This window comes from Microcebus murinus, chromosome 14 (genome assembly GCF_040939455.1).
Source record: "Microcebus murinus isolate Inina chromosome 14, M.murinus_Inina_mat1.0, whole genome shotgun sequence".
Classification (NCBI taxonomy): domain Eukaryota; kingdom Metazoa; phylum Chordata; class Mammalia; order Primates; family Cheirogaleidae; genus Microcebus; species Microcebus murinus.
In genome coordinates, this window is record NC_134117.1 from 81,116,497 (window position 1) to 81,172,104 (window position 55,608).

General features: G+C 63.5%; 8 non-coding genes and 7 pseudogenes across 8 annotated transcripts; all 15 read left to right on the forward strand.

Moving 5' to 3' along the window:
- Nucleotides 1–2,727: 2,727 nt before the first annotated feature.
- LOC142875862 (5S ribosomal RNA) lies at nt 2,728–2,846 on the forward strand. Its single transcript, XR_012923142.1, has one exon. It is a non-coding gene; the product is annotated as a 5S ribosomal RNA (ribosomal RNA).
- Nucleotides 2,847–6,605: 3,759 nt separating this feature from the next.
- Nucleotides 6,606–6,724, forward strand: LOC142875872 (5S ribosomal RNA). The gene has a single exon (XR_012923152.1). It is a non-coding gene; the product is annotated as a 5S ribosomal RNA (ribosomal RNA).
- Nucleotides 6,725–10,480: 3,756 nt separating this feature from the next.
- On the forward strand, nt 10,481–10,599 carry LOC142875863 (5S ribosomal RNA). The gene has a single exon (XR_012923143.1). It is a non-coding gene; the product is annotated as a 5S ribosomal RNA (ribosomal RNA).
- Nucleotides 10,600–14,367: 3,768 nt separating this feature from the next.
- Nucleotides 14,368–14,486, forward strand: LOC142875864 (5S ribosomal RNA). Its single transcript, XR_012923144.1, has one exon. It is a non-coding gene; the product is annotated as a 5S ribosomal RNA (ribosomal RNA).
- A 3,757-nt stretch (nt 14,487–18,243) lies between these two features.
- Nucleotides 18,244–18,362, forward strand: LOC142875865 (5S ribosomal RNA). Its single transcript, XR_012923145.1, has one exon. It is a non-coding gene; the product is annotated as a 5S ribosomal RNA (ribosomal RNA).
- A 3,756-nt stretch (nt 18,363–22,118) lies between these two features.
- On the forward strand, nt 22,119–22,237 carry LOC142875866 (5S ribosomal RNA). Its single transcript, XR_012923146.1, has one exon. It is a non-coding gene; the product is annotated as a 5S ribosomal RNA (ribosomal RNA).
- A 3,768-nt stretch (nt 22,238–26,005) lies between these two features.
- Nucleotides 26,006–26,124, forward strand: LOC142875867 (5S ribosomal RNA). Its single transcript, XR_012923147.1, has one exon. It is a non-coding gene; the product is annotated as a 5S ribosomal RNA (ribosomal RNA).
- Nucleotides 26,125–29,881: 3,757 nt separating this feature from the next.
- LOC142875869 (5S ribosomal RNA) lies at nt 29,882–30,000 on the forward strand. The gene has a single exon (XR_012923149.1). It is a non-coding gene; the product is annotated as a 5S ribosomal RNA (ribosomal RNA).
- A 3,797-nt stretch (nt 30,001–33,797) lies between these two features.
- LOC142875875 (uncharacterized) lies at nt 33,798–33,916 on the forward strand (annotated as a pseudogene).
- A 3,471-nt stretch (nt 33,917–37,387) lies between these two features.
- On the forward strand, nt 37,388–37,507 carry LOC142876220 (uncharacterized; annotated as a pseudogene).
- A 3,452-nt stretch (nt 37,508–40,959) lies between these two features.
- On the forward strand, nt 40,960–41,078 carry LOC142876025 (uncharacterized; annotated as a pseudogene).
- Nucleotides 41,079–44,525: 3,447 nt separating this feature from the next.
- On the forward strand, nt 44,526–44,644 carry LOC142876026 (uncharacterized; annotated as a pseudogene).
- A 3,466-nt stretch (nt 44,645–48,110) lies between these two features.
- Nucleotides 48,111–48,229, forward strand: LOC142876028 (uncharacterized; annotated as a pseudogene).
- A 3,457-nt stretch (nt 48,230–51,686) lies between these two features.
- Nucleotides 51,687–51,805, forward strand: LOC142876029 (uncharacterized; annotated as a pseudogene).
- Nucleotides 51,806–55,263: 3,458 nt separating this feature from the next.
- LOC142876030 (uncharacterized) lies at nt 55,264–55,382 on the forward strand (annotated as a pseudogene).
- Nucleotides 55,383–55,608: the final 226 nt, after the last annotated feature.

Below are 55,608 nucleotides of genomic sequence, written 5' to 3' on the forward strand. Positions count from 1 at the left end.
TGCGCCCATCCCCCAGTCGGTGCGCACCCACCCCATGCCTAATGGATGTGTATGCCCCTCCCCTCCCCCCACCCGCCCGCCCGACACCCACCCGATGAAGGTGATTCCTCTCTGTCCACTTAGGCGTCCATCCGTTCGTACCAATTTGCTGGTGAGCGCGCTCACGTGGTGCTCGTGTGTCCATTCTTGGGATACCTGGCTTACTGGAACGGGTTCCAGCTCTGGCCAGGAGAACACGAGAGGCGCCCTCTCACCGCTGCTCCTCACAGCCGAATGGCACTCCGTGGTGTCCACGCGCCACGTGTTATTGATGCACTCCTGGAAGGATGGGCACTCGGGTCGCTTCCACGTATTTGGGATTGTGAATTGTGCCCTAACTGTAACCCTAACCCTTACCCAGCCCGTCTCCTCTGCCCCTGCCTGACGCACTCCTCCCCGGCCAGGCCCGTCACTGTCCTGGGCCCCCGCCTGACCGGCTCCTCCCCGCCCGGCCGGTCACCGTCCTCTGCCCCTGCCTGACACGCTCCTTCCCGCCCGGCCTCTCACCGTCCTCGGCCCCTGCCTGACCGGCTCCTCCGTCGCCTGGGCCTTCCAAGGGCTTGGTGTGGATGCTGCTTCTAGGAAGCCCTCCAGAAACCCGGCAGCAGGGTGGCCGCAGCAGTCTCCAGCAGCCGTCCCTAAGTCGCGTGAGTGCGGGGGACGTGCCCCCGCTGTGCCGCGGGGGCCCAGCCTGGTGTCTTCCCTGAGGCCCTGCGGCTGCCGGCTGGGCTGCCGCTCCCCGCAAGGGGAGAGCCGCGGAGGTGGGGACCGCCTCCTGATGGGGACGTACACGCAGCTCTCCACGTCGGATTCCGGGGCTCTCTGTCCTGCCCGAAGGCCCAGCTGGCCTGCGGGTCCTTAGAGTGGCAAAAACCTCCGAAAACTGAGACTGAGGGTCCGGTGGGTGTCTGCACTTTTCTGCTGGGCACCCCAGGGAGGCCAGGGGGTGGCTGGACAACGTGGTCTGCTGGGGGGGGGTTGGAGGAGCAACTGATGCCCTTTGCACTTTGGGTAGCAAGAGTCTGAGGTGTCTCTGAGCCCTGTGCCCTGTGGGGGCGGGGCGGGGGGGAGGAGGAGGAGGAGGAGGAGGAGGTGGGAAGGGCCGGGGCCTGCAGTCCTGTTCCCGGGGTGGCACGGCAAGTGGCTTCTTCCACAGGCTGCTTGGCCTGGGCTCCCTGCACCTGGGCCTTTGGAGGACCGGCCCTGTGCTTGCCAACACTTCCTGCAGGGACCCAGAGCTGGGAGGTGGCATCTCTCAGCCCTGGGTCGGGCAGAGCCCCAGCGGGCCATGCCCACAACCTCTCTCAGCACCGGTCCCCCAGAAGGCTCCTTTGGGACCAGGATTCTCTTGCGGTGACTCTTTAAGGTCTGGCCCCTGGATGGAGGGGCACCAGGAGTAGAGGAGCAGGAAGGGGAAGGGGGTGGCCATGCGAGGGGACACTTTGAGGCCAAGTCCCAGCTTCAGCCTGATCCTCCTGGGAACCCCGCTCTGAGACAAGGAGCCGGGCTTCGCATTCCCACAGCAGCCAGTCGTGGGCTGAGGACACCTGGGGCGTTGGGAACTCCCTGGCTTCTCCTTGGTTTAACATCTAGAGCTGCTTGTGAATCGCGCCGCCACACACACCCAGGCGCAGGTGTCTTCCGCACAGACTGCGGGCCTCGCTCTTCTGAATGCCGCTAGCTCGCCACCCACCCACGGGTGAGCCTGGTCAGGGTGCTTTCTCTCAGGGGCAGACTCTTTTCCGGGCGGGCTACCGGTGTCTCTGTTTGCTCGTTTCTTTCTTCCATTTCGGGAAAGTCTTCCTTGCTGGGTGTGGAAATCTCCTATGCCTTCCCTCGCCTATTCTGTCAGCTTTCAAATTCTCTTTCAGTTGCCACCCTCACAGATGGATTAGGAAACTCTTTCCGGTGCACTCATTAGTGAAATGACCTCAAGGAAGCTGGAATCCAATATCTAATGGCCGATTTTTAGCGAGTCCACACGCCAGGGTGGTCGGGGTCCAATGCAGCCCCGGCCAGGCCCAGGCCCCTTAGACTGGGCCACAGGAGGACACTGAGGAGGGTCCCGGCCCCCACGAAGCGGTGCCGGCAGTTCTCCACGGGCTTGGGCGTTTTCCAGAGGTAGGAGATGGAGGGGACTGATTTCTTCAGCGCCCCCCAAACCACGCCACCCCACCCCACCCATGGGACACATCCCCAGAGAGAGACGCCCCATACACTGGCTGTGCCCCAGCCCTGGCCCGGGGGAATAGGCGGCAGCCCACCCACAGGGCGAGGGGGGGGGCGCAGCTGAAAGGGGTTGTGGGGGAGGGCGGCCCCTGGCTGGGGTCAAAGGGCGAGCGTCCCGCGCGTGCGCAGTCAGCGGCAGCAACGCGCTGGGGGTGGGCAGCGGGTAGGTGAAGGAGGCCTGGCGAGGAGACGAGGGGGGCTGGGAGGGCTCCACCTTGGCGAGTCCAGCCGTGGAGGCGCATCTTGTGTGAGTGAGTGTGAGTGTGTGTGTGTGTGTATAGAGAGACAGCCCCCCACCCCGCCCCGCCCCGCCCATCACCCCCGTCCCTGGGAGCCCGCGGGACCCGGCCGGCGAACTCAACCGGCCCGGCCCGGCGCGGGGCCTGGGGCGGGAGGCGGCGGCGGGGAAGCCCAGAGAGGCTCGGCTTCTCGAGCGGGGCAGGGGCGCCCTCCGCCGCCGTCTAGGGCCACACCACCCTGAACGCCCCCGATCTCGTCTGGTCTCGGAAGCTAAGCAGGGTCGGGCCTGGTTAGTACTTGGATGGGAGACCGCCTGGGAATACCGGGTGCCACAGGCTGCTGCTTTTTTTTTTTTTTTGCCTCTTGTTCTGTCCCCTTTCTGGGAGCGCGGCGGCGGCCCGGGGTGGGGGTCACCCCCACCCTCAGCGCCCGCGCGGTGCCTGGCGCCCCAGCCCGCACCGTGGGGGCTCCTCTTGTCCCAAGCCGCGACACCGCCGCCACGCGGCAGCATGCGTGGCATCTGGACTGTCAGGTCTCAGACCAAAGGTCTGCTCTGTGGGAACCGACACGCTGGAGGAAACCTTGAGAGTCTGAGAGGGGAGGGAGTTCCAGAAGAAGGCCAGGATGTCATTTTGAGGGAGTATGTGACCAGAACTCGTCCCGTTGCTTTTGGGGTTCTATGGGCTACACGCAGGAATCTTTGGTGGTGGCACCTGATGTTGGGGGATCCGGAGTCACACCCAGACCTGCTCCACAGGCCTCCTTTTACTTTTCTCTTCGGATTCATTATTTTTAAAAAGTGTCTCTTACCTCTAGGATTGCATTTTCTTTTCTCTCTCTTTTCAAGCAGATGATGGGAGTACAAGTATTCAGGTGACATGTGTTGCCCGTGCCGCCCTCCCCCCTGTGTTCTTTTTTTTTTTTTTTTTTTTTTGAGACAGAGTCTCGTTTTGCTGCCCAGGCTAGAGTGAGTGCCATGGCGTCAGCCTAGCTCACAGCAACCTCAATCTCCGGGCTCAAGCAATCCTGCTGCCTCAGCCTCCCGAGTAGTTGGGACTACAGGCATGCACCACCACGCCCGGCTGTGTTTTTCTATATATATTAGTTGGCCAATTAATTTCTTTCTATTTTTAGTAGAGACGGGGTCTCGCTCTTGCTCAGGCTGGTTTCGAACTCCTGACCTGGAGCAATCCGCCCGCCTCGGCCTCCCAGAGAGCTAGGATTACAGGCGTGAGCCACCGCGCCCGGCCCCCCCTGTGTTCTTATTCATACACCTCTCATGTTGTTCCAGCGTATTGTGGGGGTACCAATGTTAAGGTCGGGTGCCTTGCCCTCTCCAAGCCTCCCCCCTCGGGTCAGAGCTTCAAGTGCGCCCATCCCCCAGTCGGTGCGCACCCACCCCATGCCTAATGGATGTGTATGCCCCTCCCCTCCCCCCACCCGCCCGCCCGACACCCACCCGATGAAGGTGATTCCTCTCTGTCCACTTAGGCGTCCATCCGTTCGTACCAATTTGCTGGTGAGCGCGCTCACGTGGTGCTCGTGTGTCCATTCTTGGGATACCTGGCTTACTGGAACGGGTTCCAGCTCTGGCCAGGAGAACACGAGAGGCGCCCTCTCACCGCTGCTCCTCACAGCCGAATGGCACTCCGTGGTGTCCACGCGCCACGTGTTATTGATGCACTCCTGGAAGGATGGGCACTCGGGTCGCTTCCACGTATTTGGGATTGTGAATTGTGCCCTAACTGTAACCCTAACCCTTACCCAGCCCGTCTCCTCTGCCCCTGCCTGACGCACTCCTCCCCGGCCAGGCCCGTCACTGTCCTGGGCCCCCGCCTGACCGGCTCCTCCCCGCCCGGCCGGTCACCGTCCTCTGCCCCTGCCTGACACGCTCCTTCCCGCCCGGCCTCTCACCGTCCTCGGCCCCTGCCTGACCGGCTCCTCCGTCGCCTGGGCCTTCCAAGGGCTTGGTGTGGATGCTGCTTCCAGGAAGCCCTCCAGAAACCCGGCAGCAGGGTGGCCGCAGCAGTCTCCAGCAGCCGTCCCTAAGTCGCGTGAGTGCGGGGGACGTGCCCCCGCTGTGCCGCGGGGGCCCAGCCTGGTGTCTTCCCTGAGGCCCTGCGGCTGCCGGCTGGGCTGCCGCTCCCCGCAAGGGGAGAGCCGCGGAGGTGGGGACCGCCTCCTGATGGGGACGTACACGCAGCTCTCCACGTCGGATTCCGGGGCTCTCTGTCCTGCCCGAAGGCCCAGCTGGCCTGCGGGTCCTTAGAGTGGCAAAAACCTCCGAAAACTGAGACTGCGGGTCCGGTGGGTGTCTGCACTTTTCTGCTGGGCACCCCAGGGAGGCCAGGGGGTGGCTGGACAACGTGGTCTGCTGGGGGGGGGGGTTGGAGGAGCAACTGATGCCCTTTGCACTTTGGGTAGCAAGAGTCTGAGGTGTCTCTGAGCCCTGTGCCCTGTGGGGGCGGGGCGGGGGGGAGGAGGAGGAGGAGGAGGAGGAGGTGGGAAGGGCCGGGGCCTGCAGTCCTGTTCCCGGGGTGGCACGGCAAGTGGCTTCTTCCACAGGCTGCTTGGCCTGGGCTCCCTGCACCTGGGCCTTTGGAGGACCGGCCCTGTGCTTGCCAACACTTCCTGCAGGGACCCAGAGCTGGGAGGTGGCATCTCTCAGCCCTGGGTCGGGCAGAGCCCCAGCGGGCCATGCCCACAACCTCTCTCAGCACCGGTCCCCCAGAAGGCTCCTTTGGGACCAGGATTCTCTTGCGGTGACTCTTTAAGGTCTGGCCCCTGGATGGAGGGGCACCAGGAGTAGAGGAGCAGGAAGGGGAAGGGGGTGGCCATGCGAGGGGACACTTTGAGGCCAAGTCCCAGCTTCAGCCTGATCCTCCTGGGAACCCCGCTCTGAGACAAGGAGCCGGGCTTCGCATTCCCACAGCAGCCAGTCGTGGGCTGAGGACACCTGGGGCGTTGGGAACTCCCTGGCTTCTCCTTGGTTTAACATCTAGAGCTGCTTGTGAATCGCGCCGCCACACACACCCGAGCGCAGGTGTCTTCCGCACAGACTGCGGGCCTCGCTCTTCTGAATGCCGCTAGCTCGCCACCCACCCACGGGTGAACCTGGTCAGGGTGCTTTCTCTCAGGGGCAGACTCTTTTCCGGGCGGGCTACCGGTGTCTCTGTTTGCTCGTTTCTTTCTTCCATTTCGGGAAAGTCTTCCTTGCTGGGTGTGGAAATCTCCTATGCCTTCCCTCGCCTATTCTGTCAGCTTTCAAATTCTCTTTCAGCTGCCACCCTCACAGATGGATTAGGAAACTCTTTCCGGTGCACTCATTAGTGAAATGACCTCAAGGAAGCTGGAATCCAATATCTAATGGCCGATTTTTAGCGAGTCCACACGCCAGGGTGGTCGGGGTCCAATGCAGCCCCGGCCAGGCCCAGGCCCCTTAGACTGGGCCACAGGAGGACACTGAGGAGGGTCCCGGCCCCCACGAAGCGGTGCCGGCAGTTCTCCACGGGCTTGGGCGTTTTCCAGAGGTAGGAGATGGAGGGGACTGATTTCTTCAGCGCCCCCCAAACCACGCCACCCCACCCCACCCATGGGACACATCCCCAGAGAGAGACGCCCCATACACTGGCTGTGCCCCAGCCCTGGCCCGGGGGAATAGGCGGCAGCCCACCCACAGGGCGAGGGGGGGGGCGCAGCTGAAAGGGGTTGTGGGGGAGGGCGGCCCCTGGCTGGGGTCAAAGGGCGAGCGTCCCGCGCGTGCGCAGTCAGCGGCAGCAACGCGCTGGGGGTGGGCGGCGGGTAGGTGAAGGAGGCCGGGCGAGGAGACGAGGGGGGCTGGGAGGGCTCCACCTTGGCGAGTCCAGCCGTGGAGGCGCATCTTGTGTGAGTGAGTGTGAGTGTGTGTGTGTGTGTATAGAGAGACAGCCCCCCACCCCGCCCCGCCCCGCCCATCACCCCCGTCCCTGGGAGCCCGCGGGACCCGGCCGGCGAACTCAACCGGCCCGGCCCGGCGCGGGGCCTGGGGCGGGTGGCGGCGGCGGGGAAGCCCAGAGAGGCTCGGCTTCTCGAGCGGGGCAGGGGCGCCCTCCGCCGCCGTCTAGGGCCACACCACCCTGAACGCCCCCGATCTCCTCTGGTCTCGGAAGCTAAGCAGGGTCGGGCCTGGTTAGTACTTGGATGGGAGACCGCCTGGGAATACCGGGTGCCACAGGCTGCTGCTTTTTTTTTTTTTTTTGCCTCTTGTTCTGTCCCCTTTCTGGGAGCGCGGCGGCGGCCCGGGGTGGGGGTCACCCCCACCCTCAGCGCCCGCGCGGTGCCTGGCGCCCCAGCCCGCACCGTGGGGCCTCCTCTTGTCCCAAGCCGCGACACCGCCGCCACGCGGCAGCATGCGTGGCATCTGGACTGTCAGGTCTCAGACCAAAGGTCTGCTCTGTGGGAACCGACACGCTGGAGGAAACCTTGAGAGTCTGAGAGGGGAGGGAGTTCCAGAAGAAGGCCAGGATGTCATTTTGAGGGAGTATGTGACCAGAACTCGTCCCGTTGCTTTTGGGGTTCTATGGGCTACACGCAGGAATCTTTGGTGGTGGCACCTGATGTTGGGGGATCCGGAGTCACACCCAGACCTGCTCCACAGGCCTCCTTTTACTTTTCTCTTCGGATTCATTATTTTTAAAAAGTGTCTCTTACCTCTAGGATTGCATTTTCTTTTCTCTCTCTTTTCAAGCAGATGATGGGAGTACAAGTATTCAGGTGACATGTGTTGCCCGTGCCGCCCTCCCCCCTGTGTTCTTTTTTTTTTTTTTTTTTTGAGACAGAGTCTCGTTTTGCTGCCCAGGCTAGAGTGAGTGCCATGGCGTCAGCCTAGCTCACAGCAACCTCAATCTCCGGGCTCAAGCAATCCTGCTGCCTCAGCCTCCCGAGTAGTTGGGACTACAGGCATGCACCACCACGCCCGGCTGTGTTTTTCTATATATATTAGTTGGCCAATTAATTTCTTTCTATTTTTAGTAGAGACGGGGTCTCGCTCTTGCTCAGGCTGGTTTCGAACTCCTGACCTGGAGCAATCCGCCCGCCTCGGCCTCCCAGAGAGCTAGGATTACAGGCGTGAGCCACCGCGCCCGGCCCCCCCTGTGTTCTTATTCATACACCTCTCATGTTGTTCCAGCGTATTGTGGGGGTACCAATGTTAAGGTCGGGTGCCTTGCCCTCTCCAAGCCTCCCCCCTCGGGTCAGAGCTTCAAGTGCGCCCATCCCCCAGTCGGTGCGCACCCACCCCATGCCTAATGGATGTGTATGCCCCTCCCCTCCCCCCACCCGCCCGCCCGACACCCACCCGATGAAGGTGATTCCTCTCTGTCCACTTAGGCGTCCATCCGTTCGTACCAATTTGCTGGTGAGCGCGCTCACGTGGTGCTCGTGTGTCCATTCTTGGGATACCTGGCTTACTGGAACGGGTTCCAGCTCTGGCCAGGAGAACACGAGAGGCGCCCTCTCACCGCTGCTCCTCACAGCCGAATGGCACTCCGTGGTGTCCACGCGCCACGTGTTATTGATGCACTCCTGGAAGGATGGGCACTCGGGTCGCTTCCACGTATTTGGGATTGTGAATTGTGCCCTAACTGTAACCCTAACCCTTACCCAGCCCGTCTCCTCTGCCCCTGCCTGACGCACTCCTCCCCGGCCAGGCCCGTCACTGTCCTGGGCCCCCGCCTGACCGGCTCCTCCCCGCCCGGCCGGTCACCGTCCTCTGCCCCTGCCTGACACGCTCCTTCCCGCCCGGCCTCTCACCGTCCTCGGCCCCTGCCTGACCGGCTCCTCCGTCGCCTGGGCCTTCCAAGGGCTTGGTGTGGATGCTGCTTCTAGGAAGCCCTCCAGAAACCCGGCAGCAGGGTGGCCGCAGCAGTCTCCAGCAGCCGTCCCTAAGTCGCGTGAGTGCGGGGGACGTGCCCCCGCTGTGCCGCGGGGGCCCAGCCTGGTGTCTTCCCTGAGGCCCTGCGGCTGCCGGCTGGGCTGCCGCTCCCCGCAAGGGGAGAGCCGCGGAGGTGGGGACCGCCTCCTGATGGGGACGTACACGCAGCTCTCCACGTCGGATTCCGGGGCTCTCTGTCCTGCCCGAAGGCCCAGCTGGCCTGCGGGTCCTTAGAGTGGCAAAAACCTCCGAAAACTGAGACTGAGGGTCCGGTGGGTGTCTGCACTTTTCTGCTGGGCACCCCAGGGAGGCCAGGGGGTGGCTGGACAACGTGGTCTGCTGGGGGGGGGGTTGGAGGAGCAACTGATGCCCTTTGCACTTTGGGTAGCAAGAGTCTGAGGTGTCTCTGAGCCCTGTGCCCTGTGGGGGCGGGGCGGGGGGGAGGAGGAGGAGGAGGAGGAGGAGGTGGGAAGGGCCGGGGCCTGCAGTCCTGTTCCCGGGGTGGCACGGCAAGTGGCTTCTTCCACAGGCTGCTTGGCCTGGGCTCCCTGCACCTGGGCCTTTGGAGGACCGGCCCTGTGCTTGCCAACACTTCCTGCAGGGACCCAGAGCTGGGAGGTGGCATCTCTCAGCCCTGGGTCGGGCAGAGCCCCAGCGGGCCATGCCCACAACCTCTCTCAGCACCGGTCCCCCAGAAGGCTCCTTTGGGACCAGGATTCTCTTGCGGTGACTCTTTAAGGTCTGGCCCCTGGATGGAGGGGCACCAGGAGTAGAGGAGCAGGAAGGGGAAGGGGGTGGCCATGCGAGGGGACACTTTGAGGCCAAGTCCCAGCTTCAGCCTGATCCTCCTGGGAACCCCGCTCTGAGACAAGGAGCCGGGCTTCGCATTCCCACAGCAGCCAGTCGTGGGCTGAGGACACCTGGGGCGTTGGGAACTCCCTGGCTTCTCCTTGGTTTAACATCTAGAGCTGCTTGTGAATCGCGCCGCCACACACACCCAGGCGCAGGTGTCTTCCGCACAGACTGCGGGCCTCGCTCTTCTGAATGCCGCTAGCTCGCCACCCACCCACGGGTGAGCCTGGTCAGGGTGCTTTCTCTCAGGGGCAGACTCTTTTCCGGGCGGGCTACCGGTGTCTCTGTTTGCTCGTTTCTTTCTTCCATTTCGGGAAAGTCTTCCTTGCTGGGTGTGGAAATCTCCTATGCCTTCCCTCGCCTATTCTGTCAGCTTTCAAATTCTCTTTCAGTTGCCACCCTCACAGATGGATTAGGAAACTCTTTCCGGTGCACTCATTAGTGAAATGACCTCAAGGAAGCTGGAATCCAATATCTAATGGCCGATTTTTAGCGAGTCCACACGCCAGGGTGGTCGGGGTCCAATGCAGCCCCGGCCAGGCCCAGGCCCCTTAGACTGGGCCACAGGAGGACACTGAGGAGGGTCCCGGCCCCCACGAAGCGGTGCCGGCAGTTCTCCACGGGCTTGGGCGTTTTCCAGAGGTAGGAGATGGAGGGGACTGATTTCTTCAGCGCCCCCCAAACCACGCCACCCCACCCCACCCATGGGACACATCCCCAGAGAGAGACGCCCCATACACTGGCTGTGCCCCAGCCCTGGCCCGGGGGAATAGGCGGCAGCCCACCCACAGGGCGAGGGGGGGGGCGCAGCTGAAAGGGGTTGTGGGGGAGGGCGGCCCCTGGCTGGGGTCAAAGGGCGAGCGTCCCGCGCGTGCGCAGTCAGCGGCAGCAACGCGCTGGGGGTGGGCAGCGGGTAGGTGAAGGAGGCCTGGCGAGGAGACGAGGGGGGCTGGGAGGGCTCCACCTTGGCGAGTCCAGCCGTGGAGGCGCATCTTGTGTGAGTGAGTGTGAGTGTGTGTGTGTGTGTATAGAGAGACAGCCCCCCACCCCGCCCCGCCCCGCCCATCACCCCCGTCCCTGGGAGCCCGCGGGACCCGGCCGGCGAACTCAACCGGCCCGGCCCGGCGCGGGGCCTGGGGCGGGAGGCGGCGGCGGGGAAGCCCAGAGAGGCTCGGCTTCTCGAGCGGGGCAGGGGCGCCCTCCGCCGCCGTCTAGGGCCACACCACCCTGAACGCCCCCGATCTCGTCTGGTCTCGGAAGCTAAGCAGGGTCGGGCCTGGTTAGTACTTGGATGGGAGACCGCCTGGGAATACCGGGTGCCACAGGCTGCTGCTTTTTTTTTTTTTTTTGCCTCTTGTTCTGTCCCCTTTCTGGGAGCGCGGCGGCGGCCCGGGGTGGGGGTCACCCCCACCCTCAGCGCCCGCGCGGTGCCTGGCGCCCCAGCCCGCACCGTGGGGCCTCCTCTTGTCCCAAGCCGCGACACCGCCGCCACGCGGCAGCATGCGTGGCATCTGGACTGTCAGGTCTCAGACCAAAGGTCTGCTCTGTGGGAACCGACACGCTGGAGGAAACCTTGAGAGTCTGAGAGGGGAGGGAGTTCCAGAAGAAGGCCAGGATGTCATTTTGAGGGAGTATGTGACCAGAACTCGTCCCGTTGCTTTTGGGGTTCTATGGGCTACACGCAGGAATCTTTGGTGGTGGCACCTGATGTTGGGGGATCCGGAGTCACACCCAGACCTGCTCCACAGGCCTCCTTTTACTTTTCTCTTCGGATTCATTATTTTTAAAAAGTGTCTCTTACCTCTAGGATTGCATTTTCTTTTCTCTCTCTTTTCAAGCAGATGATGGGAGTACAAGTATTCAGGTGACATGTGTTGCCCGTGCCGCCCTCCCCCCTGTGTTCTTTTTTTTTTTTTTTTTTTGAGACAGAGTCTCGTTTTGCAGCCCAGGCTAGAGTGAGTGCCATGGCGTCAGCCTAGCTCACAGCAACCTCAATCTCCGGGCTCAAGCAATCCTGCTGCCTCAGCCTCCCGAGTAGTTGGGACTACAGGCATGCACCACCACGCCCGGCTGTGTTTTTCTATATATATTAGTTGGCCAATTAATTTCTTTCTATTTTTAGTAGAGACGGGGTCTCGCTCTTGCTCAGGCTGGTTTCGAACTCCTGACCTGGAGCAATCCGCCCGCCTCGGCCTCCCAGAGAGCTAGGATTACAGGCGTGAGCCACCGCGCCCGGCCCCCCCTGTGTTCTTATTCATACACCTCTCATGTTGTTCCAGCGTATTGTGGGGGTACCAATGTTAAGGTCGGGTGCCTTGCCCTCTCCAAGCCTCCCCCCTCGGGTCAGAGCTTCAAGTGCGCCCATCCCCCAGTCGGTGCGCACCCACCCCATGCCTAATGGATGTGTATGCCCCTCCCCTCCCCCCACCCGCCCGCCCGACACCCACCCGATGAAGGTGATTCCTCTCTGTCCACTTAGGCGTCCATCCGTTCGTACCAATTTGCTGGTGAGCGCGCTCACGTGGTGCTCGTGTGTCCATTCTTGGGATACCTGGCTTACTGGAACGGGTTCCAGCTCTGGCCAGGAGAACACGAGAGGCGCCCTCTCACCGCTGCTCCTCACAGCCGAATGGCACTCCGTGGTGTCCACGCGCCACGTGTTATTGATGCACTCCTGGAAGGATGGGCACTCGGGTCGCTTCCACGTATTTGGGATTGTGAATTGTGCCCTAACTGTAACCCTAACCCTTACCCAGCCCGTCTCCTCTGCCCCTGCCTGACGCACTCCTCCCCGGCCAGGCCCGTCACTGTCCTGGGCCCCCGCCTGACCGGCTCCTCCCCGCCCGGCCGGTCACCGTCCTCTGCCCCTGCCTGACACGCTCCTTCCCGCCCGGCCTCTCACCGTCCTCGGCCCCTGCCTGACCGGCTCCTCCGTCGCCTGGGCCTTCAGAGGGCTTGGTGTGGATGCTGCTTCCAGGAAGCCCTCCAGAAACCCGGCAGCAGGGTGGCCGCAGCAGTCTCCAGCAGCCGTCCCTAAGTCGCGTGAGTGCGGGGGACGTGCCCCCGCTGTGCCGCGGGGGCCCAGCCTGGTGTCTTCCCTGAGGCCCTGCGGCTGCCGGCTGGGCTGCGCTGCCGCTCCCCGCAAGGGGAGAGCCGCGGAGGTGGGGACCGCCTCCTGATGGGGACGTACACGCAGCTCTCCACGTCGGATTCCGGGGCTCTCTGTCCTGCCCGAAGGCCCAGCTGGCCTGCGGGTCCTTAGAGTGGCAAAAACCTCCGAAAACTGAGACTGAGGGTCCGGTGGGTGTCTGCACTTTTCTGCTGGGCACCCCAGGGAGGCCAGGGGGCTGGCTGGACAACGTCGTCTGCTGGGCGGGGGGGGGGGGTTGGAGGAGCAACTGATGCCCTTTGCACTTTGGGTAGCAAGAGTCTGAGGTGTCTCTGAGCCCTGTGCCCTGTGGGGGCGGGGCGGGGGGGAGGAGGAGGAGGAGGAGGAGGAGGTGGGAAGGGCCGGGGCCTGCAGTCCTGTTCCCGGGGTGGCACGGCAAGTGGCTTCTTCCACAGGCTGCTTGGCCTGGGCTCCCTGCACCTGGGCCTTTGGAGGACCGGCCCTGTGCTTGCCAACACTTCCTGCAGGGACCCAGAGCTGGGAGGTGGCATCTCTCAGCCCTGGGTCGGGCAGAGCCCCAGCGGGCCATGCCCACAACCTCTCTCAGCACCGGTCCCCCAGAAGGCTCCTTTGGGACCAGGATTCTCTTGCGGTGACTCTTTAAGGTCTGGCCCCTGGATGGAGGGGCACCAGGAGTAGAGGAGCAGGAAGGGGAAGGGGGTGGCCATGCGAGGGGACACTTTGAGGCCAAGTCCCAGCTTCAGCCTGATCCTCCTGGGAACCCCGCTCTGAGACAAGGAGCCGGGCTTCGCATTCCCACAGCAGCCAGTCGTGGGCTGAGGACACCTGGGGCGTTGGGAACTCCCTGGCTTCTCCTTGGTTTAACATCTAGAGCTGCTTGTGAATCGCGCCGCCACACACACCCAGGCGCAGGTGTCTTCCGCACAGACTGCGGGCCTCGCTCTTCTGAATGCCGCTAGCTCGCCACCCACCCACGGGTGAACCTGGTCAGGGTGCTTTCTCTCAGGGGCAGACTCTTTTCCGGGCGGGCTACCGGTGTCTCTGTTTGCTCGTTTCTTTCTTCCATTTTGGGAAAGTCTTCCTTGCTGGGTGTGGAAATCTCCTATGCCTTCCCTCGCCTATTCTGTCAGCTTTCAAATTCTCTTTCAGTTGCCACCCTCACAGATGGATTAGGAAACTCTTTCCGGTGCACTCATTAGTGAAATGACCTCAAGGAAGCTGGAATCCAATATCTAATGGCCGATTTTTAGCGAGTCCACACGCCAGGGTGGTCGGGGTCCAATGCAGCCCCGGCCAGGCCCAGGCCCCTTAGACTGGGCCACAGGAGGACACTGAGGAGGGTCCCGGCCCCCACGAAGCGGTGCCGGCAGTTCTCCACGGGCTTGGGCGTTTTCCAGAGGTAGGAGATGGAGGGGACTGATTTCTTCAGCGCCCCCCAAACCACGCCACCCCACCCCACCCATGGGACACATCCCCAGAGAGAGACGCCCCATACACTGGCTGTGCCCCAGCCCTGGCCCGGGGGAATAGGCGGCAGCCCACCCACAGGGCGAGGGGGGGGGCGCAGCTGAAAGGGGTTGTGGGGGAGGGCGGCCCCTGGCTGGGGTCAAAGGGCGAGCGTCCCGCGCGTGCGCAGTCAGCGGCAGCAACGCGCTGGGGGTGGGCGGCGGGTAGGTGAAGGAGGCCGGGCGAGGAGACGAGGGGGGCTGGGAGGGCTCCACCTTGGCGAGTCCAGCCGTGGAGGCGCATCTTGTGTGAGTGAGTGTGAGTGTGTGTGTGTGTGTATAGAGAGACAGCCCCCCACCCCGCCCCGCCCCGCCCATCACCCCCGTCCCTGGGAGCCCGCGGGACCCGGCCGGCGAACTCAACCGGCCCGGCCCGGCGCGGGGCCTGGGGCGGGAGGCGGCGGCGGGGAAGCCCAGAGAGGCTCGGCTTCTCGAGCGGGGCAGGGGCGCCCTCCGCCGCCGTCTAGGGCCACACCACCCTGAACGCCCCCGATCTCGTCTGGTCTCGGAAGCTAAGCAGGGTCGGGCCTGGTTAGTACTTGGATGGGAGACCGCCTGGGAATACCGGGTGCCACAGGCTGCTGCTTTTTTTTTTTTTTTGCCTCTTGTTCTGTCCCCTTTCTGGGAGCGCGGCGGCGGCCCGGGGTGGGGGTCACCCCCACCCTCAGCGCCCGCGCGGTGCCTGGCGCCCCAGCCCGCACCGTGGGGCCTCCTCTTGTCCCAAGCCGCGACACCGCCGCCACGCGGCAGCATGCGTGGCATCTGGACTGTCAGGTCTCAGACCAAAGGTCTGCTCTGTGGGAACCGACACGCTGGAGGAAACCTTGAGAGTCTGAGAGGGGAGGGAGTTCCAGAAGAAGGCCAGGATGTCATTTTGAGGGAGTATGTGACCAGAACTCGTCCCGTTGCTTTTGGGGTTCTATGGGCTACACGCAGGAATCTTTGGTGGTGGCACCTGATGTTGGGGGATCCGGAGTCACACCCAGACCTGCTCCACAGGCCTCCTTTTACTTTTCTCTTCGGATTCATTATTTTTAAAAAGTGTCTCTTACCTCTAGGATTGCATTTTCTTTTCTCTCTCTTTTCAAGCAGATGATGGGAGTACAAGTATTCAGGTGACATGTGTTGCCCGTGCCGCCCTCCCCCCTGTGTTCTTTTTTTTTTTTTTTTTTTTGAGACAGAGTCTCGTTTTGCTGCCCAGGCTAGAGTGAGTGCCATGGCGTCAGCCTAGCTCACAGCAACCTCAATCTCCGGGCTCAAGCAATCCTGCTGCCTCAGCCTCCCGAGTAGTTGGGACTACAGGCATGCACCACCACGCCCGGCTGTGTTTTTCTATATATATTAGTTGGCCAATTAATTTCTTTCTATTTTTAGTAGAGACGGGGTCTCGCTCTTGCTCAGGCTGGTTTCGAACTCCTGACCTGGAGCAATCCGCCCGCCTCGGCCTCCCAGAGAGCTAGGATTACAGGCGTGAGCCACCGCGCCCGGCCCCCCCTGTGTTCTTATTCATACACCTCTCATGTTGTTCCAGCGTATTGTGGGGGTACCAATGTTAAGGTCGGGTGCCTTGCCCTCTCCAAGCCTCCCCCCTCGGGTCAGAGCTTCAAGTGCGCCCATCCCCCAGTCGGTGCGCACCCACCCCATGCCTAATGGATGTGTATGCCCCTCCCCTCCCCCCACCCGCCCGCCCGACACCCACCCGATGAAGGTGATTCCTCTCTGTCCACTTAGGCGTCCATCCGTTCGTACCAATTTGCTGGTGAGCGCGCTCACGTGGTGCTCGTGTGTCCATTCTTGGGATACCTGGCTTACTGGAACGGGTTCCAGCTCTGGCCAGGAGAACACGAGAGGCGCCCTCTCACCGCTGCTCCTCACAGCCGAATGGCACTCCGTGGTGTCCACGCGCCACGTGTTATTGATGCACTCCTGGAAGGATGGGCACTCGGGTCGCTTCCACGTATTTGGGATTGTGAATTGTGCCCTAACTGTAACCCTAACCCTTACCCAGCCCGTCTCCTCTGCCCCTGCCTGACTGCACTCCTCCCCGGCCAGGCCCGTCACTGTCCTGGGCCCCCGCCTGACCGGCTCCTCCCCGCCCGGCCGGTCACCGTCCTCTGCCCCTGCCTGACACGCTCCTTCCCGCCCGGCCTCTCACCGTCCTAGGCCCCTGCCTGACCGGCTCCTCCGTCGCCTGGGCCTTCCAAGGGCTTGGTGTGGATGCTGCTTCCAGGAAGCCCTCCAGAAACCCGGCAGCAGGGTGGCCGCAGCAGTCTCCAGCAGCCGTCCCTAAGTCGCGTGAGTGCGGGGGACGTGCCCCCGCTGTGCCGCGGGGGCCCAGCCTGGTGTCTTCCCTGAGGCCCTGCGGCTGCCGGCTGGGCTGCCGCTCCCCGCAAGGGGAGAGCCGCGGAGGTGGGGACCGCCTCCTGATGGGGACGTACACGCAGCTCTCCACGTCGGATTCCGGGGCTCTCTGTCCTGCCCGAAGGCCCAGCTGGCCTGCGGGTCCTTAGAGTGGCAAAAACCTCCGAAAACTGAGACTGAGGGTCCGGTGGGTGTCTGCACTTTTCTGCTGGGCACCCCAGGGAGGCCAGGGGGTGGCTGGACAACGTGGTCTGCTGGGGGGGGGGTTGGAGGAGCAACTGATGCCCTTTGCACTTTGGGTAGCAAGAGTCTGAGGTGTCTCTGAGCCCTGTGCCCTGTGGGGGCGGGGCGGGGGGGAGGAGGAGGAGGAGGAGGAGGAGGTGGGAAGGGCCGGGGCCTGCAGTCCTGTTCCCGGGGTGGCACGGCAAGTGGCTTCTTCCACAGGCTGCTTGGCCTGGGCTCCCTGCACCTGGGCCTTTGGAGGACCGGCCCTGTGCTTGCCAACACTTCCTGCAGGGACCCAGAGCTGGGAGGTGGCATCTCTCAGCCCTGGGTCGGGCAGAGCCCCAGCGGGCCATGCCCACAACCTCTCTCAGCACCGGTCCCCCAGAAGGCTCCTTTGGGACCAGGATTCTCTTGCGGTGACTCTTTAAGGTCTGGCCCCTGGATGGAGGGGCACCAGGAGTAGAGGAGCAGGAAGGGGAAGGGGGTGGCCATGCGAGGGGACACTTTGAGGCCAAGTCCCAGCTTCAGCCTGATCCTCCTGGGAACCCCGCTCTGAGACAAGGAGCCGGGCTTCGCATTCCCACAGCAGCCAGTCGTGGGCTGAGGACACCTGGGGCGTTGGGAACTCCCTGGCTTCTCCTTGGTTTAACATCTAGAGCTGCTTGTGAATCGCGCCGCCACACACACCCGAGCGCAGGTGTCTTCCGCACAGACTGCGGGCCTCGCTCTTCTGAATGCCGCTAGCTCGCCACCCACCCACGGGTGAACCTGGTCAGGGTGCTTTCTCTCAGGGGCAGACTCTTTTCCGGGCGGGCTACCGGTGTCTCTGTTTGCTCGTTTCTTTCTTCCATTTCGGGAAAGTCTTCCTTGCTGGGTGTGGAAATCTCCTATGCCTTCCCTCGCCTATTCTGTCAGCTTTCAAATTCTCTTTCAGTTGCCACCCTCACAGATGGATTAGGAAACTCTTTCCGGTGCACTCATTAGTGAAATGACCTCAAGGAAGCTGGAATCCAATATCTAATGGCCGATTTTTAGCGAGTCCACACGCCAGGGTGGTCGGGGTCCAATGCAGCCCCGGCCAGGCCCAGGCCCCTTAGACTGGGCCACAGGAGGACACTGAGGAGGGTCCCGGCCCCCACGAAGCGGTGCCGGCAGTTCTCCACGGGCTTGGGCGTTTTCCAGAGGTAGGAGATGGAGGGGACTGATTTCTTCAGCGCCCCCCAAACCACGCCACCCCACCCCACCCATGGGACACATCCCCAGAGAGAGACGCCCCATACACTGGCTGTGCCCCAGCCCTGGCCCGGGGGAATAGGCGGCAGCCCACCCACAGGGCGAGGGGGGGGGCGCAGCTGAAAGGGGTTGTGGGGGAGGGCGGCCCCTGGCTGGGGTCAAAGGGCGAGCGTCCCGCGCGTGCGCAGTCAGCGGCAGCAACGCGCTGGGGGTGGGCAGCGGGTAGGTGAAGGAGGCCTGGCGAGGAGACGAGGGGGGCTGGGAGGGCTCCACCTTGGCGAGTCCAGCCGTGGAGGCGCATCTTGTGTGAGTGAGTGTGAGTGTGTGTGTGTGTGTATAGAGAGACAGCCCCCCACCCCGCCCCGCCCCGCCCATCACCCCCGTCCCTGGGAGCCCGCGGGACCCGGCCGGCGAACTCAACCGGCCCGGCCCGGCGCGGGGCCTGGGGCGGGAGGCGGCGGCGGGGAAGCCCAGAGAGGCTCGGCTTCTCGAGCGGGGCAGGGGCGCCCTCCGCCGCCGTCTAGGGCCACACCACCCTGAACGCCCCCGATCTCGTCTGGTCTCGGAAGCTAAGCAGGGTCGGGCCTGGTTAGTACTTGGATGGGAGACCGCCTGGGAATACCGGGTGCCACAGGCTGCTGCTTTTTTTTTTTTTTTTGCCTCTTGTTCTGTCCCCTTTCTGGGAGCGCGGCGGCGGCCCGGGGTGGGGGTCACCCCCACCCTCAGCGCCCGCGCGGTGCCTGGCGCCCCAGCCCGCACCGTGGGGCCTCCTCTTGTCCCAAGCCGCGACACCGCCGCCACGCGGCAGCATGCGTGGCATCTGGACTGTCAGGTCTCAGACCAAAGGTCTGCTCTGTGGGAACCGACACGCTGGAGGAAACCTTGAGAGTCTGAGAGGGGAGGGAGTTCCAGAAGAAGGCCAGGATGTCATTTTGAGGGAGTATGTGACCAGAACTCGTCCCGTTGCTTTTGGGGTTCTATGGGCTACACGCAGGAATCTTTGGTGGTGGCACCTGATGTTGGGGGATCCGGAGTCACACCCAGACCTGCTCCACAGGCCTCCTTTTACTTTTCTCTTCGGATTCATTATTTTTAAAAAGTGTCTCTTACCTCTAGGATTGCATTTTCTTTTCTCTCTCTTTTCAAGCAGATGATGGGAGTACAAGTATTCAGGTGACATGTGTTGCCCGTGCCGCCCTCCCCCCTGTGTTCTTTTTTTTTTTTTTTTTTTGAGACAGAGTCTCGTTTTGCTGCCCAGGCTAGAGTGAGTGCCATGGCGTCAGCCTAGCTCACAGCAACCTCAATCTCCGGGCTCAAGCAATCCTGCTGCCTCAGCCTCCCGAGTAGTTGGGACTACAGGCATGCACCACCACGCCCGGCTGTGTTTTTCTATATATATTAGTTGGCCAATTAATTTCTTTCTATTTTTAGTAGAGACGGGGTCTCGCTCTTGCTCAGGCTGGTTTCGAACTCCTGACCTGGAGCAATCCGCCCGCCTCGGCCTCCCAGAGAGCTAGGATTACAGGCGTGAGCCACCGCGCCCGGCCCCCCCTGTGTTCTTATTCATACACCTCTCATGTTGTTCCAGCGTATTGTGGGGGTACCAATGTTAAGGTCGGGTGCCTTGCCCTCTCCAAGCCTCCCCCCTCGGGTCAGAGCTTCAAGTGCGCCCATCCCCCAGTCGGTGCGCACCCACCCCATGCCTAATGGATGTGTATGCCCCTCCCCTCCCCCCACCCGCCCGCCCGACACCCACCCGATGAAGGTGATTCCTCTCTGTCCACTTAGGCGTCCATCCGTTCGTACCAATTTGCTGGTGAGCGCGCTCACGTGGTGCTCGTGTGTCCATTCTTGGGATACCTGGCTTACTGGAACGGGTTCCAGCTCTGGCCAGGAGAACACGAGAGGCGCCCTCTCACCGCTGCTCCTCACAGCCGAATGGCACTCCGTGGTGTCCACGCGCCACGTGTTATTGATGCACTCCTGGAAGGATGGGCACTCGGGTCGCTTCCACGTATTTGGGATTGTGAATTGTGCCCTAACTGTAACCCTAACCCTTACCCAGCCCGTCTCCTCTGCCCCTGCCTGACGCACTCCTCCCCGGCCAGGCCCGTCACTGTCCTGGGCCCCCGCCTGACCGGCTCCTCCCCGCCCGGCCGGTCACCGTCCTCTGCCCCTGCCTGACACGCTCCTTCCCGCCCGGCCTCTCACCGTCCTCGGCCCCTGCCTGACCGGCTCCTCCGTCGCCTGGGCCTTCCAAGGGCTTGGTGTGGATGCTGCTTCTAGGAAGCCCTCCAGAAACCCGGCAGCAGGGTGGCCGCAGCAGTCTCCAGCAGCCGTCCCTAAGTCGCGTGAGTGCGGGGGACGTGCCCCCGCTGTGCCGCGGGGGCCCAGCCTGGTGTCTTCCCTGAGGCCCTGCGGCTGCCGGCTGGGCTGCCGCTCCCCGCAAGGGGAGAGCCGCGGAGGTGGGGACCGCCTCCTGATGGGGACGTACACGCAGCTCTCCACGTCGGATTCCGGGGCTCTCTGTCCTGCCCGAAGGCCCAGCTGGCCTGCGGGTCCTTAGAGTGGCAAAAACCTCCGAAAACTGAGACTGAGGGTCCGGTGGGTGTCTGCACTTTTCTGCTGGGCACCCCAGGGAGGCCAGGGGGTGGCTGGACAACGTGGTCTGCTGGGGGGGGGGTTGGAGGAGCAACTGATGCCCTTTGCACTTTGGGTAGCAAGAGTCTGAGGTGTCTCTGAGCCCTGTGCCCTGTGGGGGCGGGGCGGGGGGGAGGAGGAGGAGGAGGAGGAGGAGGTGGGAAGGGCCGGGGCCTGCAGTCCTGTTCCCGGGGTGGCACGGCAAGTGGCTTCTTCCACAGGCTGCTTGGCCTGGGCTCCCTGCACCTGGGCCTTTGGAGGACCGGCCCTGTGCTTGCCAACACTTCCTGCAGGGACCCAGAGCTGGGAGGTGGCATCTCTCAGCCCTGGGTCGGGCAGAGCCCCAGCGGGCCATGCCCACAACCTCTCTCAGCACCGGTCCCCCAGAAGGCTCCTTTGGGACCAGGATTCTCTTGCGGTGACTCTTTAAGGTCTGGCCCCTGGATGGAGGGGCACCAGGAGTAGAGGAGCAGGAAGGGGAAGGGGGTGGCCATGCGAGGGGACACTTTGAGGCCAAGTCCCAGCTTCAGCCTGATCCTCCTGGGAACCCCGCTCTGAGACAAGGAGCCGGGCTTCGCATTCCCACAGCAGCCAGTCGTGGGCTGAGGACACCTGGGGCGTTGGGAACTCCCTGGCTTCTCCTTGGTTTAACATCTAGAGCTGCTTGTGAATCGCGCCGCCACACACACCCAGGCGCAGGTGTCTTCCGCACAGACTGCGGGCCTCGCTCTTCTGAATGCCGCTAGCTCGCCACCCACCCACGGGTGAGCCTGGTCAGGGTGCTTTCTCTCAGGGGCAGACTCTTTTCCGGGCGGGCTACCGGTGTCTCTGTTTGCTCGTTTCTTTCTTCCATTTCGGGAAAGTCTTCCTTGCTGGGTGTGGAAATCTCCTATGCCTTCCCTCGCCTATTCTGTCAGCTTTCAAATTCTCTTTCAGTTGCCACCCTCACAGATGGATTAGGAAACTCTTTCCGGTGCACTCATTAGTGAAATGACCTCAAGGAAGCTGGAATCCAATATCTAATGGCCGATTTTTAGCGAGTCCACACGCCAGGGTGGTCGGGGTCCAATGCAGCCCCGGCCAGGCCCAGGCCCCTTAGACTGGGCCACAGGAGGACACTGAGGAGGGTCCCGGCCCCCACGAAGCGGTGCCGGCAGTTCTCCACGGGCTTGGGCGTTTTCCAGAGGTAGGAGATGGAGGGGACTGATTTCTTCAGCGCCCCCCAAACCACGCCACCCCACCCCACCCATGGGACACATCCCCAGAGAGAGACGCCCCATACACTGGCTGTGCCCCAGCCCTGGCCCGGGGGAATAGGCGGCAGCCCACCCACAGGGCGAGGGGGGGGGCGCAGCTGAAAGGGGTTGTGGGGGAGGGCGGCCCCTGGCTGGGGTCAAAGGGCGAGCGTCCCGCGCGTGCGCAGTCAGCGGCAGCAACGCGCTGGGGGTGGGCAGCGGGTAGGTGAAGGAGGCCTGGCGAGGAGACGAGGGGGGCTGGGAGGGCTCCACCTTGGCGAGTCCAGCCGTGGAGGCGCATCTTGTGTGAGTGAGTGTGAGTGTGTGTGTGTGTGTATAGAGAGACAGCCCCCCACCCCGCCCCGCCCCGCCCATCACCCCCGTCCCTGGGAGCCCGCGGGACCCGGCCGGCGAACTCAACCGGCCCGGCCCGGCGCGGGGCCTGGGGCGGGAGGCGGCGGCGGGGAAGCCCAGAGAGGCTCGGCTTCTCGAGCGGGGCAGGGGCGCCCTCCGCCGCCGTCTAGGGCCACACCACCCTGAACGCCCCCGATCTCGTCTGGTCTCGGAAGCTAAGCAGGGTCGGGCCTGGTTAGTACTTGGATGGGAGACCGCCTGGGAATACCGGGTGCCACAGGCTGCTGCTTTTTTTTTTTTTTTTGCCTCTTGTTCTGTCCCCTTTCTGGGAGCGCGGCGGCGGCCCGGGGTGGGGGTCACCCCCACCCTCAGCGCCCGCGCGGTGCCTGGCGCCCCAGCCCGCACCGTGGGGCCTCCTCTTGTCCCAAGCCGCGACACCGCCGCCACGCGGCAGCATGCGTGGCATCTGGACTGTCAGGTCTCAGACCAAAGGTCTGCTCTGTGGGAACCGACACGCTGGAGGAAACCTTGAGAGTCTGAGAGGGGAGGGAGTTCCAGAAGAAGGCCAGGATGTCATTTTGAGGGAGTATGTGACCAGAACTCGTCCCGTTGCTTTTGGGGTTCTATGGGCTACACGCAGGAATCTTTGGTGGTGGCACCTGATGTTGGGGGATCCGGAGTCACACCCAGACCTGCTCCACAGGCCTCCTTTTACTTTTCTCTTCGGATTCATTATTTTTAAAAAGTGTCTCTTACCTCTAGGATTGCATTTTCTTTTCTCTCTCTTTTCAAGCAGATGATGGGAGTACAAGTATTCAGGTGACATGTGTTGCCCGTGCCGCCCTCCCCCCTGTGTTCTTTTTTTTTTTTTTTTTTTGAGACAGAGTCTCGTTTTGCAGCCCAGGCTAGAGTGAGTGCCATGGCGTCAGCCTAGCTCACAGCAACCTCAATCTCCGGGCTCAAGCAATCCTGCTGCCTCAGCCTCCCGAGTAGTTGGGACTACAGGCATGCACCACCACGCCCGGCTGTGTTTTTCTATATATATTAGTTGGCCAATTAATTTCTTTCTATTTTTAGTAGAGACGGGGTCTCGCTCTTGCTCAGGCTGGTTTCGAACTCCTGACCTGGAGCAATCCGCCCGCCTCGGCCTCCCAGAGAGCTAGGATTACAGGCGTGAGCCACCGCGCCCGGCCCCCCCTGTGTTCTTATTCATACACCTCTCATGTTGTTCCAGCGTATTGTGGGGGTACCAATGTTAAGGTCGGGTGCCTTGCCCTCTCCAAGCCTCCCCCCTCGGGTCAGAGCTTCAAGTGCGCCCATCCCCCAGTCGGTGCGCACCCACCCCATGCCTAATGGATGTGTATGCCCCTCCCCTCCCCCCACCCGCCCGCCCGACACCCACCCGATGAAGGTGATTCCTCTCTGTCCACTTAGGCGTCCATCCGTTCGTACCAATTTGCTGGTGAGCGCGCTCACGTGGTGCTCGTGTGTCCATTCTTGGGATACCTGGCTTACTGGAACGGGTTCCAGCTCTGGCCAGGAGAACACGAGAGGCGCCCTCTCACCGCTGCTCCTCACAGCCGAATGGCACTCCGTGGTGTCCACGCGCCACGTGTTATTGATGCACTCCTGGAAGGATGGGCACTCGGGTCGCTTCCACGTATTTGGGATTGTGAATTGTGCCCTAACTGTAACCCTAACCCTTACCCAGCCCGTCTCCTCTGCCCCTGCCTGACGCACTCCTCCCCGGCCAGGCCCGTCACTGTCCTGGGCCCCCGCCTGACCGGCTCCTCCCCGCCCGGCCGGTCACCGTCCTCTGCCCCTGCCTGACACGCTCCTTCCCGCCCGGCCTCTCACCGTCCTCGGCCCCTGCCTGACCGGCTCCTCCGTCGCCTGGGCCTTCAGAGGGCTTGGTGTGGATGCTGCTTCCAGGAAGCCCTCCAGAAACCCGGCAGCAGGGTGGCCGCAGCAGTCTCCAGCAGCCGTCCCTAAGTCGCGTGAGTGCGGGGGACGTGCCCCCGCTGTGCCGCGGGGGCCCAGCCTGGTGTCTTCCCTGAGGCCCTGCGGCTGCCGGCTGGGCTGCGCTGCCGCTCCCCGCAAGGGGAGAGCCGCGGAGGTGGGGACCGCCTCCTGATGGGGACGTACACGCAGCTCTCCACGTCGGATTCCGGGGCTCTCTGTCCTGCCCGAAGGCCCAGCTGGCCTGCGGGTCCTTAGAGTGGCAAAAACCTCCGAAAACTGAGACTGAGGGTCCGGTGGGTGTCTGCACTTTTCTGCTGGGCACCCCAGGGAGGCCAGGGGGCTGGCTGGACAACGTCGTCTGCTGGGCGGGGGGGGGGGGTTGGAGGAGCAACTGATGCCCTTTGCACTTTGGGTAGCAAGAGTCTGAGGTGTCTCTGAGCCCTGTGCCCTGTGGGGGCGGGGCGGGGGGGAGGAGGAGGAGGAGGAGGAGGAGGTGGGAAGGGCCGGGGCCTGCAGTCCTGTTCCCGGGGTGGCACGGCAAGTGGCTTCTTCCACAGGCTGCTTGGCCTGGGCTCCCTGCACCTGGGCCTTTGGAGGACCGGCCCTGTGCTTGCCAACACTTCCTGCAGGGACCCAGAGCTGGGAGGTGGCATCTCTCAGCCCTGGGTCGGGCAGAGCCCCAGCGGGCCATGCCCACAACCTCTCTCAGCACCGGTCCCCCAGAAGGCTCCTTTGGGACCAGGATTCTCTTGCGGTGACTCTTTAAGGTCTGGCCCCTGGATGGAGGGGCACCAGGAGTAGAGGAGCAGGAAGGGGAAGGGGGTGGCCATGCGAGGGGACACTTTGAGGCCAAGTCCCAGCTTCAGCCTGATCCTCCTGGGAACCCCGCTCTGAGACAAGGAGCCGGGCTTCGCATTCCCACAGCAGCCAGTCGTGGGCTGAGGACACCTGGGGCGTTGGGAACTCCCTGGCTTCTCCTTGGTTTAACATCTAGAGCTGCTTGTGAATCGCGCCGCCACACACACCCAGGCGCAGGTGTCTTCCGCACAGACTGCGGGCCTCGCTCTTCTGAATGCCGCTAGCTCGCCACCCACCCACGGGTGAACCTGGTCAGGGTGCTTTCTCTCAGGGGCAGACTCTTTTCCGGGCGGGCTACCGGTGTCTCTGTTTGCTCGTTTCTTTCTTCCATTTTGGGAAAGTCTTCCTTGCTGGGTGTGGAAATCTCCTATGCCTTCCCTCGCCTATTCTGTCAGCTTTCAAATTCTCTTTCAGTTGCCACCCTCACAGATGGATTAGGAAACTCTTTCCGGTGCACTCATTAGTGAAATGACCTCAAGGAAGCTGGAATCCAATATCTAATGGCCGATTTTTAGCGAGTCCACACGCCAGGGTGGTCGGGGTCCAATGCAGCCCCGGCCAGGCCCAGGCCCCTTAGACTGGGCCACAGGAGGACACTGAGGAGGGTCCCGGCCCCCACGAAGCGGTGCCGGCAGTTCTCCACGGGCTTGGGCGTTTTCCAGAGGTAGGAGATGGAGGGGACTGATTTCTTCAGCGCCCCCCAAACCACGCCACCCCACCCCACCCATGGGACACATCCCCAGAGAGAGACGCCCCATACACTGGCTGTGCCCCAGCCCTGGCCCGGGGGAATAGGCGGCAGCCCACCCACAGGGCGAGGGGGGGGGCGCAGCTGAAAGGGGTTGTGGGGGAGGGCGGCCCCTGGCTGGGGTCAAAGGGCGAGCGTCCCGCGCGTGCGCAGTCAGCGGCAGCAACGCGCTGGGGGTGGGCGGCGGGTAGGTGAAGGAGGCCGGGCGAGGAGACGAGGGGGGCTGGGAGGGCTCCACCTTGGCGAGTCCAGCCGTGGAGGCGCATCTTGTGTGAGTGAGTGTGAGTGTGTGTGTGTGTGTATAGAGAGACAGCCCCCCACCCCGCCCCGCCCCGCCCATCACCCCCGTCCCTGGGAGCCCGCGGGACCCGGCCGGCGAACTCAACCGGCCCGGCCCGGCGCGGGGCCTGGGGCGGGAGGCGGCGGCGGGGAAGCCCAGAGAGGCTCGGCTTCTCGAGCGGGGCAGGGGCGCCCTCCGCCGCCGTCTAGGGCCACACCACCCTGAACGCCCCCGATCTCGTCTGGTCTCGGAAGCTAAGCAGGGTCGGGCCTGGTTAGTACTTGGATGGGAGACCGCCTGGGAATACCGGGTGCCACAGGCTGCTGCTTTTTTTTTTTTTTGCCTCTTGTTCTGTCCCCTTTCTGGGAGCGCGGCGGCGGCCCGGGGTGGGGGTCACCCCCACCCTCAGCGCCCGCGCGGTGCCTGGCGCCCCAGCCCGCACCGTGGGGCCTCCTCTTGTCCCAAGCCGCGACACCGCCGCCACGCGGCAGCATGCGTGGCATCTGGACTGTCAGGTCTCAGACCAAAGGTCTGCTCTGTGGGAACCGACACGCTGGAGGAAACCTTGAGAGTCTGAGAGGGGAGGGAGTTCCAGAAGAAGGCCAGGATGTCATTTTGAGGGAGTATGTGACCAGAACTCGTCCCGTTGCTTTTGGGGTTCTATGGGCTACACGCAGGAATCTTTGGTGGTGGCACCTGATGTTGGGGGATCCGGAGTCACACCCAGACCTGCTCCACAGGCCTCCTTTTACTTTTCTCTTCGGATTCATTATTTTTAAAAAGTGTCTCTTACCTCTAGGATTGCATTTTCTTTTCTCTCTCTTTTCAAGCAGATGATGGGAGTACAAGTATTCAGGTGACATGTGTTGCCCGTGCCGCCCTCCCCCCTGTGTTCTTTTTTTTTTTTTTTTTTTTGAGACAGAGTCTCGTTTTGCTGCCCAGGCTAGAGTGAGTGCCATGGCGTCAGCCTAGCTCACAGCAACCTCAATCTCCGGGCTCAAGCAATCCTGCTGCCTCAGCCTCCCGAGTAGTTGGGACTACAGGCATGCACCACCACGCCCGGCTGTGTTTTTCTATATATATTAGTTGGCCAATTAATTTCTTTCTATTTTTAGTAGAGACGGGGTCTCGCTCTTGCTCAGGCTGGTTTCGAACTCCTGACCTGGAGCAATCCGCCCGCCTCGGCCTCCCAGAGAGCTAGGATTACAGGCGTGAGCCACCGCGCCCGGCCCCCCCTGTGTTCTTATTCATACACCTCTCATGTTGTTCCAGCGTATTGTGGGGGTACCAATGTTAAGGTCGGGTGCCTTGCCCTCTCCAAGCCTCCCCCCTCGGGTCAGAGCTTCAAGTGCGCCCATCCCCCAGTCGGTGCGCACCCACCCCATGCCTAATGGATGTGTATGCCCCTCCCCTCCCCCCACCCGCCCGCCCGACACCCACCCGATGAAGGTGATTCCTCTCTGTCCACTTAGGCGTCCATCCGTTCGTACCAATTTGCTGGTGAGCGCGCTCACGTGGTGCTCGTGTGTCCATTCTTGGGATACCTGGCTTACTGGAACGGGTTCCAGCTCTGGCCAGGAGAACACGAGAGGCGCCCTCTCACCGCTGCTCCTCACAGCCGAATGGCACTCCGTGGTGTCCACGCGCCACGTGTTATTGATGCACTCCTGGAAGGATGGGCACTCGGGTCGCTTCCACGTATTTGGGATTGTGAATTGTGCCCTAACTGTAACCCTAACCCTTACCCAGCCCGTCTCCTCTGCCCCTGCCTGACTGCACTCCTCCCCGGCCAGGCCCGTCACTGTCCTGGGCCCCCGCCTGACCGGCTCCTCCCCGCCCGGCCGGTCACCGTCCTCTGCCCCTGCCTGACACGCTCCTTCCCGCCCGGCCTCTCACCGTCCTAGGCCCCTGCCTGACCGGCTCCTCCGTCGCCTGGGCCTTCCAAGGGCTTGGTGTGGATGCTGCTTCCAGGAAGCCCTCCAGAAACCCGGCAGCAGGGTGGCCGCAGCAGTCTCCAGCAGCCGTCCCTAAGTCGCGTGAGTGCGGGGGACGTGCCCCCGCTGTGCCGCGGGGGCCCAGCCTGGTGTCTTCCCTGAGGCCCTGCGGCTGCCGGCTGGGCTGCCGCTCCCCGCAAGGGGAGAGCCGCGGAGGTGGGGACCGCCTCCTGATGGGGACGTACACGCAGCTCTCCACGTCGGATTCCGGGGCTCTCTGTCCTGCCCGAAGGCCCAGCTGGCCTGCGGGTCCTTAGAGTGGCAAAAACCTCCGAAAACTGAGACTGAGGGTCCGGTGGGTGTCTGCACTTTTCTGCTGGGCACCCCAGGGAGGCCAGGGGGTGGCTGGACAACGTGGTCTGCTGGGGGGGGGGGTTGGAGGAGCAACTGATGCCCTTTGCACTTTGGGTAGCAAGAGTCTGAGGTGTCTCTGAGCCCTGTGCCCTGTGGGGGCGGGGCGGGGGGGAGGAGGAGGAGGAGGAGGAGGAGGTGGGAAGGGCCGGGGCCTGCAGTCCTGTTCCCGGGGTGGCACGGCAAGTGGCTTCTTCCACAGGCTGCTTGGCCTGGGCTCCCTGCACCTGGGCCTTTGGAGGACCGGCCCTGTGCTTGCCAACACTTCCTGCAGGGACCCAGAGCTGGGAGGTGGCATCTCTCAGCCCTGGGTCGGGCAGAGCCCCAGCGGGCCATGCCCACAACCTCTCTCAGCACCGGTCCCCCAGAAGGCTCCTTTGGGACCAGGATTCTCTTGCGGTGACTCTTTAAGGTCTGGCCCCTGGATGGAGGGGCACCAGGAGTAGAGGAGCAGGAAGGGGAAGGGGGTGGCCATGCGAGGGGACACTTTGAGGCCAAGTCCCAGCTTCAGCCTGATCCTCCTGGGAACCCCGCTCTGAGACAAGGAGCCGGGCTTCGCATTCCCACAGCAGCCAGTCGTGGGCTGAGGACACCTGGGGCGTTGGGAACTCCCTGGCTTCTCCTTGGTTTAACATCTAGAGCTGCTTGTGAATCGCGCCGCCACACACACCCGAGCGCAGGTGTCTTCCGCACAGACTGCGGGCCTCGCTCTTCTGAATGCCGCTAGCTCGCCACCCACCCACGGGTGAACCTGGTCAGGGTGCTTTCTCTCAGGGGCAGACTCTTTTCCGGGCGGGCTACCGGTGTCTCTGTTTGCTCGTTTCTTTCTTCCATTTCGGGAAAGTCTTCCTTGCTGGGTGTGGAAATCTCCTATGCCTTCCCTCGCCTATTCTGTCAGCTTTCAAATTCTCTTTCAGTTGCCACCCTCACAGATGGATTAGGAAACTCTTTCCGGTGCACTCATTAGTGAAATGACCTCAAGGAAGCTGGAATCCAATATCTAATGGCCGATTTTTAGCGAGTCCACACGCCAGGGTGGTCGGGGTCCAATGCAGCCCCGGCCAGGCCCAGGCCCCTTAGACTGGGCCACAGGAGGACACTGAGGAGGGTCCCGGCCCCCACGAAGCGGTGCCGGCAGTTCTCCACGGGCTTGGGCGTTTTCCAGAGGTAGGAGATGGAGGGGACTGATTTCTTCAGCGCCCCCCAAACCACGCCACCCCACCCCACCCATGGGACACATCCCCAGAGAGAGACGCCCCATACACTGGCTGTGCCCCAGCCCTGGCCCGGGGGAATAGGCGGCAGCCCACCCACAGGGCGAGGGGGGGGGCGCAGCTGAAAGGGGTTGTGGGGGAGGGCGGCCCCTGGCTGGGGTCAAAGGGCGAGCGTCCCGCGCGTGCGCAGTCAGCGGCAGCAACGCGCTGGGGGTGGGCAGCGGGTAGGTGAAGGAGGCCTGGCGAGGAGACGAGGGGGGCTGGGAGGGCTCCACCTTGGCGAGTCCAGCCGTGGAGGCGCATCTTGTGTGAGTGAGTGTGAGTGTGTGTGTGTGTGTATAGAGAGACAGCCCCCCACCCCGCCCCGCCCCGCCCATCACCCCCGTCCCTGGGAGCCCGCGGGACCCGGCCGGCGAACTCAACCGGCCCGGCCCGGCGCGGGGCCTGGGGCGGGAGGCGGCGGCGGGGAAGCCCAGAGAGGCTCGGCTTCTCGAGCGGGGCAGGGGCGCCCTCCGCCGCCGTCTAGGGCCACACCACCCTGAACGCCCCCGATCTCGTCTGGTCTCGGAAGCTAAGCAGGGTCGGGCCTGGTTAGTACTTGGATGGGAGACCGCCTGGGAATACCGGGTGCCACAGGCTGCTGCTTTTTTTTTTTTTTTTGCCTCTTGTTCTGTCCCCTTTCTGGGAGCGCGGCGGCGGCCCGGGGTGGGGGTCACCCCCACCCTCAGCGCCCGCGCGGTGCCTGGCGCCCCAGCCCGCACCGTGGGGCCTCCTCTTGTCCCAAGCCGCGACACCGCCGCCACGCGGCAGCATGCGTGGCATCTGGACTGTCAGGTCTCAGACCAAAGGTCTGCTCTGTGGGAACCGACACGCTGGAGGAAACCTTGAGAGTCTGAGAGGGGAGGGAGTTCCAGAAGAAGGCCAGGATGTCATTTTGAGGGAGTATGTGACCAGAACTCGTCCCGTTGCTTTTGGGGTTCTATGGGCTACACGCAGGAATCTTTGGTGGTGGCACCTGATGTTGGGGGATCCGGAGTCACACCCAGACCTGCTCCACAGGCCTCCTTTTACTTTTCTCTTCGGATTCATTATTTTTAAAAAGTGTCTCTTACCTCTAGGATTGCATTTTCTTTTCTCTCTCTTTTCAAGCAGATGATGGGAGTACAAGTATTCAGGTGACATGTGTTGCCCGTGCCGCCCTCCCCCCTGTGTTCTTTTTTTTTTTTTTTTTTTGAGACAGAGTCTCGTTTTGCTGCCCAGGCTAGAGTGAGTGCCATGGCGTCAGCCTAGCTCACAGCAACCTCAATCTCCGGGCTCAAGCAATCCTGCTGCCTCAGCCTCCCGAGTAGTTGGGACTACAGGCATGCACCACCACGCCCGGCTGTGTTTTTCTATATATATTAGTTGGCCAATTAATTTCTTTCTATTTTTAGTAGAGACGGGGTCTCGCTCTTGCTCAGGCTGGTTTCGAACTCCTGACCTGGAGCAATCCGCCCGCCTCGGCCTCCCAGAGAGCTAGGATTACAGGCGTGAGCCACCGCGCCCGGCCCCCCCTGTGTTCTTATTCATACACCTCTCATGTTGTTCCAGCGTATTGTGGGGGTACCAATGTTAAGGTCGGGTGCCTTGCCCTCTCCAAGCCTCCCCCCTCGGGTCAGAGCTTCAAGTGCGCCCATCCCCCAGTCGGTGCGCACCCACCCCATGCCTAATGGATGTGTATGCCCCTCCCCTCCCCCCACCCGCCCGCCCGACACCCACCCGATGAAGGTGATTCCTCTCTGTCCACTTAGGCGTCCATCCGTTCGTACCAATTTGCTGGTGAGCGCGCTCACGTGGTGCTCGTGTGTCCATTCTTGGGATACCTGGCTTACTGGAACGGGTTCCAGCTCTGGCCAGGAGAACACGAGAGGCGCCCTCTCACCGCTGCTCCTCACAGCCGAATGGCACTCCGTGGTGTCCACGCGCCACGTGTTATTGATGCACTCCTGGAAGGATGGGCACTCGGGTCGCTTCCACGTATTTGGGATTGTGAATTGTGCCCTAACTGTAACCCTAACCCTTACCCAGCCCGTCTCCTCTGCCCCTGCCTGACTGCACTCCTCCCCGGCCAGGCCCGTCACTGTCCTGGGCCCCCGCCTGACCGGCTCCTCCCCGCCCGGCCGGTCACCGTCCTCTGCCCCTGCCTGACACGCTCCTTCCCGCCCGGCCTCTCACCGTCCTCGGCCCCTGCCTGACCGGCTCCTCCGTCGCCTGGGCCTTCAGAGGGCTTGGTGTGGATGCTGCTTCCAGGAAGCCCTCCAGAAACCCGGCAGCAGGGTGGCCGCAGCAGTCTCCAGCAGCCGTCCCTAAGTCGCGTGAGTGCGGGGGACGTGCCCCCGCTGTGCCGCGGGGGCCCAGCCTGGTGTCTTCCCTGAGGCCCTGCGGCTGCCGGCTGGGCTGCCGCTCCCCGCAAGGGGAGAGCCGCGGAGGTGGGGACCGCCTCCTGATGGGGACGTACACGCAGCTCTCCACGTCGGATTCCGGGGCTCTCTGTCCTGCCCGAAGGCCCAGCTGGCCTGCGGGTCCTTAGAGTGGCAAAAACCTCCGAAAACTGAGACTGAGGGTCCGGTGGGTGTCTGCACTTTTCTGCTGGGCACCCCAGGGAGGCCAGGGGGTGGCTGGACAACGTGGTCTGCTGGGGGGGGGTTGGAGGAGCAACTGATGCCCTTTGCACTTTGGGTAGCAAGAGTCTGAGGTGTCTCTGAGCCCTGTGCCCTGTGGGGGCGGGGCGGGGGGGAGGAGGAGGAGGAGGAGGAGGAGGTGGGAAGGGCCGGGGCCTGCAGTCCTGTTCCCGGGGTGGCACGGCAAGTGGCTTCTTCCACAGGCTGCTTGGCCTGGGCTCCCTGCACCTGGGCCTTTGGAGGACCGGCCCTGTGCTTGCCAACAATTCCTGCAGGGACCCAGACCTGGGAGGTGGCATCTCTCAGCCCTGGGTCGGGCAGAGCCCCAGCGGGCCATGCCCACAACCTCTCTCAGCACCGGTCCCCCAGAAGGCTCCTTTGGGACCAGGATTCTCTTGCGGTGACTCTTTAAGGTCTGGCCCCTGGATGGAGGGGCACCAGGAGTAGAGGAGCAGGAAGGGGAAGGGGGTGGCCATGCGAGGGGACACTTTGAGGCCAAGTCCCAGCTTCAGCCTGATCCTCCTGGGAACCCCGCTCTGAGACAAGGAGCCGGGCTTCGCATTCCCACAGCAGCCAGTCATGGGCTGAGGACACCTGGGGCCTTGGGAACTCCCTGGCTTCTCCTTGGTTTAACATCTAGAGCTGCTTGTGAATCGGGCCGCCACACACACCCGAGTGCAGGTGTCTTCCGCACAGACTGTGGGCCTCGCTCTTCTGAACGCCGCTAGCTCGCCACCCACCCACGGGTGAACCTGGTCAGGGTGCTTTCTCTCGGGGGCAGACTCTTTTCCGGGCGGGCTACCGGTGTCTCTGTTTGCTCGTTTCTTTCTTCCATTTCGGGAAAGGCTTCCTTGCTGGGTGTGGAAATCTCCTATGCCTTCCCTCGCCTATTCTGTCAGCTTTCAAATTCTCTTTCAGTTGCCACCCTCACAGATGGATTAGGAAACTCTTTCCGGTGCACTCATTAGTGAAATGACCTCAATGAAGCTGGAATCCAATATCAAATGGCCGATTTTTAGCGAGTCCACACGCCAGGGTGGTCGGGGTCCAATGCAGCCCCGGCCAGGCCCAGGCCCCTTGGACCGGGCCACAGGAGGACACAGAGGAGGGTCCCGGCCCCCACGAAGCGGTGCCGGCGGTTCTCCACGGGCTTGGGCGTTTTCCAGAGGTAGGAGATGGAGGGGACTGATTTCTTCAGCGCCCCACAAACCACGCCACCCCACCCCACCCATGGGACACATCCCCAGAGAGAGACGCCCCATACACTGGCTCCCCTCCCCCTTGCGCTGTGCCCCAGCCCTGGCCCGGGGGAATAGGCGGCAGCCCACCCACAGGGCGAGGGGGGGCACAGCTGAAAGGGGTTGTGGGGGAGGGCGGCCCCTGGCTGGGGTCAAAGGGCGCGCGCGTGCGCAGTCAGCGTCAGCGGCGGCGACGCGCTGGGGGTGGGCAGCGGGTAGGTGAAGGAGGCCGGGCGAGGAGACGAGGGGGGCTGGGAGGGCTCCACCTTGGCGAGTCCAGCCGTGGAGGCGCATCTTGTGTGAGTGTGAGTGAGTGTGAGTGTGTGTGTGTGTGTATAGAGAGACAGCCCCCCGCCCCGCCCCGCCCCGCCCATCACCCCCGTCCCTGGGAGCCCACGGGACCCGGCCGGCGAACTCAACAGGCCCGGCCTGGCGCGGGGCCTGGGGCGGGAGGCGGCGGCGGCGGCGGCGGCGGCGGCGGGGGGAAAGCGCAGAGAGGCTCGGCTTCTTGAGCGGGGCAGGGGCGCCCTCCGCCGCCGTCTAGGGCCACACCACCCTGAACGCCCCCGATCTCGTCTGGTCTCGGAAGCTAAGCAGGGTCGGGCCCGGTCAGTACTTGGATGGGAGACCGCCTGGGAATACCGGGGGCCACAGGCTGCTTCTTTTTTTTTTTTTTTTTGCCTCTTGTTCTGTCCCCTTTCTGGGAGCGCGGCGGCGGCCCGGGGTGGGGGTGACCCCAACCCTCAGCGCCCGCCGCGCTGCCTGGCGCCCCAGCCCGCACCGTGGGGCCTCCTCTTGTCCCAAGCCGCGACACCGCCGCCACGCGGCAGCATGCGTGGCATCTGGACTGTCAGGTCTCAGACCAAAGGTCTGCTCTGTGGGAACCGACACGCTGGAGAAAACCTTGAGAGTCTGAGAGGGGAGGGAGTTCCAGAAGAAGGCCAGGATGTCATTTTGAGGGAGTATGTGACCAGAACTCGTCCCGTTGCTTTTGGGGGTTCTATGGGCTCCACGCAGGAATCTTTGGTGGTGGCACCTGATGTTGGGGGATCCGGAGTCACACCCAGACCTGCTCCACAGGCCTCCTTTTACTTTTCTCTTCGGATTCATGATTTTTAAAAAGTGTCTCTTACCTCTATGATTGCATTTTCTTTTCTCTCTCTTTTCAAGCAGATGATGGGAGTACAAGTATTCAGGTGACATGTGTTGCCCGTGCACCCCTCCCCCCTGTGTTCTCATTCATATACCTCTCATGTTGTTCCAGCGTATTGTGGGGGTACCAGTGTTAAGGTCGGGTACAGTTGCCCTCTCCAAGCCTCCCCCCTGGGGTCAGAGCTTCAAGTGCGCCCATCCCCCAGTCGGTGCGCACCCACCCCATTCCTAATGGATGTGGATGCCCATCGCCTCCCCCCACCCGCCCGACACCCACCCGATGAAGGTGATTCCTCTCCGTCCACTTAGGTGTCCATCCGTTCGTACCAATTTGCTGGTGAGCGCGCTCACGTGGTGCTCGTGTGTCCATTCTTGGGATACCTGGCTTACTGGAACGGGTTCCAGCTCTGGCCAGGAGAACACGAGAGGCGCCCTCTCACCGCTGCTCCTCACAGCCGAATGGCACTCCGTGGTGTCCACGCGCCACATTTTATTAATGCACTCCTGGATGGATGGGCACTCGGGTCGCTTCCACGTCTTTGCGATTGTGAATTGTGCCCTAACTGTCACCCTACCCCTTACCCAGCCCGTCTCCTCTGCCCCTGCCTGACGCACTCCTCCCCGGCCAGGCCCGTCACTGTCCTGGGCCCCCGCCTGACCGGCTCCTCCCCGCCCGGCCTGTCACCGTCCTCTGCCCCTGCCTGACATGCTCCTTCCCGCCCGGCCTCTCACCGTCCTCGGCCCCTGCCTGACCGGCTCCTCCGTCGCCTGGGCCTTCCAAGGGCTTGGTGTGGAGGCTGCTTCCAGGAAGCCCTCCAGAAACCCGGCAGCAGGGTGGCCGCAGCAGTCTCCAGCAGCCTTCCCTAAGTCGAGTGCGGGGGACGTGCCCCCGCTGTGCCGCGGGGGGCCCAGCCTGGTGTCTTCCCTGAGGCCCTGTGGCTGCCGGCTGGGGCTGCCGCTCCCCGCAAGGGGAGAGCCGCGGAGGTGGGGACCGCCTCCTGATGGGGACGTACGTACACGTACACGCAGCTCTCCACGTCGGATCCCGGGGCTCTCTGTCCTGCCCGAAGGCCCAGCGGGCCTGCGGGTCCTTAGAGTGGCAAAAACATCCGAAAGCTGAGACTGAGGGTCCGGTGGGTGTCTGCACTTTTGTGCTGGGCACCCCAGGGAGGCCCGGGGGCTGGCTGGACAACGTGGTCTGCTGGGCGGGGGGGGGTTTGGAGGAGCAACTGATGCCCTTTGCACCTTGGGTAGCAAGAGTCTGAGGTGTCTCTGAGCCCTGTGCCATGTCCGGGGGGGGCGCGGGGGGGGGAGGAGGAGGAGGAGGAGGAGGTGGGAAGGGCCGGGGCCTGCAGTCCTGTTCCCGGGGTGGCACGGCAAGTGGCTTCTTCCACAGGCTGCTTGGCCTGGGCTCCCTGCACCTGGGCCTTTGGGGGACTGGCCCTGTGCTTGCCAACACTTCCTGCAGGGACCCAGAGCTGGGAGGTGGCATCTCTCAGCCCTGGGTCGGGCAGAGCCCCAGCGGGCCATGCCCACAACCTCTCTCAGCACCGGTCCCCCAGAAGGCTCCTTTGGGACCAGGATTCTCTTGCGGTGACTCTTTAAGGTCTGGCCCCTGGATGGAGGGGCACCAGGAGTAGAGGAGCAGGAAGGGGAAGGGGGTGGCCATGCGAGGGGACACTTTGAGGCCAAGTCCCAGCTTCAGCCTGATCCTCCTGGGAACCCCGCTCTGAGACAAGGAGCCGGGCTTCGCATTCCCACAGCAGCCAGTCGTGGGCTGAGGACACCTGGGGCCTTGGGAACTCCCTGGCTTCTCCTTGGTTTAACATCTAGAGCTGCTTGTGAATCGGGCCGCCACACACACCCGAGTGCAGGTGTCTTCCGCACAGACTGCGGGCCTCGCTCTTCTGAACGCCGCTAGCTCGCCACCCACCCACGGGTGAACCTGGTCAGGGTGCTTTCTCTCGGGGGCAGACTCTTTTCCGGGCGGGCTACCGGTGTCTCTGTTTGCTCGTTTCTTTCTTCCATTTCGGGAAAGGCTTCCTTGCTGGGTGTGGAAATCTCCTATGCCTTCCCTCGCCTATTCTGTCAGCTTTCAAATTCTCTTTCAGTTGCCACCCTCACAGATGGATTAGGAAACTCTTTCCGGTGCACTCATTAGTGAAATGACCTCAATGAAGCTGGAATCCAATATCAAATGGCCGATTTTTAGCGAGTCCACACGCCAGGGTGGTCGGGGTCCAATGCAGCCCCGGCCAGGCCCAGGCCCCTTGGACCGGGCCACAGGAGGACACAGAGGAGGGTCCCGGCCCCCACGAAGCGGTGCCGGCGGTTCTCCAGGGGCTTGGGCGTTTTCCAGAGGTAGGAGATGGAGGGGACTGATTTCTTCAGCGCCCCACAAACCACGCCACCCCACCCCACCCATGGGACACATCCCCAGAGAGAGACGCCCCATACACTGGCTCCCCTCCCCCTTGCGCTGTGCCCCAGCCCTGGCCCGGGGGAATAGGCGGCAGCCCACCCACAGGGCGAGGGGGGGCACAGCTGAAAGGGGTTGTGGGGGAGGGCGGCCCCTGGCTGGGGTCAAAGGGCGCGCGCGTGCGCAGTCAGCGTCAGCGGCGGCGACGCGCTGGGGGTGGGCAGCGGGTAGGTGAAGGAGGCCGGGCGAGGAGACGAGGGGGGCTGGGAGGGCTCCACCTTGGCGAGTCCAGCCGTGGAGGCGCATCTTGTGTGAGTGTGAGTGAGTGTGAGTGTGTGTGTGTGTGTATAGAGAGACAGCCCCCCGCCCCGCCCCGCCCATCACCCCCGTCCCTGGGAGCCCACGGGACCCGGCCGGCGAGCTCAACAGGCCCGGCCCGGCGCGGGGCCTGGGGCGGGAGGCGGCGGCGGCGGCGGCGGCGGCGGCGGCGGCGGCGGCGGGGGGAAAGCGCAGAGAGGCTCGGCTTCTTGAGCGGGGCAGGGGCGCCCTCCGCCGCCGTCTAGGGCCACACCACCCTGAACGCCCCCCGATCTCGTCTGGTCTCGGAAGCTAAGCAGGGTCGGGCCCGGTCAGTACTTGGATGGGAGACCGCCTGGGAATACCGGGGGCCACAGGCTGCTTCTTTTTTTTTTTTTTTTTTTTTGCCTCTTGTTCTGTCCCCTTTCTGGGAGCGCGGCGGCGGCCCGGGGTGGGGGTGACCCCAACCCTCAGCGCCCGCCGCGGTGCCTGGCGCCTCAGCCCGCACCGTGGGGCCTCCTCTTGTCCCAAGCCGCGACACCGCCGCCACGCGGCAGCATGCGTGGCATCTGGACTGTCAGGTCTCAGACCAAAGGTCTGCTCTGTGGGAACAGACACGCTGGAGAAAACCTTGAGAGTCTGAGAGGGGAGGGAGTTCCAGAAGAAGGCCAGGATGTCATTTTGAGGGAGTATGTGACCAGAACTCGTCCCGTTGCTTTTGGGGGTTCTATGGGCTCCACGCAGGAATCTTTGGTGGTGGCACCTGATGTTGGGGGATCCGGAGTCACACCCAGACCTGCTCCACAGGCCTCCTTTTACTTTTCTCTTCGGATTCATGATTTTTAAAAAGTGTCTCTTGCCTCTATGATTGCATTTTCTTTTCTCTCTCTTTTCAAGCAGATGATGGGAGTACAAGTATTCAGGTGACATGTGTTGCCCGTGCACCCCTCCCCCCTGTGTTCTCATTCATATACCTCTCATGTTGTTCCAGCGTATTGTGGGGGTACCAGTGTTAAGGTCGGGTACAGTTGCCCTCTCCAAGCCTCCCCCCTGGGGTCAGAGCTTCAAGTGCGCCCATCCCCCAGTCGGTGCGCACCCACCCCATTCCTAATGGATGTGGATGCCCATCGCCTCCCCCCACCCGCCCGACACCCACCCGATGAAGGTGATTCCTCTCCGTCCACTTAGGTGTCCATCCGTTCGTACCAATTTGCTGGTGAGCGCGCTCACGTGGTGCTCGTGTGTCCATTCTTGGGATACCTGGCTTACTGGAACGGGTTCCAGCTCTGGCCAGGAGAACACGAGAGGCGCCCTCTCACCGCTGCTCCTCACAGCCGAATGGCACTCCGTGGTGTCCACGCGCCACATTTTATTAATGCACTCCTGGATGGATGGGCACTCGGGTCGCTTCCACGTCTTTGCGATTGTGAATTGTGCCCTAACTGTCACTCTACCCCTTACCCAGCCCGTCTCCTCTGCCCCTGCCTGACGCACTCCTCCCCGGCCAGGCCCGTCACTGTCCTGGGCCCCCGCCTGACCGGCTCCTCCCCGCCCGGCCTGTCACCGTCCTCTGCCCCTGCCTGACATGCTCCTTCCCGCCCGGCCTCTCACCGTCCTCGGCCCCTGCCTGACCGGCTCCTCCGTCGCCTGGGCCTTCCAAGGGCTTGGTGTGGAGGCTGCTTCCAGGAAGCCCTCCAGAAACCCGGCAGCAGGGTGGCCGCAGCAGTCTCCAGCAGCCTTCCCTAAGTCGAGTGCGGGGGACGTGCCCCCGCTGTGCCGCGGGGGGCCCAGCCTGGTGTCTTCCCTGATGCCCTGCGGCTGCCGGCTGGGGCTGCCGCTCCCCGCGAGGGGAGAGCCGCGGAGGTGGGGACCGCCTCCTGATGGGGACGTACGTACACGCAGCTCTCCACGTCGGATCCCGGGGCTCTCTGTCCTGCCCGAAGGCCCAGCGGGCCTGCGGGTCCTTAGAGTGGCAAAAACATCCGAAAGCTGAGACTGAGGGTCCGGTGGGTGTCTGCACTTTTGTGCTGGGCACCCCAGGGAGGCCCGGGGGCTGGCTGGACAACGTGGTCTGCTGGGCGGGGGGGGGTTGGAGGAGCAACTGATGCCCTTCGCACCTTGGGTAGCAAGAGTCTGAGGTGTCTCTGAGCCCTGTGCCATGTCCGGGGGGGGGGCGCGTGGGGGGGGAGGAGGAGGAGGAGGAGGAGGTGGGAAGGGCCGGGGCCTGCAGTCCTGTTCCCGGGGTGGCACGGCAAGTGGCTTCTTCCACAGGCTGCTTGGCCTGGGCTCCCTGCACCTGGGCCTTTGGGGGACTGGCCCTGTGCTTGCCAACACTTCCTGCAGGGACCCAGAGCTGGGAGGTGGCATCTCTCAGCCCTGGGTCGGGCAGAGCCCCAGCGGGCCATGCCCACAACCTCTCTCAGCACCGGTCCCCCAGAAGGCTCCTTTGGGACCAGGATTCTCTTGCGGTGACTCTTTAAGGTCTGGCCCCTGGATGGAGGGGCACCAGGAGTAGAGGAGCAGGAAGGGGAAGGGGGTGGCCATGCGAGGGGACACTTTGAGGCCAAGTCCCAGCTTCAGCCTGATCCTCCTGGGAACCCCGCTCTGAGACAAGGAGCCGGGCTTCGCATTCCCACAGCAGCCAGTCGTGGGCTGAGGACACCTGGGGCCTTGGGAACTCCCTGGCTTCTCCTTGGTTTAACATCTAGAGCTGCTTGTGAATCGGGCCGCCACACACACCCGAGTGCAGGTGTCTTCCGCACAGACTGCGGGCCTCGCTCTTCTGAACGCCGCTAGCTCGCCACCCACCCACGGGTGAACCTGGTCAGGGTGCTTTCTCTCGGGGGCAGACTCTTTTCCGGGCGGGCTACCGGTGTCTCTGTTTGCTCGTTTCTTTCTTCCATTTCGGGAAAGGCTTCCTTGCTGGGTGTGGAAATCTCCTATGCCTTCCCTCGCCTATTCTGTCAGCTTTCAAATTCTCTTTCAGTTGCCACCCTCACAGATGGATTAGGAAACTCTTTCCGGTGCACTCATTAGTGAAATGACCTCAATGAAGCTGGAATCCAATATCTAATGGCCGATTTTTAGCGAGTCCACACGCCAGGGTGGTCGGGGTCCAATGCAGCCCCGGCCAGGCCCAGGCCCCTTGGACCGGGCCACAGGAGGACACAGAGGAGGGTCCCGGCCCCCACGAAGCGGTGCCGGCGGTTCTCCACGGGCTTGGGCGTTTTCCAGAGGTAGGAGATGGAGGGGACTGATTTCTTCAGCGCCCCACAAACCACGCCACCCCACCCCACCCATGGGACACATCCCCAGAGAGAGACGCCCCATACACTGGCTCCCCTCCCCCTTGCGCTGTGCCCCAGCCCTGGCCCGGGGGAATAGGCGGCAGCCCACCCACAGGGCGAGGGGGGGCACAGCTGAAAGGGGTTGTGGGGGAGGGCGGCCCCTGGCTGGGGTCAAAGGGCGCGCGCGTGCGCAGTCAGCGTCAGCGGCGGCGACGCGCGCTGGGGGTGGGCAGCGGGTAGGTGAAGGAGGCCGGGCGAGGAGACGAGGGGGGCTGGGAGGGCTCCACCTTGGCGAGTCCAGCCGTGGAGGCGCATCTTGTGTGAGTGTGAGTGAGTGTGAGTGTGTGTGTGTGTGTATAGAGAGACAGCCCCCCGCCCCGCCCCGCCCATCACCCCCGTCCCTGGGAGCCCACGGGACCCGGCCGGCGAACTCAACAGGCCCGGCCTGGCGCGGGGCCTGGGGCGGGAGGCGGCGGCGGCGGCGGCGGCGGGAAAGCGCAGAGAGGCTCGGCTTCTTGAGCGGGGCAGGGGCGCCCTCCGCCGCCGTCTAGGGCCACACCACCCTGAACGCCCCCGATCTCGTCTGGTCTCGGAAGCTAAGCAGGGTCGGGCCCGGTCAGTACTTGGATGGGAGACTGCCTGGGAATACCGGGGGCCACAGGCTGCTTCTTTTTTTTTTTTTTTTTTTTTTGCCTCTTGTTCTGTCCCCTTTCTGGGAGCGCGGCGGCGGCCCGGGGTGGGGGTGACCCCAACCCTCAGCGCCCGCCGCGCTGCCTGGCGCCTCAGCCCGCACCGTGGGGCCTCCTCTTGTCCCAAGCCGCGACACCGCCGCCACGCGGCAGCATGCGTGGCATCTGGACTGTCAGGTCTCAGACCAAAGGTCTGCTCTGTGGGAACAGACACGCTGGAGAAAACCTTGAGAGTCTGAGAGGGGAGGGAGTTCCAGAAGAAGGCCAGGATGTCATTTTGAGGGAGTATGTGACCAGAACTCGTCCCGTTGCTTTTGGGGGTTCTATGGGCTCCACGCAGGAATCTTTGGTGGTGGCACCTGATGTTGGGGGATCCGGAGTCACACCCAGACCTGCTCCACAGGCCTCCTTTTACTTTTCTCTTCGGATTCATGATTTTTAAAAAGTGTCTCTTACCTCTATGATTGCATTTTCTTTTCTCTCTCTTTTCAAGCAGATGATGGGAGTACAAGTATTCAGGTGACATGTGTTGCCCGTGCACCCCTCCCCCCTGTGTTCTCATTCATATACCTCTCATGTTGTTCCAGCGTATTGTGGGGGTACCAGTGTTAAGGTCGGGTACAGTTGCCCTCTCCAAGCCTCCCCCCTGGGGTCAGAGCTTCAAGTGCGCCCATCCCCCAGTCGGTGCGCACCCACCCCATTCCTAATGGATGTGGATGCCCATCGCCTCCCCCCACCCGCCCGACACCCACCCGATGAAGGTGATTCCTCTCCGTCCACTTAGGTGTCCATCCGTTCGTACCAATTTGCTGGTGAGCGCGCTCACGTGGTGCTCGTGTGTCCATTCTTGGGATACCTGGCTTACTGGAACGGGTTCCAGCTCTGGCCAGGAGAACACGAGAGGCGCCCTCTCACCGCTGCTCCTCACAGCCGAATGGCACTCCGTGGTGTCCACGCGCCACATTTTATTAATGCACTCCTGGATGGATGGGCACTCGGGTCGCTTCCACGTCTTTGCGATTGTGAATTGTGCCCTAACTGTCACTCTACCCCTTACCCAGCCCGTCTCCTCTGCCCCTGCCTGACGCACTCCTCCCCGGCCAGGCCCGTCACTGTCCTGGGCCCCCGCCTGACCGGCTCCTCCCCGCCCGGCCTGTCACCGTCCTCTGCCCCTGCCTGACATGCTCCTTCCCGCCCGGCCTCTCACCGTCCTCGGCCCCTGCCTGACCGGCTCCTCCGTCGCCTGGGCCTTCCAAGGGCTTGGTGTGGAGGCTGCTTCCAGGAAGCCCTCCAGAAACCCGGCAGCAGGGTGGCCGCAGCAGTCTCCAGCAGCCTTCCCTAAGTCGAGTGCGGGGGACGTGCCCCCGCTGTGCCGCGGGGGGCCCAGCCTGGTGTCTTCCCTGATGCCCTGCGGCTGCCGGCTGGGGCTGCCGCTCCCCGCGAGGGGAGAGCCGCGGAGGTGGGGACCGCCTCCTGATGGGGACGTACGTACACGCAGCTCTCCACGTCGGATCCCGGGGCTCTCTGTCCTGCCCGAAGGCCCAGCGGGCCTGCGGGTCCTTAGAGTGGCAAAAACATCCGAAAGCTGAGACTGAGGGTCCGGTGGGTGTCTGCACTTTTGTGCTGGGCACCCCAGGGAGGCCCGGGGGCTGGCTGGACAACGTGGTCTGCTGGGCGGGGGGGGGGTTGGAGGAGCAACTGATGCCCTTCGCACCTTGGGTAGCAAGAGTCTGAGGTGTCTCTGAGCCCTGTGCCATGTCCGGGGGGGGGCGCGGGGGGGGGAGGAGGAGGAGGAGGAGGAGGTGGGAAGGGCCGGGGCCTGCAGTCCTGTTCCCGGGGTGGCACGGCAAGTGGCTTCTTCCACAGGCTGCTTGGCCTGGGCTCCCTGCACCTGGGCCTTTGGGGGACTGGCCCTGTGCTTGCCAACACTTCCTGCAGGGACCCAGAGCTGGGAGGTGGCATCTCTCAGCCCTGGGTCGGGCAGAGCCCCAGCGGGCCATGCCCACAACCTCTCTCAGCACCGGTCCCCCAGAAGGCTCCTTTGGGACCAGGATTCTCTTGCGGTGACTCTTTAAGGTCTGGCCCCTGGATGGAGGGGCACCAGGAGTAGAGGAGCAGGAAGGGGAAGGGGGTGGCCATGCGAGGGGACACTTTGAGGCCAAGTCCCAGCTTCAGCCTGATCCTCCTGGGAACCCCGCTCTGAGACAAGGAGCCGGGCTTCGCATTCCCACAGCAGCCAGTCGTGGGCTGAGGACACCTGGGGCCTTGGGAACTCCCTGGCTTCTCCTTGGTTTAACATCTAGAGCTGCTTGTGAATCGGGCCGCCACACACACCCGAGTGCAGGTGTCTTCCGCACAGACTGCGGGCCTCGCTCTTCTGAACGCCGCTAGCTCGCCACCCACCCACGGGTGAACCTGGTCAGGGTGCTTTCTCTCGGGGGCAGACTCTTTTCCGGGCGGGCTACCGGTGTCTCTGTTTGCTCGTTTCTTTCTTCCATTTCGGGAAAGGCTTCCTTGCTGGGTGTGGAAATCTCCTATGCCTTCCCTCGCCTATTCTGTCAGCTTTCAAATTCTCTTTCAGTTGCCACCCTCACAGATGGATTAGGAAACTCTTTCCGGTGCACTCATTAGTGAAATGACCTCAATGAAGCTGGAATCCAATATCTAATGGCCGATTTTTAGCGAGTCCACACGCCAGGGTGGTCGGGGTCCAATGCAGCCCCGGCCAGGCCCAGGCCCCTTGGACCGGGCCACAGGAGGACACAGAGGAGGGTCCCGGCCCCCACGAAGCGGTGCCGGCGGTTCTCCACGGGCTTGGGCGTTTTCCAGAGGTAGGAGATGGAGGGGACTGATTTCTTCAGCGCCCCACAAACCACGCCACCCCACCCCACCCATGGGACACATCCCCAGAGAGAGACGCCCCATACACTGGCTCCCCTCCCCCTTGCGCTGTGCCCCAGCCCTGGCCCGGGGGAATAGGCGGCAGCCCACCCACAGGGCGAGGGGGGGCACAGCTGAAAGGGGTTGTGGGGGAGGGCGGCCCCTGGCTGGGGTCAAAGGGCGCGCGCGTGCGCAGTCAGCGTCAGCGGCGGCGACGCGCTGGGGGTGGGCAGCGGGTAGGTGAAGGAGGCCGGGCGAGGAGACGAGGGGGGCTGGGAGGGCTCCACCTTGGCGAGTCCAGCCGTGGAGGCGCATCTTGTGTGAGTGTGAGTGAGTGTGAGTGTGTGTGTGTGTGTATAGAGAGACAGCCCCCCGCCCCGCCCCGCCCATCACCCCCGTCCCTGGGAGCCCACGGGACCCGGCCGGCGAACTCAACAGGCCCGGCCTGGCGCGGGGCCTGGGGCGGGAGGCGGCGGCGGCGGCGGCGGGAAAGCGCAGAGAGGCTCGGCTTCTTGAGCGGGGCAGGGGCGCCCTCCGCCGCCGTCTAGGGCCACACCACCCTGAACGCCCCCGATCTCGTCTGGTCTCGGAAGCTAAGCAGGGTCGGGCCCGGTCAGTACTTGGATGGGAGACTGCCTGGGAATACCGGGGGCCACAGGCTGCTTCTTTTTTTTTTTTTTTTTTTTTTGCCTCTTGTTCTGTCCCCTTTCTGGGAGCGCGGCGGCGGCCCGGGGTGGGGGTGACCCCAACCCTCAGCGCCCGCCGCGCTGCCTGGCGCCTCAGCCCGCACCGTGGGGCCTCCTCTTGTCCCAAGCCGCGACACCGCCGCCACGCGGCAGCATGCGTGGCATCTGGACTGTCAGGTCTCAGACCAAAGGTCTGCTCTGTGGGAACAGACACGCTGGAGAAAACCTTGAGAGTCTGAGAGGGGAGGGAGTTCCAGAAGAAGGCCAGGATGTCATTTTGAGGGAGTATGTGACCAGAACTCGTCCCGTTGCTTTTGGGGGTTCTATGGGCTCCACGCAGGAATCTTTGGTGGTGGCACCTGATGTTGGGGGATCCGGAGTCACACCCAGACCTGCTCCACAGGCCTCCTTTTACTTTTCTCTTCGGATTCATGATTTTTAAAAAGTGTCTCTTACCTCTATGATTGCATTTTCTTTTCTCTCTCTTTTCAAGCAGATGATGGGAGTACAAGTATTCAGGTGACATGTGTTGCCCGTGCACCCCTCCCCCCTGTGTTCTCATTCATATACCTCTCATGTTGTTCCAGCGTATTGTGGGGGTACCAGTGTTAAGGTCGGGTACAGTTGCCCTCTCCAAGCCTCCCCCCTGGGGTCAGAGCTTCAAGTGCGCCCATCCCCCAGTCGGTGCGCACCCACCCCATTCCTAATGGATGTGGATGCCCATCGCCTCCCCCCACCCGCCCGACACCCACCCGATGAAGGTGATTCCTCTCCGTCCACTTAGGTGTCCATCCGTTCGTACCAATTTGCTGGTGAGCGCGCTCACGTGGTGCTCGTGTGTCCATTCTTGGGATACCTGGCTTACTGGAACGGGTTCCAGCTCTGGCCAGGAGAACACGAGAGGCGCCCTCTCACCGCTGCTCCTCACAGCCGAATGGCACTCCGTGGTGTCCACGCGCCACATTTTATTAATGCACTCCTGGATGGATGGGCACTCGGGTCGCTTCCACGTCTTTGCGATTGTGAATTGTGCCCTAACTGTCACTCTACCCCTTACCCAGCCCGTCTCCTCTGCCCCTGCCTGACGCACTCCTCCCCGGCCAGGCCCGTCACTGTCCTGGGCCCCCGCCTGACCGGCTCCTCCCCGCCCGGCCTGTCACCGTCCTCTGCCCCTGCCTGACATGCTCCTTCCCGCCCGGCCTCTCACCGTCCTCGGCCCCTGCCTGACCGGCTCCTCCGTCGCCTGGGCCTTCCAAGGGCTTGGTGTGGAGGCTGCTTCCAGGAAGCCCTCCAGAAACCCGGCAGCAGGGTGGCCGCAGCAGTCTCCAGCAGCCTTCCCTAAGTCGAGTGCGGGGGACGTGCCCCCGCTGTGCCGCGGGGGGCCCAGCCTGGTGTCTTCCCTGATGCCCTGCGGCTGCCGGCTGGGGCTGCCGCTCCCCGCGAGGGGAGAGCCGCGGAGGTGGGGACCGCCTCCTGATGGGGACGTACGTACACGCAGCTCTCCACGTCGGATCCCGGGGCTCTCTGTCCTGCCCGAAGGCCCAGCGGGCCTGCGGGTCCTTAGAGTGGCAAAAACATCCGAAAGCTGAGACTGAGGGTCCGGTGGGTGTCTGCACTTTTGTGCTGGGCACCCCAGGGAGGCCCGGGGGCTGGCTGGACAACGTGGTCTGCTGGGCGGGGGGGGGTTGGAGGAGCAACTGATGCCCTTCGCACCTTGGGTAGCAAGAGTCTGAGGTGTCTCTGAGCCCTGTGCCATGTCCGGGCGGGGGGCGCGGGGGGGGGGAGGAGGAGGAGGAGGAGGAGGTGGGAAGGGCCGGGGCCTGCAGTCCTGTTCCCGGGGTGGCACGGCAAGTGGCTTCTTCCACAGGCTGCTTGGCCTGGGCTCCCTGCACCTGGGCCTTTGGGGGACTGGCCCTGTGCTTGCCAAAACTTCCTGCAGGGACCCAGAGCTGGGAGGTGGCATCTCTCAGCCCTGGGTCGGGCAGAGCCCCAGCGGGCCATGCCCACAACCTCTCTCAGCACCGGTCCCCCAGAAGGCTCCTTTGGGACCAGGATTCTCTTGCGGTGACTCTTTAAGGTCTGGCCCCTGGATGGAGGGGCACCAGGAGTAGAGGAGCAGGAAGGGGAAGGGGGTGGCCATGCGAGGGGACACTTTGAGGCCAAGTCCCAGCTTCAGCCTGATCCTCCTGGGAACCCCGCTCTGAGACAAGGAGCCGGGCTTCGCATTCCCACAGCAGCCAGTCGTGGGCTGAGGACACCTGGGGCCTTGGGAACTCCCTGGCTTCTCCTTGGTTTAACATCTAGAGCTGCTTGTGAATCGGGCCGCCACACACACCCGAGTGCAGGTGTCTTCCGCACAGACTGCGGGCCTCGCTCTTCTGAACGCCGCTAGCTCGCCACCCACCCACGGGTGAACCTGGTCAGGGTGCTTTCTCTCAGGGGCAGACTCTTTTCCGGGCGGGCTACCGGTGTCTCTGTTTGCTCGTTTCTTTCTTCCATTTCGGGAAAGGCTTCCTTGCTGGGTGTGGAAATCTCCTATGCCTTCCCTCGCCTATTCTGTCAGCTTTCAAATTCTCTTTCAGTTGCCACCCTCACAGATGGATTAGGAAACTCTTTCCGGTGCACTCATTAGTGAAATGACCTCAATGAAGCTGGAATCCAATATCTAATGGCCGATTTTTAGCGAGTCCACACGCCAGGGTGGTCGGGGTCCAATGCAGCCCCGGCCAGGCCCAGGCCCCTTGGACCGGGCCACAGGAGGACACAGAGGAGGGTCCCGGCCCCCACGAAGCGGTGCCGGCGGTTCTCCACGGGCTTGGGCGTTTTCCAGAGGTAGGAGATGGAGGGGACTGATTTCTTCAGCGCCCCACAAACCACGCCACCCCACCCCACCCATGGGACACATCCCCAGAGAGAGACGCCCCATACACTGGCTCCCCTCCCCCTTGCGCTGTGCCCCAGCCCTGGCCCGGGGGAATAGGCGGCAGCCCACCCACAGGGCGAGGGGGGGCACAGCTGAAAGGGGTTGTGGGGGAGGGCGGCCCCTGGCTGGGGTCAAAGGGCGCGCGCGTGCGCAGTCAGCGTCAGCGGCGGCGACGCGCTGGGGGTGGGCAGCGGGTAGGTGAAGGAGGCCGGGCGAGGAGACGAGGGGGGCTGGGAGGGCTCCACCTTGGCGAGTCCAGCCGTGGAGGCGCATCTTGTGTGAGTGTGAGTGAGTGTGAGTGTGTGTGTGTGTGTATAGAGAGACAGCCCCCCGCCCCGCCCCGCCCATCACCCCCGTCCCTGGGAGCCCACGGGACCCGGCCGGCGAACTCAACAGGCCCGGCCCGGCGCGGGGCCTGGGGCGGGAGGCGGCGGCGGCGGCGGCGGCGGCGGCGGCGGCGGCGGGAAAGCGCAGAGAGGCTCGGCTTCTTGAGCGGGGCAGGGGCGCCCTCCGCCGCCGTCTAGGGCCACACCACCCTGAACGCCCCCGATCTCGTCTGGTCTCGGAAGCTAAGCAGGGTCGGGCCCGGTCAGTACTTGGATGGGAGACTGCCTGGGAATACCGGGGGCCACAGGCTGCTTCTTTTTTTTTTTTTTTTTTTTTGCCTCTTGTTCTGTCCCCTTTCTGGGAGCGCGGCGGCGGCCCGGGGTGGGGGTGACCCCAACCCTCAGCGCCCGCCGCGCTGCCTGGCGCCTCAGCCCGCACCGTGGGGCCTCCTCTTGTCCCAAGCCGCGACACCGCCGCCACGCGGCAGCATGCGTGGCATCTGCACTGTCAGGTCTCAGACCAAAGGTCTGCTCTGTGGGAACAGACACGCTGGAGAAAACCTTGAGAGTCTGAGAGGGGAGGGAGTTCCAGAAGAAGGCCAGGATGTCATTTTGAGGGAGTATGTGACCAGAACTCGTCCCGTTGCTTTTGGGGGTTCTATGGGCTCCACGCAGGAATCTTTGGTGGTGGCACCTGATGTTGGGGGATCCGGAGTCACACCCAGACCTGCTCCACAGGCCTCCTTTTACTTTTCTCTTCGGATTCATGATTTTTAAAAAGTGTCTCTTACCTCTATGATTGCATTTTCTTTTCTCTCTCTTTTCAAGCAGATGATGGGAGTACAAGTATTCAGGTGACATGTGTTGCCCGTGCACCCCTCCCCCCTGTGTTCTCATTCATATACCTCTCATGTTGTTCCAGCGTATTGTGGGGGTACCAGTGTTAAGGTCGGGTACAGTTGCCCTCTCCAAGCCTCCCCCCTGGGGTCAGAGCTTCAAGTGCGCCCATCCCCCAGTCGGTGCGCACCCACCCCATTCCTAATGGATGTGGATGCCCATCGCCTCCCCCCACCCGCCCGACACCCACCCGATGAAGGTGATTCCTCTCCGTCCACTTAGGTGTCCATCCGTTCGTACCAATTTGCTGGTGAGCGCGCTCACGTGGTGCTCGTGTGTCCATTCTTGGGATACCTGGCTTACTGGAACGGGTTCCAGCTCTGGCCAGGAGAACACGAGAGGCGCCCTCTCACCGCTGCTCCTCACAGCCGAATGGCACTCCGTGGTGTCCACGCGCCACATTTTATTAATGCACTCCTGGATGGATGGGCACTCGGGTCGCTTCCACGTCTTTGCGATTGTGAATTGTGCCCTAACTGTCACCCTACCCCTTACCCAGCCCGTCTCCTCTGCCCCTGCCTGACGCACTCCTCCCCGGCCAGGCCCGTCACTGTCCTGGGCCCCCGCCTGACCGGCTCCTCCCCGCCCGGCCTGTCACCGTCCTCTGCCCCTGCCTGACATGCTCCTTCCCGCCCGGCCTCTCACCGTCCTCGGCCCCTGCCTGACCGGCTCCTCCGTCGCCTGGGCCTTCCAAGGGCTTGGTGTGGAGGCTGCTTCCAGGAAGCCCTCCAGAAACCCGGCAGCAGGGTGGCCGCAGCAGTCTCCAGCAGCCTTCCCTAAGTCGAGTGCGGGGGACGTGCCCCCGCTGTGCCGCGGGGGGCCCAGCCTGGTGTCTTCCCTGATGCCCTGCGGCTGCCGGCTGGGGCTGCCGCTCCCCGCGAGGGGAGAGCCGCGGAGGTGGGGACCGCCTCCTGATGGGGACGTAGGTACACGCAGCTCTCCACGTCGGATCCCGGGGCTCTCTGTCCTGCCCGAAGGCCCAGCGGGCCTGCGGGTCCTTAGAGTGGCAAAAACATCCGAAAGCTGAGACTGAGGGTCCGGTGGGTGTCTGCACTTTTGTGCTGGGCACCCCAGGGAGGCCCGGGGGCTGGCTGGACAACGTGGTCTGCTGGGCGGGGGGGGGGGTTGGAGGAGCAACTGATGCCCTTCGCACCTTGGGTAGCAAGAGTCTGAGGTGTCTCTGAGCCCTGTGCCATGTCCGGGGGGGGGCGCGGGGGGGGGGAGGAGGAGGAGGAGGAGGAGGTGGGAAGGGCCGGGGCCTGCAGTCCTGTTCCCGGGGTGGCACGGCAAGTGGCTTCTTCCACAGGCTGCTTGGCCTGGGCTCCCTGCACCTGGGCCTTTGGGGGACTGGCCCTGTGCTTGCCAACACTTCCTGCAGGGACCCAGAGCTGGGAGGTGGCATCTCTCAGCCCTGGGTCGGGCAGAGCCCCAGCGGGCCATGCCCACAACCTCTCTCAGCACCGGTCCCCCAGAAGGCTCCTTTGGGACCAGGATTCTCTTGCGGTGACTCTTTAAGGTCTGGCCCCTGGATGGAGGGGCACCAGGAGTAGAGGAGCAGGAAGGGGAAGGGGGTGGCCATGCGAGGGGACACTTTGAGGCCAAGTCCCAGCTTCAGCCTGATCCTCCTGGGAACCCCGCTCTGAGACAAGGAGCCGGGCTTCGCATTCCCACAGCAGCCAGTCGTGGGCTGAGGACACCTGGGGCCTTGGGAACTCCCTGGCTTCTCCTTGGTTTAACATCTAGAGCTGCTTGTGAATCGGGCCGCCACACACACCCGAGTGCAGGTGTCTTCCGCACAGACTGCGGGCCTCGCTCTTCTGAACGCCGCTAGCTCGCCACCCACCCACGGGTGAACCTGGTCAGGGTGCTTTCTCTCGGGGGCAGACTCTTTTCCGGGCGGGCTACCGGTGTCTCTGTTTGCTCGTTTCTTTCTTCCATTTCGGGAAAGGCTTCCTTGCTGGGTGTGGAAATCTCCTATGCCTTCCCTCGCCTATTCTGTCAGCTTTCAAATTCTCTTTCAGTTGCCACCCTCACAGATGGATTAGGAAACTCTTTCCGGTGCACTCATTAGTGAAATGACCTCAATGAAGCTGGAATCCAATATCTAATGGCCGATTTTTAGCGAGTCCACACGCCAGGGTGGTCGGGGTCCAATGCAGCCCCGGCCAGGCCCAGGCCCCTTGGACCGGGCCACAGGAGGACACAGAGGAGGGTCCCGGCCCCCACGAAGCGGTGCCGGCGGTTCTCCACGGGCTTGGGCGTTTTCCAGAGGTAGGAGATGGAGGGGACTGATTTCTTCAGCGCCCCACAAACCACGCCACCCCACCCCACCCATGGGACACATCCCCAGAGAGAGACGCCCCATACACTGGCTCCCCTCCCCCTTGCGCTGTGCCCCAGCCCTGGCCCGGGGGAATAGGCGGCAGCCCACCCACAGGGCGAGGGGGGGCACAGCTGAAAGGGGTTGTGGGGGAGGGCGGCCCCTGGCTGGGGTCAAAGGGCGCGCGCGTGCGCAGTCAGCGTCAGCGGCGGCGACGCGCTGGGGGTGGGCAGCGGGTAGGTGAAGGAGGCCGGGCGAGGAGACGAGGGGGGCTGGGAGGGCTCCACCTTGGCGAGTCCAGCCGTGGAGGCGCATCTTGTGTGAGTGTGAGTGAGTGTGAGTGTGTGTGTGTGTGTATAGAGAGACAGCCCCCCGCCCCGCCCCGCCCATCACCCCCGTCCCTGGGAGCCCACGGGACCCGGCCGGCGAACTCAACAGGCCCGGCCCGGCGCGGGGCCTGGGGCGGGAGGCGGCGGCGGCGGCGGCGGCGGCGGCGGGAAAGCGCAGAGAGGCTCGGCTTCTTGAGCGGGGCAGGGGCGCCCTCCGCCGCCGTCTAGGGCCACACCACCCTGAACGCCCCCGATCTCGTCTGGTCTCGGAAGCTAAGCAGGGTCGGGCCCGGTCAGTACTTGGATGGGAGACTGCCTGGGAATACCGGGGGCCACAGGCTGCTTCTTTTTTTTTTTTTTTTTTTTTTGCCTCTTGTTCTGTCCCCTTTCTGGGAGCGCGGCGGCGGCCCGGGGTGGGGGTGACCCCAACCCTCAGCGCCCGCCGCGCTGCCTGGCGCCTCAGCCCGCACCGTGGGGCCTCCTCTTGTCCCAAGCCGCGACACCGCCGCCACGCGGCAGCATGCGTGGCATCTGGACTGTCAGGTCTCAGACCAAAGGTCTGCTCTGTGGGAACAGACACGCTGGAGAAAACCTTGAGAGTCTGAGAGGGGAGGGAGTTCCAGAAGAAGGCCAGGATGTCATTTTGAGGGAGTATGTGACCAGAACTCGTCCCGTTGCTTTTGGGGGTTCTATGGGCTCCACGCAGGAATCTTTGGTGGTGGCACCTGATGTTGGGGGATCCGGAGTCACACCCAGACCTGCTCCACAGGCCTCCTTTTACTTTTCTCTTCGGATTCATGATTTTTAAAAAGTGTCTCTTACCTCTATGATTGCATTTTCTTTTCTCTCTCTTTTCAAGCAGATGATGGGAGTACAAGTATTCAGGTGACATGTGTTGCCCGTGCACCCCTCCCCCCTGTGTTCTCATTCATATACCTCTCATGTTGTTCCAGCGTATTGTGGGGGTACCAGTGTTAAGGTCGGGTACAGTTGCCCTCTCCAAGCCCCCCCCCTGGGGTCAGAGCTTCAAGTGCGCCCATCCCCCAGTCGGTGCGCACCCACCCCATTCCTAATGGATGTGGATGCCCATCGCCTCCCCCCACCCGCCCGACACCCACCCGATGAAGGTGATTCCTCTCCGTCCACTTAGGTGTCCATCCGTTCGTACCAATTTGCTGGTGAGCGCGCTCACGTGGTGCTCGTGTGTCCATTCTTGGGATACCTGGCTTACTGGAACGGGTTCCAGCTCTGGCCAGGAGAACACGAGAGGCGCCCTCTCACCGCTGCTCCTCACAGCCGAATGGCACTCCGTGGTGTCCACGCGCCACATTTTATTAATGCACTCCTGGATGGATGGGCACTCGGGTCGCTTCCACGTCTTTGCGATTGTGAATTGTGCCCTAACTGTCACCCTACCCCTTACCCAGCCCGTCTCCTCTGCCCCTGCCTGACGCACTCCTCCCCGGCCAGGCCCGTCACTGTCCTGGGCCCCCGCCTGACTGGCTCCTCCCCGCCCGGCCTGTCACCGTCCTCTGCCCCTGCCTGACATGCTCCTTCCCGCCCGGCCTCTCACCGTCCTCGGCCCCTGCCTGACCGGCTCCTCCGTCGCCTGGGCCTTCCAAGGGCTTGGTGTGGAGGCTGCTTCCAGGAAGCCCTCCAGAAACCCGGCAGCAGGGTGGCCGCAGCAGTCTCCAGCAGCCTTCCCTAAGTCGAGTGCGGGGGACGTGCCCCCGCTGTGCCGCGGGGGGCCCAGCCTGGTGTCTTCCCTGATGCCCTGCGGCTGCCGGCTGGGGCTGCCGCTCCCCGCGAGGGGAGAGCCGCGGAGGTGGGGACCGCCTCCTGATGGGGACGTACGTACACGCAGCTCTCCACGTCGGATCCCGGGGCTCTCTGTCCTGCCCGAAGGCCCAGCGGGCCTGCGGGTCCTTAGAGTGGCAAAAACATCCGAAAGCTGAGACTGAGGGTCCGGTGGGTGTCTGCACTTTTGTGCTGGGCACCCCAGGGAGGCCCGGGGGCTGGCTGGACAACGTGGTCTGCTGGGCGGGGGGGGGTTTGGAGGAGCAACTGATGCCCTTCGCACCTTGGGTAGCAAGAGTCTGAGGTGTCTCTGAGCCCTGTGCCATGTCCGGGGGGGGGGCGCGGGGGGGGGGAGGAGGAGGAGGAGGAGGAGGTGGGAAGGGCCGGGGCCTGCAGTCCTGTTCCCGGGGTGGCACGGCAAGTGGCTTCTTCCACAGGCTGCTTGGCCTGGGCTCCCTGCACCTGGGCCTTTGGGGGACTGGCCCTGTGCTTGCCAACACTTCCTGCAGGGACCCAGAGCTGGGAGGTGGCATCTCTCAGCCCTGGGTCGGGCAGAGCCCCAGCGGGCCATGCCCACAACCTCTCTCAGCACCGGTCCCCCAGAAGGCTCCTTTGGGACCAGGATTCTCTTGCGGTGACTCTTTAAGGTCTGGCCCCTGGATGGAGGGGCACCAGGAGTAGAGGAGCAGGAAGGGGAAGGGGGTGGCCATGCGAGGGGACACTTTGAGGCCAAGTCCCAGCTTCAGCCTGATCCTCCTGGGAACCCCGCTCTGAGACAAGGAGCCGGGCTTCGCATTCCCACAGCAGCCAGTCGTGGGCTGAGGACACCTGGGGCCTTGGGAACTCCCTGGCTTCTCCTTGGTTTAACATCTAGAGCTGCTTGTGAATCGGGCCGCCACACACACCCGAGTGCAGGTGTCTTCCGCACAGACTGCGGGCCTCGCTCTTCTGAACGCCGCTAGCTCGCCACCCACCCACGGGTGAACCTGGTCAGGGTGCTTTCTCTCGGGGGCAGACTCTTTTCCGGGCGGGCTACCGGTGTCTCTGTTTGCTCGTTTCTTTCTTCCATTTCGGGAAAGGCTTCCTTGCTGGGTGTGGAAATCTCCTATGCCTTCCCTCGCCTATTCTGTCAGCTTTCAAATTCTCTTTCAGTTGCCACCCTCACAGATGGATTAGGAAACTCTTTCCGGTGCACTCATTAGTGAAATGACCTCAATGAAGCTGGAATCCAATATCTAATGGCCGATTTTTAGCGAGTCCACACGCCAGGGTGGTCGGGGTCCAATGCAGCCCCGGCCAGGCCCAGGCCCCTTGGACCGGGCCACAGGAGGACACAGAGGAGGGTCCCGGCCCCCACGAAGCGGTGCCGGCGGTTCTCCACGGGCTTGGGCGTTTTCCAGAGGTAGGAGATGGAGGGGACTGATTTCTTCAGCGCCCCACAAACCACGCCACCCCACCCCACCCATGGGACACATCCCCAGAGAGAGACGCCCCATACACTGGCTCCCCTCCCCCTTGCGCTGTGCCCCAGCCCTGGCCCGGGGGAATAGGCGGCAGCCCACCCACAGGGCGAGGGGGGGCACAGCTGAAAGGGGTTGTGGGGGAGGGCGGCCCCTGGCTGGGGTCAAAGGGCGCGCGCGTGCGCAGTCAGCGTCAGCGGCGGCGACGCGCTGGGGGTGGGCAGCGGGTAGGTGAAGGAGGCCGGGCGAGGAGACGAGGGGGGCTGGGAGGGCTCCACCTTGGCGAGTCCAGCCGTGGAGGCGCATCTTGTGTGAGTGTGAGTGAGTGTGAGTGTGTGTGTGTGTGTATAGAGAGACAGCCCCCCGCCCCGCCCCGCCCATCACCCCCGTCCCTGGGAGCCCACGGGACCCGGCCGGCGAACTCAACAGGCCCGGCCCGGCGCGGGGCCTGGGGCGGGAGGCGGCGGCGGCGGCGGCGGCGGCGGCGGGAAAGCTCAGAGAGGCTCGGCTTCTTGAGCGGGGCAGGGGCGCCCTCCGCCGCCGTCTAGGGCCACACCACCCTGAACGCCCCCGATCTCGTCTGGTCTCGGAAGCTAAGCAGGGTCGGGCCCGGTCAGTACTTGGATGGGAGACTGCCTGGGAATACCGGGGGCCACAGGCTGCTTCTTTTTTTTTTTTTTTTTTTTTTGCCTCTTGTTCTGTCCCCTTTCTGGGAGCGCGGCGGCGGCCCGGGGTGGGGGTGACCCCAACCCTCAGCGCCCGCCGCGCTGCCTGGCGCCTCAGCCCGCACCGTGGGGCCTCCTCTTGTCCCAAGCCGCGACACCGCCGCCACGCGGCAGCATGCGTGGCATCTGCACTGTCAGGTCTCAGACCAAAGGTCTGCTCTG